Here is a 72,089-nt window from a genome sequence, read left to right as displayed (position 1 = left end):
CAGAATCTTTCCTATAGATGATATACAGGTCACCGAGGAGCTATCTTATGAAGAGCAGCCTATAGCCATATTGGATCGTCAGGTAAGAAAACTGCGGAATAAAGATGTGGCTTCTGTTAAAGTTCTGTGGCGGAATAATAACCGAGAAGAAATGAACTGGGAAGCTGAGGAGCAGATGAAGAAAAAGTATCCTCACCTATTTCCCGTACCTACAGGTAATCCAAATCATTTATTTGACTATGTTGATTTATGAATGACTTGTATGTGATGGCTATAAAAGAAACTCCCTCGAATATTTTTTGTAAGACCCGTAGACTTAATCTAACATTAGTGGACGAATGTTCTAAAGGGGGGGAGGATGTTATGTCCCGTATTTTATACATTGGGACAACCCGGTTTAACTATGATAAGTTCGGGCCAAGACTATTCCGGGACTTGAAGTCGGGACTTTTGATCTTTGATTTTTATTTTGAGACATAAGTTGTGCATGAAATTTTTGGCATGAAAAACTTGGGAAAAATTGGGACCAAAATTCATAAATTTGGAGATTAAAAATCTTGCAAACAAGGCCTTGTGGCCGTGTGGTCCTTAAATGGTCCCACACATTTTGTGGCCAATTTTAATTGGTCCAACTCATGTGTGGGCCATGGACACATGGAGAATTTATGTGGAAGCTTAAAAGATGACTTCTAAGTCATCTTTTATCATTTCAACACTTAGAAAAAATCAAGAAGTTGAAGAACAACTTCAACACCCCTCTCGGCCAAGAACCTAGGAAAACCAAATCCAATTTCATCCCTTCCAAAATTATTTCCTTGGTATAAATCCACTAATTAGAGGTCCCTAAGTAACGTGGAAGTGTTGTTGGAGCGATCAAACCCTCCGTTTAGTAGATCGCAAACCCTAGCCTATTTGTGGAGTTGAAGAAGAAAGGTAAGTTTTGATCTTGTTTTATGTGTTGTGAATGTCTTATGCATATTGTAGTATGTTAATATGGATGAAATTTGTGAAATATTGTAAGTTGGAGGTGGGCCGTGTATGGTATGTGTGGTCGTGTAAATGGGTGTTGTGATTGAGTTGATGAATTAATTCTATGTAGCATGTTTGATTGTTGTAGGGTGAAGAAATAAATAAGAACCATCTAAATGTGTATGTGGGTATGTGGCCGTATGTAGCCTCCCAGGTGTGGCAAAGGATGAATTAATATCGCTTAGTGTTTTAGTTGTTGTCGTTATGAATTCTAGTTTGGAAATGAGCGTTTAATGACTCAAGATTGATGTTGCAATTGTATGGGCTGGTTTGAGGGTTATTGTGCGTTTGATGTAATTTGTATAATTATGAGAATGCTATCGTTATAGTGTGGACTGTTGGTACAAATCATGATTTGAAAATGAGGAGTGTGTTATAGTGAGGTTCTCGGGTTTGGGGACTGTTTTCGGGTAAATTGAAGCAATTGTTGGATTGTTGGAAATATTACGTAAATTGTTTAAAATGTCCTTGAATATCGTTGGTAAGGATTCGGGTTGGTAATTGAATGTATGAGCGATAATGTAGCTTGAATGTAAGTCGTCGAATTGAATATTATGAATGTTGTCGAATGATGTGAAAGAGAGTTATTAATGTTATATCGCCTTTCGGGTTGGTCATTGGTGTTGCTAGGTTGGTTATTGTTGTTGTGATTGTTTATTTGGCTGAGCTAAATTCTCGGGGTTGGCCTATTTACAGGGGAAATACTGCCCAAATTTCTGTAGAATTGAGTGTTAGATTGGAATAAATCGCCTAAGTGCTTATGTCTAATGTTTAATATTCGTTGGCGTATTTGTAGACCTTGGGGAGCCCGAGCCGTAGGTTGGGATTAGCTTTAGTTGGACTAGCTTGGAGTACGTACGAGGTATGCAAAGCTCAAACCTTCCTTCTTTTGGCATGCCTTAGTTATAAATAGGCTAGATTACGAGTCTTGAGGAAATTCTAAATTCGAAATCCGAGCACGTTGTGATCCTTATATACTTCTTGGCATTCTTATGTATGATGTGATGAAATACGAACCATTATGTCTTTGAAATAATCGCTTTCCAAACTTTGTACAAAAAGGTTTTGCTTTAAAGAATCCCGTAACTATGAACGCCATATCTTTCACATAAAGGCTCGGATTGTTTCGATATTTTAGTAAGAGTTTGCATGGCGTATGATGAGTATGTTTTCCAAAGGCGGGCCCGACTCGGGTCGATACCCGTTCGTGGGTCCCGCGACTTCCCCTTATGTAACTCGGAGAACTGTTGAAAGAATTTGGTATGACTATTATTTCGATTTTTAAGTATGGTTATTTTACTTGTATTTGAGTCCATGATAATGATTTTATGCATATGATTACTCATGACTCCGCTCGTGCGTTCTGTTATATCTTTCGCCGGTTCCCGGGCCGGTTCTGTTGTCGTGCGCACTTTGATATACTCCGGTGTTATGCTGTGTTTACGGTTCACCGAGCCACTCGCTAGAGGGTCGGGTTCCACTTATGTTTGGTGTTATGCTGTGTATGGCGTTATGCTGTGTTATGATATGTGACGAGGATATGGAGATTCGAAACATTCTGGTGTTATGCTGTATTATGGCGCCATCGACGGGCGGGCGACCATATTCTTCTGCACCCTATGCATGACTTATATTTTTAAATTAAACATTTTGACATGTTGGACTTGTACTTATTTTCTGTACTTCTATTTTCGTTTATGCCTCAAATTTGTTTTCTATATCTTCTGCTTTGCATACTCAGTACATATTTCGTACTGACCCCCTTTCTTCGGGGACTGCGTTTCATGCCCGTAGGTACGGACGCACAGTTTGGTGATCCACCAGTTTAGGACAACCCCTTCTGCTGTTTGGAGTGCTCTTCTCATTCCAGAGCCTACATTTTGGTATATATTCGTTCGTTGCATATGTATATATTTGTTCAGGGGTGCAGCGGGGCCCTGTCCCGTCATATGTTTCGATTGGTCCGTTTAGAGGTCAGTAGACGCATATGTGGGTTGTGCCTACTTCTGTACAGGTGTGTTTGTATGATCCTATTCGTCATGGCAGCCTTGTCGGCATGCATTTGTATATGTTTTGGGCCGTTGCGCCACTTGATAGCCTTGTCGGCTTCTGATATATATATATATGTATATGGTTGTGCTGAAATGTGTCTAAGACAGTTTGATATAATTAGAGGCAGCGTGTGATATTTGTGCCCGTATACGCTATCTGTATGCGATTCCATCTGTATGAGTGTGTTCGGGTGCCCAACTCGGGCACCAGTCACGGCCCACGGGGTTGGGTCATGACAATTAGCCTGCTGCTATGCCTCCTCATACTTGTTCCCATGACTAATGTCACCTTAGCCCAAGATGTGCCTAGGAATTATGTCCATTGATGCCTTCATTATAGTTGTGAATGAATGTTTATCATTGAACCAAAATGTTGACCTTGCATTGCTTGCATTACACTATCCTCAGCTCTGAAACCTGATTTCCTTAAATCACATCTCATCTCTTCTTGCTTTAAGCCACCCCTGCATCTTCTTTCTTTTTCCTGGCTGTGCTAATTCAATCCTTATCTGTTTCTGCTTTGTGGCACTTTTGGCTGCTATGCTTAGTTATTGGTTGCGGCATTTTAAATTAAAGTTTTGGTTAGTTTTGAGGTCAAATATCGTCACTCTTTAAAAGTATGCTGCTGTTGAGTTGTACCACCTGCTACTGTGTTTGAAACCTGTTTTCTGCCATAATTAGTTGATGGTTCAAAGTGTTATATTCTTTGCTGCCATTTTTGTTATTCGCGGCTGCATTGTTGGTTGTTCACCGCCATGGTTTTGAGCTTAATAATTGTTGTTTTCTAAGGATTGGACCGTATGCCCTCTGAAGCTTCATAATACCCTTTTTCTCCTTTTCCCTTGTTGAACATATGAAGCCAAATACCATGTTTTCTTATGTCGCCTATTCTGAGTCATGTTTGGTCTTGTCAAAACTGCCTGAAAGTTTATTCTGAATTGGAAAACACTCCATTATATTGACCAAAGTGATTTGAACAATGAAGATGTCCTGTAAAATGAACAACATTGTCACTACACAGTTGAAATTGGAAGGTCTATTAGGCTGAATACATGGAACTTTACTCGTTCAATGATTGTATGTGATAAATGTATTTGGAGCGCAGACAGTATGTGGTTGTTATGCATTGAAGATGTTTGAGCCCTTTTCTAAATCCTATAGTCAAATTAGGCGTGCAAATTGCCTCCTGACATCCGTATTTGTTATTTTGAGTTGGTGTTTCAGCCTGACTGTGTGTGTTAATTACCCGAATGAATATACTTAAATATACACAGTATATACATTTAACTTGCTGATCTGTTTTGAGTCTATATTTTATATGTTTAGACTTGTTTATCGATTACATACTAATCCTTTTCTTTTCATTTTTTATGCATGACATCTCGCATACGAGTCCAAGCTACTCGTCATCTTCTCCCGCATTTTGGCGTCGGGCCAAAGCCCAATAGACAGGAACGGCATTCAGCAGCAACATATGGAAAATGATTCTGGGCCGAAGCCCAATGGCAAACAAAGTGTAGCAATTTCCTTTAAATGGCTGAGCCCATTTAGTCATCTTTGCTCCTTTATTTTTTGTGCCTTTAACTTGTATTATTTGACTAACACTTTTTCTTATTTTGTTTTTCCTTAGCTAGAATAAACCTTAGTGACATTAAGGGGTTTAGTTTAGTAATGGGTAGTTAATTCCGCAAATTACATTCTCTTCTATTTATGTTCGAAATTATTTATAGTATCTATAATACTTATTTGGAGTAATTGATTTTCAAATAGCATGCCTACACATTCTTGGGTTAAAGGAATCATTTTTCATTCTTACCATCTTAGGATTTTCAAAACATCATAAATTATACACTAATGTTAGCTTATTTTGAGAAATAAAAAGGCAAGCTAGTTTTGTGGATAACTTCTTCACTTTAGCTCTTTTTCAATGCTTGAAACATACATTTGTTAAAGCAATCCTTACATAGTCCATATCGAACTAATAGTCTTTTGTAAGTCTTACTTTTAAATAGCACTCAAAATCTTCTTTTATACAAATAATTGTTTTTCTACAAGTCCTCTTTTAAATAGCATTCTTACAGGTCTATCTATAACTTTAGCCACATTTACAAAGCTACGTTTTTTTTCTATAATACTATATTTACACTTAGCCTAACTAATCATAGGTCCAGTCGGTAAATCATTGTTAATGGGTCTTAAAGGGTGCCTAATACCTCCCCTTTAGACTAATTGAACCCTTACTCAGATCTTTTAGTTTCGTAGACTTTAAAATAAAATCAACTTTAGATAATTACTTTAGAAAATAAAATCAACTTTAGATAAAATCAACTATGGTGGCCGACATGGGAGACCGGGTCTATAGGTTTGTGAGTGGTTTGGGGACACATCTATTTAGAGAATGTTTGACGGCCTCTTTGCAAGACGGGATGGATATTTCCCGAATACAGGCCCATGCTCAGAATCTTGAGGAACGACAACAACCGCAAAAAAGTGCTCGTGATAATGATCGAAGACAAGGTAAGAGGATTAGATCTATGGGAGCGAGCAGTGAATATAGAGGGGGACCGAGACAGATGCATTCTAGGCACTCAGGTCAGTCAGCGACCAGTGCGCCACCCAGATTCTCAGATAGGAGGTTTGATCGTTCTTTTCAATCAGGACAGGACCAGAGTTCGAGGGCCTCAGATTCTCAGTTTAGGGGAGATTTTAGTCAGCGGAGACCTCCGGTACCACGGTGTAGCCAGTGCGGTAGATTGCATTCCGGACAGCGTCGTCAGGGTTCGGATGCTTGTTATGCCTGCGGGCAAGATGGCCATATGATGAGGGATTGCCCTTCAGCGAGAGGTAAAGCTGGGACTCAGCCTACAGGATCAGCAGCTAGGTCTTCTTCAGTACGCCCGACAGCACAGATTTCGCAGACTACAGCAGGTAGAGGCAGAGGCAGAGGGGGAGCATCTACTTCAGGTGTTGTTCAGCCCCGCGTATATGCTTTAGCTGGGCGACAGGACCTTGAATCCTCCCCATATGTTGTCACAGGTACATTGACTATATTTTCCCATGACGTATATGCTTTGATCGATCCGGGTTCTACTTTCTCTTATGTTACGCCGTATGTTTCTGATTGTATTGGGGTGAGACCTGAGCCAATTAAACCTTTCGAGGTATTCACTCCGGTTGGTGATCCCGTAATAGCGAGGCAAGTATATAAGAATTGTGTAGTTGTTATATGTGATCGCCAGACAAAAGCCGATTTGATTGAGCTGGAAATGATAGATTTCGATGTAATTATGGGTATGGATTGGTTGGCCTCGTGTTACGCCAATGTTGATTGCCGGATGAAAATGGTTCAATTTCAATTTCCGGGAGAGCCCGTACTTGAATGGAAGGGTAATATGGCATCTCCAAAGGGTAGATTTATTTCCTACCTTAAGGCAAGAAAGATGATAGCTAAAGGTTATATTTATCATCTAGTTCGGGTTCATGACACCGAGGCAAAGCCGCCAACTCTCCAATCTGTTCCAGTAGTGAATGAATTCTCAGATGTATTTCCAGATGAACTTCCAGGTCTTCCTCCTGAAAGGGAAATTGATTTCACTATTGACGTATTGCCGGACACTGAGCCCATTTCTATTCCTCCTTATCGAATGGCTCCGGCAGACTTGAAAGAGCTAAAGACACAGTTGAAGGATTTTCTTGAAAAACGGTTCATAAGGCCCAGTTCATCGCTGTGGGGAGCACCGGTCTTATTTGTGAGAAAGAAGAACGGATCTCTACGGATGTGCATCGATTATAGACGGCTGAATAAGGTAACAATAAAGAATAGATATCCCCTCCCCAGAATTGATGATTTGTTTGATCAAGTGGTTCTCCAAGATAGATTTGAGATCTGGTTATCATCAAGTGAGAATTATAGAAGAAGATATTCCCAAAACAGCCTTCAGAACGAGGTATGACCACTATGAGTTCTGCGTGATGTCGTTTGGGTTGACGAATGCCCCGGCAATGTTCATGAATTTAATGAATAATGTATTCAGGCCATTGTTGGATCTCTTCGTGATAGTATTTATTGATGATACTCTGGTGTATTCTCGCACAGAATCAGAACATGCAGATCATCTAAGGATTGTTCTTGGCATTCTTCGAGCTCGAGAATTATATGCGAAATTTTCAAAGTGCGAGTTTTGGCTAAACTCTGTGACATTTTTGGGCCATGTTATTTCAAATGATGGCATTCGAGTCGACACTCAGAAAATTGAAGCCGTGAAGACTTGGCCAAGGCCTACGACGCCCACAGAAGTTTGTAGTTTTCTGGGTTTGGCAGGCTATTATAGAAGATTTGTAGAGGGTTTCTCATCCATTTCAGCCCCATTAACGAAGCTAACTTAGAAGTCGGCAAAATTCCAGTGGAGCGACGCTTGTGAGCGTAGTTTTCAAGAGTTGAAAGATAGATTAACTTCAGCTCCAGTGTTAACACTTCCAGAAGGACCAGATGGCTATGTTGTATATTGTGATGCTTTCGGTATGGGACTAGGTTGTGTATTAATGCAACATGGCAGAGTTATTGCATACGCTTCGAGACAGTTGCGGAACACATGAACAGAATTATCCAACTCATGATCTCGAAATGGCTGCGGTTATTCATGCCTTAAAAATATGGAGGCATTATTTGTATGGTGTGCGTGTTGATATCTACACAGATCACAAAAGTCTCCAACATATTTTCAAACGAAAAGAGTTAAACCTGCGGCAAAGGCGGTGGTTAGAATTGTTGAAAGACTATGATGTGAACATTTTGTACCACCCCGGCAAAGCAAACGTAGTAGCTGATGCACTTAGTCGCCCGATCAATGGGCAGTCTATGTGAAGTTTCTCCGAAAAAGAAAGAGATGGCTCGTGAGCTCCGCCAACTAGCTAATCTGGGAGTACGTGTGATGGATTCGGGTGATGCAGGGATCAGCATTAATGACCCCACAGTGTCATCTTTGAATATAGAAGTGAAGGAACGGCAATATGAAGATTCTCAGTTAATCTATTACCGAGACCTATCTCGTGAAAAGGAGAAGTCCCCATTTGAAGTTTCCATAGATGGGATCCTTAGATATCGAGGCAGGCTATGTCTACCGGACGTGGCAAATTTGCGCCAACGGATTTTAGAGGAAGCACACTATTCTCGGTATTTTATTCATCCTGGTGCGACCAAAATGTATCATGACCTCAAATTTATATATTGGTGGGATGGCATGAAGAGGATTTTGTAGCACAATGTCCAAATTTCCAACAAGTGAAGGCCGAACATCAAAAGCCAGGGGGCTTGTTGCAAACAATGGAAATTCCTACGTGGAAATGGGAAATAATTAATATGGATTTTACCGTGGGATTACCCCGTTCACGAGGGAAGTATGATTCTATATGGGTGATCGTGGACAGACTCACGAAAGCCGCTCATTTCCTCCCAGTTAGAGCCACGTATTCAGCGGAAGATTATGCCAGGTTGTATCTCAAGGAAATTGTGTGACTTCATGGTATTCCATTGTCTATTATTACTGATAGAGGAGCACAGTTCACGACCAAGTTTTGGAAGTCCTTTCAAGAAGGTCTAGGTACTCAAGTTAAGCTCAGCACGACGTTTCATCCACAGACCGACGGACAAGCCGAGCGTACTATTCAGACCTTGGAAGATATGCTACGAGCATGTGTACTGGATTTTGGTGGTAGTTGGGATGAGCATTTGCCCCTTATTGAATTTGCTTACAACAATAGCTACCATTCCGGTATTCAAATGGCTCCATATGAAGCTTTATATGGAAGGAAGTGTAGATCTCCAATAGGATGGTTTGAAACAGGAGAGGCACAATTAATAGGCCCCGACTTGATTCAACAAGCGGTCAAAAAAGTTAAAATCATCCGAGACCGATTGTTAACGGCCCAAAGTCGTCAAAAGTCTTATGCAGACAATCGCCGACGAGACTTGGAATTTCAGGCCAATGATTGGGTATTCTTGAAAGTATCGCCAATGAAAGGGGTAATGAGATTTGGCAGAAAGGGGAAGTTGAGTCCAAGATATATTGGACCTTATAGAATTATCCGTAAGGTGGGCCGTGTAGCCTACAAATTGGACATGCCTTCGGAACTTGAATCAGTGCACCCAGTTTTTCATGCATCGATGCTCCGCAAGTGTATCGGAGATCCCACAAATATTGTCCCGATAGAGGATTTGCAAGTGACAGAGAAGCTAACATACGAAGAAGTACCTATTGCCATTCTAGATAGGCAAGTGCGAAGGCTTCGAAATAAAGAGGTAGCATCAGTCAAAGCTTTATGGCGGAACCACAATCGGGAAGAAACGACTTGGGAGGCGGAAGAGAAGATGAAATCCAAGTATCCACATCTATTCCCATCTCCAGAAGAGGTTCATGGTGAAACGTCGACAAGATGAGGTATGTATGCTTTACTTTTACACTTTTGGTCGCGTGTGGCCATAGATATGTTGATATTGTGATGTAGCCCTGTGAGGCAATGATATTATGGGTTGTTGTGACAGGTTGGTAGCACCAGATTACAGGGGAAACTCTGGCAAAAAAATTTCTAGAATCCCGAGTGTTCAACATTCGGGGACGAATGTTCCAAAGGGGGGAAGAATGTTACACCTTGGAAATTTCCCCCGCTAGCGTACAGTGATTAGGCTAATTAAGGGTATGACGTATATGGTGTTTTGACGAGGGAAAATGTCCTTTAGACTGGTATTGAGGTGTTAAACAATTGTTAAGAAGGTTTCATAAGGGTCGGAGATAAAGCGAAGTGATGGAAATGAGATTCAGTGAACTGGTGGATTATACGGTCGATTATACAGACCGTATAATGCTTTTACGACCGTATAATGAACCGTAAAAGAGTCACAGAATGAGGCAGAATGAGGTTGCTGAAGGGATGATTTTACGGTCAATTATACGGACCGTATAAAATTATACGGCCCGTATAATGCACCGTCAAATTGACACGGAAAAGGGTAATCACTGGAGCAGTTTTACGGTCGATTATACGGACCGTATAAATTTATACTGACCGTATAATGGACCGTATAATGATGTCGGGACAGATTTCAACTTTATAAAATAATGATCCAAGTCCATTTTATTTATTTCCCCTTCTCTCTCCACGACTCAATCTCTCTCTAGAACATTCCAAAACTCTTCCAATACAAGAATGCAAGTGAAAATCAAGATCAATAACACCCAAATCCATGAAATCAAGAGTGTGAAACTCACCAAAGTTCATCTATACCAAGAAATTGCAAAGGAAGTGAAGTAGGGTTTTTAGTATAAAAGAGTATTGCTACTCAAGACTTGTTCCACCATCATCTAAGGTATGTTTTATGACTTTATAATGTTATTTAAGGTATTAGGAAACTAAGAAGCTTGAATTGTAGAAAGACATGGGAACTGGGTCTTGAATGGGTGAATAATGTCACCATTGAATGATAGTGGAATGGAATCATGAATGTGACGTGTTGTGATTATGAATACGTTATAAATGATGTTTGTATCATGAAACAAGTATTAAATACGCGAAAACACAATAATGAGTTATAAGGACAAATGTGGGGAAATTAGAGAAAAATGGCGGAATGTGGTGAATATATAAATGATGGTTGCTGATTGTAATATTATGGATGTTGTTGAGAACGTTGGGAGTTGATATGGACTATGGGAAAAGTAGTATAAGTAAAGGAAGTGCTGCCCAACTTTCTCTAGAAATAGCGCGTATTCCTTAAGTCGACTAACTAACGTTAATACGGATTCTTTCGTGAAGGTAGTGTCGTGACATTAAGGAGAGCAAGCGAACGATAGCTCAGCTAAACGACAAAGGTATGTGAGGCTAGTCCTTTCTTTCTAATGGCATGAATCCTATAGCCTAAGTTCCTTTCCTCTCCAGGAGTTCCTATATTCCGGAAAGCTAAAAGCCTCTATCCATAAACGTCTATGTAAGATAAGCGATATGATATGATGATGCCATATTGATAATGATGTTATTTATTGCTTACACTCACCTTATGTATTAATTCCTTCAAGGTGAGGCAGAATGTCAATCATTGCTCCATAATGAAATCGGGGGATCACGACCTTACGTCACCCCGATAGAGTATAGTTGATCTTGAGCTTTATGCATGTACTATAATAATATGAGCATGTTATGATAATATCACACCGCGCCTAGTTGGCCGGGCAGTCACCGCTAAGGCGGGCAGCTATACATATACACCATGACCATTTGGCATGGGCAGACACCACTAGTGGGCGGCATGAGATGGTACCCCGGACGCAGGAGGCCTGGACGCGGGCTATTGTTATTGATTATCACACCGTTCCGATATGGACGGGCAATTTACATATTATGCATTTATGATATGATGATGAGTATGAGTAAGATAGCATGCATTACTTCTCTTATGATTGCCACTCAGATCCAGATGTTTCATATTGATGTCCTCATTATATTATTGTTGTCTTTCTTCATTGTTCATGCCTCTTATACTCATTACAATATTCGTACTGACGTCCGTTTTCTTTGGACGCTGTGTTCATGCCCACAGGTAGACAGGGAAGTGAGCTTGATCCAGATTCTTAGTAGCTGTCAGCTGATTGAGAGCACTCCATCGTTCGGAGGTGCTTGTGATTCTCCTTTTGGTTTATATGCATATTTTGGGCACGGCGGAGTCTTGTTCCGTCTATATGTTTAGTACGTTAATAGAGGCTCGTAGATACGCAGTGTGGGTTAGATGGTCTCACAAGATGCTATTATGTGTATATATTATTTTGATGGCCGAGAGGCAAATGTGTATAAAGCATTTATGTTTCCATATAAAATATGACTTTCCCACAATTAGTGTATAAAGTTGGTAAAAGAGCATTAAGTGAGTAAGATGAGTAGTAGCTCGAGTGGTGCTCGGTGGCTAGCCCCGGGTACCCGTCGCGGCCCCTAGTTGGGTCGTGACATTGATAAGTTGCCCCAACATTCTTTAAACCAAAAGGCATAAAATTATAACAATAGGTACCATACTTAGTAATAAACGAAGTTTTCTCTTGGTCATATGGGTTCATCATTGTCTAATTATACCCAGAATAAGCATCAAGGAAACTTAACATCTCATGCCCCGCCGTAGCATCAATCATTGAATCAATATGCAGCAAAGGAATGAATCATTTGGACATGCTTTGTTTAACTCTTTAAAGTCTATACACATTCTTAATTTATTCCCCTTTTTGGGTACCACTACCACATTTTCTAGCCAGTCAGGATAAATTAATTCCCTTATAGACCCTATATTTAAGAGTTTACGTACCTCTTCCTTAACAAACCTATTCTAGTAATCAGCTATGAGTCTCATCTTTTGCTTTACCTGAGTGAACCTTGGGTTAAGACTGAGTTTATGAGTCGTCACTTCCGGCGAAATCCCAGTCATAAATAAATGGGACCAAGCAAAACAATCGATATTATCTGAAGAAATTTAATAATATAATGCATGAGCTCCGAGGACAACCCGGTGCCTAGGTATACCTTCTTTTCCTGCTGCTGATCAAAGAGTGAAACTTATTCCTAAGTTGCCTGCAATCTGCAGTCTAATGCCCATGAGTTCCATGAAAATCACAAATTAAATTCAGATTTCTCTTACTGGGGTCAGTTCGGATGGGCTCAGGCCACCTTGTTTCATCAATCTTCTCAAGGGCTGCAACCAGGCCAGATGCATCGATATTGGAGCAATAACCCGCTAGGCTTGGATTTTCCACCCTGTTGACTGAAGTATCCTTAGAACCAAAATGAACATTGCCAGCACTATTCTTCATTCCCTCGATCTGGACTTCACGACCTCCTTCAGAACCACGTCGGGGCCTATCTCAGCGGCCATAAGGCTGGTGCCTTTCTTTTCCCAATCCGGTGCTGTAATTTGAATTTCTCTTTAATCTATCCCAACTACGATTTCAGCCAGCGGACAACACGTCAATCCGAACTGGTCATCCTCCACTCGATTTTGGATTCATATCGATTATGAACGTCGCCCATGTTGTGGCAGGAAATTCCAATAGGTTTTCTTTCAACTTTAATGATGCACTCGAACTAATTGGGTTCAACCCTTTAGCAAATGCTTCTGCTACCCATTCGTCAGGAACAGCTGGAAGCAACATACGTTCCTTTTAAAATTGGATTACGAATTCTCTGGGCAACTCATCATCTCCCTAAGCAATTTTAAATATATCAGCCTTCCTAGCTGACTCCTTTTTCGCTCCAGCATGTGCTTTGATAAAGGCATCCTTGAGCATCTCAAAACAGAGAATGGAATGCTCCGGAAGCAACGAATACCAGGTCATTGCTCCTTTGGACAAAGTCTCTCCAAATTTCTTGAGTAGCACAGACTCAATTTCGTCCGGCTGCATATCATTTTCCTTGACAACACACGTCTATGAAGTCACATGCTCCAGAGGATCAGTTGTCCCATTATACTTAAGCAGGTCTAGCATTTTAAATCTCTTCGGGATCAACTTAGGTGCAGCGCTTAGTGGATATGGCAACTGCACGTATCTTTTTTAATCTGGTCCCTTTGGAACCGGGGGTGCCTCAGGGATTTGATCTATACGAGAATTGAACGCCTTGAACTCCTTTTCGCTCTTATCCAACCAACTTTTTAATTCTTTCTCAATTTTCTCTAATAGGTTGGAAACAGCTTCCAACTACTACATAACTTCGAGTGTTGTCCCATTGCAACGAGCTCCACTATTGCCTTCCCCTTGCTACATCTCCGTGTTGGGTGGATTACCTCCAACATTGCTGCCTCTTCCTGTTTACAAGTCAGCAATGGCTTTCTGTTGCTTTTCTAATATCTCCAATATTTTCGCTATCCCCGGATCCGCTTTTGCAACCACTTTTTCTTCATGATCAGCATTTGGAATGAAGTCTTCTCCAGTGTGCTTGAATCCTCGTGGTGAGATTGGAACTTGCTCATCTCGGTTCCGATCTTCGCCACTCGTTTGACCCCTTTCATGTGTGCTCGAGTTGTTTGAGACTCCATCAACTTGGTTCCCATTGTTGGCCATCTTTCAAGAATTATTTGGAGACAAAAAATTTAAGAATTGTAAGTTTAATGGTTAGAGCAACAAAACAATATCACTTTTATCCTTAACGCTACAGTGGGCGCCAAACTGTTTACTCTAAAAAGCGAACAGTTAAATTTGTTTAGTGGTTTAAAGGATACGTGATTTGATTTTGTTATAAGCAGTGAAAATAAGCTAATTAAAATGATAATAGATGAATTAATTGACTAAAAGAAATTAAATATAAAGCAATTGAGCCTGGGCTTAAATGATCCTGAAAGCAAATCCTTTGATAGGTTTACACCGGTGGAACTATAAAGCCCTTAGACTTTCTAAGAACAAGTATACAAATCCGGAGCAAAAGAGCAATTTAAAAGAATAAATGTGAACAGTAAAGCTTGTAAGAATAGTGTGCAATCGGTGTTATTCGATGATCCCACATTGTGGTCTGTTAAGCTCCTTTTATAGTATAAATACATGGATCCTTTAACCAGTCATTAAATCCTAATAATGAGCAATTAATATTGCCCTTAATACTAAATCGTAACGTACATTTGCTTCAGATCCGGTCTGGTCTTATAACGTTATTCCGCTATTAATTATCCGGTGTTTTCCCTTGTAACTTGACTCTAGGTATAACCTGAGCTTCTTGCTTGTATTGAATGCTGTAACTAGAAGCGTTTCATCTTCCTCCGCCACGTGTCCTATTGCCATCTTGCCACGTGTCAAGCCATATTTTACCATGTATATAATGACTTCTTATTTTTTTTAAACGTTAAATATTTTGAAACAAATTTAATTACTCAAAACTAGTAATATTTGGGACCGGAAAAGAGTATTATTCTGTATTTAAGTTCTACGTACGTGGTATATCTGCACAATTATAGGTATATCTCTTAATAAACATTAATTAGTATCTTAATAAAAACGAGCTAATAACTTGCTCATCACACGTTAAAATTTACTACTGTCACCGGCTCACCACATATAACTTCTTTCCATGTAAACTTGATGAGAACCCTTTCTTTTCTTCTCTCTTCTCTTCTCTTGTTTGTATGCAGATAATCAAATCAAAGAGAATCGATCAGTCATGGAAGATTCCCACCAGTCTCTCTCCATAGAGAGCTTCTCATACAGTTGGTCAGTAAATACAAAACCATCTAATTTTGATAGCATGGAGGAATATGAAGAAGAAGCCGCCTTCATTGAGATGGATCCCTCACTTTCTCCTTCAAAAAGATTCTCTAACGTTAATCCACAAGATTTCATCAACTTCAATTTTCCAATATCAGATCAGTCTCCATCTGATCATGAACTCATCTCCAGTACTACTGTCTCCATAATGAAAAATATAGAGCCTTCATCTCTAAATTCTTCAGTTACCAAGAAAGAAGTGCATACTTCCTCTAGGAGAGGACTTGGGATTTTTCAAAAGTTGTTAGATTTTCTGAAGCCTTTGTGCCAGAAAATAAGATGTGCTAATTTTGGGTGCAAAAGTAATAGTAGTATAAGTACAAGATCTGTAGAGGGAATTATGTATAATAAGAACTGGGAAAGTTCTCAAGGGACATCTGTAACTCCAAGGACAAGCATAGCTAATTATTCTGAGGATGATTGGCGCAGGTCTTGTGATTCTGAGAGCTCCATTTATGAGGCTGTTCTACATTGCAAAAGAACTATTAATGGTATGTCTCTTTATGCAATATGCAATTCTTAGCAATTCTCGTTATCATGATCTAGTTTGTTGAGTTGAATTAGGTAGATTCACTTACTTTAGATGGTAAATTATATTTGAGTCCATTTATCTAGTCTTGGGCATATCAGGAGGTGTTATATTTTTGTACTTTCTGTTATAACTTTCATGTTATGATGGTCAGCTAGATATGCGCATGAGTTATATTCAAAATTCATTTCTTAATAATATATGATTAAGTTGGTATCGAGAAGTAGTAGTAGTAGTTAATGGATATATATAAATTACAATTATAGTTGAAACTTTTCTTGATCATTTCCTTATTAGAAAACTGCCTTTTTATTTTGTCTATTTCAGGTGACGAGTAATTAATGAAGCTTCAGTACTACGAGAAAAAGAAAGAAATGCAAAGTCTACTTAAATGATACATAGGTGATAGAAGAAAGAAAAAGAAGGAAAAAGATGATGAGAAGTGTGAAGTGAAGATATTCACAAATATATTGTGGCCATATAGATTGATTGTCCCTTTGTGTTCTTGTCTACTCCAAGAAGGGCCAAGGGAAATTCTTGGAATTTTGGAGGAGACAAAGAATCTACATGACTCACATTGTTTGTCCTTGTGTTTTCCCTTTTTTCTAAAGAAAGAATCACTTTCAAGTTGGAAATGTCTTGGTTTGTGCTTTGTAAAGTCATATGTAATGATATCTTTATACTCCCACTTTTCAATTTGTGTGACATTATTTATTAGATACAAAATGTAAATTTTTAATTTGAAACATATTATAATATTTGCATGCCTAGAAATTTTTTAAACTCAGGGTGTCAAAACATGATAAAACAACAACTGTGCATCAACTTCAAACAAGTTTGGATCGGTTATAGAAATCCTCACTTCTTCATTTAAGCTCATTTCATATCATTGTCATACTAAATAAAATAAAGTAAAACATATGCTTATATATACAAACGTGTGTGTGTAAAAATTAATTCTCTAACAAGTCTAAAAAATTATTCTCAACTAGTAAATAATATTAGCTATAAGAAAAAAAATTTGTCTATTATGTCCTATCTTTAGCTAACTCTGCATTTAATTATATGGGGTATCAAAACATGCATGCCGTAATATTTGTGTGCTTATAAAACAATCATTAAGAAAAAGTTTATAGTTAACTTATTTTTAAATATAGAAATGTGTAATTTTTTTAAATAGACTTATAAAAAAAATTATGTCACATAAAATGGACAAAGATTACATTTATATGTTAGGATCGGAATAATCAAGTGTCATGCAGAAGCTAATAAGAAAACCTTGAACAACAATAAATCAGACAGATAAAAGGAAAATATACCAATTTGAATATAAAACTATTTTTCTTTAACTATGATTTCCCTAATATCTTTAAATAAAATTTATTATAGAAGGTTGTGAATATATTGTTCTTATTTCTGAATATGACTTCTATAAATGTAAATGTAAATTTTAATTTTAAGAAAATAAAAAATTAATGTTCAAATTCATGCCAAGAATTAAATAGTTTCCCCTAATACAGATCTGGGCCATTCTTTTTCTGACAAAAGAGTTCACTGTCTTTTTTTTTTCTGCTAAAAGGATATGTATTACTAAATACTAGAGAATTACAGATGATGTAGCAGTTACATGCTCACTGTCAGTGAGGACACAACGATTACCAAACATAGCTAGACTATTAAATATAGAAATTCACCATCGATCACTTCAGCTTTTCGGTATATGACCTTTTTTCTACCCTTCAATTCCCTACATAAATAAACAATATACAAAAGAAATTCACATGAAAATGTGCCAAGAAATCGAGAATATATTGATACACTTGAATAGATACTCTTAAAATTAAATATTATTTTCTTTTTTTCTCTGGCTTCTAAAATAACTTGGAAAAATTACATGCATCTACGAAGTCACAATGGTGAATGATGAAGCATCATAAATTTCAAAGATGATTGTTGATGATTTTGTGGGGTCCTATCAAAAATGATTCTACAAAGCATGAAATTCTCGCATAAGGACTATGGTCGCGAATTGACTTGCTGTTTCTTTGAACATCCCTCTTAATTATTTTCTTTAACATCCATGATTGTGAAATTTGAGTTTGAAAATCTTACTTATAAAATTAGTACAAAAATTTAATACTTTTTTTCAAAAACTTAAAAGTTAGAGTTTATAAACTCATAAACTCCAAGACTTTAGAAATAAACGTCACCTACAAGAGTACCGGGCATGAGTATGTCAAGAGAGAATTCATACAATTCATCTGTTTTCAATGCTTCGTTCAAAAGAAAACGCTTTGAATGATTATGACTCCTTTGAAACATAAAACAGTTAAACATGATTAATTAAGAAAACTAATTATATGAAAAATATGTAGTCAACGGCGCAAGCTAAGTTTCGTGGTGCAAGTTTACTATTCCCTCTGTCCCTATTAACATGACACAGTTTGAACTTTGAGAGTCAAACTTTTGAATTTTGACCGTAAATTTGAGTATGAAATTTCTAAAAAAATTTGAAATAAAATTTACATGTTTGGAAACTACGTAAAATGTACTATAAGTCTCAATAATTGACAATTCATAATATTTTAAAGGCGTATAAAAAAATGCATTAATAAAAAAAAGGGCAATTTGCACGATTGCCCGTCAAAAGTGCTGGTTGTTAATTTTTGCCCCTCAAATTGCTGGTCTTTAATTTTTCCCTTCGCTTAAAAAGGTGGCCGAAAATACCCCGAGGTTCTGGGTTCGAACCTCCGCTCAGTTAAAAAAAAAATCGCAAGGCATAAGTTTATATGAAACTATGCATATTCGCTGACACGACAAAGGTCTATGAAACTACAAAGAACCTATGCCTATAGGCATAGTTGCAAAATTAAGGCAGAACTTCATTTCCACGAACCTTGCGAAATTATTATTATTTCTGCTGGGGATCGAACCCAGAATCTCAGGTGTGAGGGTACTTTTGCCCATAAATTTTCATTAAATGAGAAGTAGGGGCAAAAATTAAAGACCAGTGGGAAATTCGCAGGAATGCCCCTTATTCGGGGTGGTCTTTAGCCCCTCAAATTGTTGGTCTTTAATTTTTGCCCTTCGCCTAGAATACCCTGAGTCTCTGCATTCGAACCCTAGATCAAGCTTAAAAATAAAATAAAAAATCGCAAGGCAAAGCTTTTGGAAAAGTCTGCCTTATGTGGCATAGGTTGCCTTAAGGCATAACTAAAGTTCTGCTGGATCCGACAGAGGTTGTCTTAAGGCATAACTAAAGTGCTGGGGATTTAACCCAGAACCTCAGGATATTTTCAGTCACTTTTTTAAGCGAAGGACAAAAATTAAAGACCAGCAATTTGAGGGACAAAAATGAAAGACCACACCAAAAGAAGGGAAATCCGTGCAAAAAAATGAAGACCAATCCGTATGAATGGTAATCCATGCAATTTTTTGATTAAAAAAAATCATTTAACTCTCGAAATCTGAAAGGTGCAGGGATATTTGCACAATTGCCTTCAAAGGCACTGGTCTTTCATTTTTGTCCCTCAAATTATTAGTCTTTAATTTTTGTCTTTCGCCTAATACCGATTCTGGATTCGAAACCCGATCAATCGAAAAAACAAAATTATAAGGCAGAGATTTATATCAAAGTTAGGCCTATTCGGACAAAAGTTAGGTCTTAAGGCAAAACTTTTGTCCAAACTCTGCCTCATAAGGTAGCCATATTGTCTATGGCTAAACAATGTTGATGTACTTCCCCAGTTGTGCTATCCAATTTATTTTTCCATTTAGATTTAAAAAAATCTTTCTAGTTCTATGTTGATATCTCTTAAACCTTTTTTAACAGTATCGGAAGTATTCAAGAGACTTCCAGTTGACGATATTCAAGGGGGACGTCAATGTTGGAGAAGGAAGTACAGCAGACAGCTTGTGAATTGTAATTCATCTTTGAGAAGAATGTGCAACAAGGAGTTTGGGCAGGAGCTTTCTACTATTTGTCAGGAGTTTTCTTGTAAACTTTACCTTATAAGGTAGAGTTTGAATTTAAACTTCTTCCTTGCTATTTTTTTTTACAACTTTTGACTACGGGGTTCGAACCCATAAGTCATGAATTTTTAGGTGAAAGATAAAAATTAAAGACCACAATTTGAAGGACAAAAATTAAAGATCAATGCCTTTGAAGGACAATCCGCACAAAGAAAAAGTAAATTGAGACACATTAGTAAAATGAGAAGGCCGGCCCATTACAGAGAAGTCCAGGCTCTACTGGGCTTTGTTCAGAGCGAACAATTTAAACAGCAGCCCAGTCCCGTGCCAACTAAAACCCAGCTTGCTAGTTCTCCCATATCGGTTGCGGGATGAAGCTTTTCCGTGTTTATATTGTAGAACCTAAGACCCATGTTTGTCCCTTCAGGGACATCCGATAAAATTGGAACAATACAGAGAAAATTAGCATGGCCCTTGCTCAAGAATGACACGTACAAACGGAGAAATGATTCAAATTTTTTTTCCCACCCCACCACCATTTCTGCATCTCCGTAGGATTTTTTTTTTCCCTCCATTTTAGAGCTTTATTTTCTTAGATTTTGCCTTTTCACTCATTCGGTTCTGTTGAAATCTCTAACCTGAGGTCTATTTTCATTTTCTTGTGCTCTGTTTACGTGTACGTTAAAAGCTTCTTGCTTTAGAAACAGTGAGTATACAGTTGTGAAATTTTAGTTTCTAAAGTGTATTGTGAAGATTGTATTTTTGATTATTTTTTTGGTTAGAAATTTTGGACTTGGAAGATTTAGCTTAAATGGCAAAGGCTTTTTCTTTTTAAAATTTAATGTCAAGTTACATGTCAAATGCTTTCTGACATTGGGTAAATGAGTGTTGTGAACATATAATTTAACACTTAATCAGAAGTGTTAAAATTTGGAACAACATTTGTGTTGTTTGGTGTCAGAAATTAAAGTGAAATTTGATATTTTTCTTGCTAACCTAATTCCAATCTAATTACTTGGAATGGTTAGATAAAGTGATTATAGAATGTGAATTAGCTTGCTTAAGCTCAGGAGTTCTCATTTTGCCGTGGCATGGTTATGCTGTTATGCATGTGTGGTGTGGTTATTTCATAAACTGCACGTTATTCCTAATCGTAAAAATATAATTGTGTACGGTCAAAAAAATTATCTACTAGATTAAAAAATTTATAAGAGGCGGTCTAGGAAAAAGTTAGGGCCTAAAAAATGTCTGTTAGGTTGAAAATTTCGCAAGAAACAACCTAAGTAAAAGTTAGAACCAAAAAATTATGCTAAGTTGAAAACCTCAGAATATGAGCCCTATGCAAAAGTTAGGACACAAAACAGATCCCATTTGTTCTGAACTACAAACTGCGGAATGATTCGATCCTCTTCACCTAGGTACGTAGGCAACTTAATATAACGTGGGTTTCAAATTATGTATTAACCACAAGCGTTGTTCGAATAAAGTATGATGGAATATAAATCGCTTGATCGGACGCATGAAGATCAGGTCTACATGCAATCTTCGTTGAACTTTGGACCTTCAACAAATATTGATGGTTTAACGGGGGTAAATAACCGCCCTGGCCAATGGGTTTCTTATGATTATAATCTTTTTGCAGGCTGCCGATTCTTCAGGTTGAAGTCTACAAAGTCTTCAAGTTGAAATTTCAAATCCACCATATCTGCAAGTTGGAGGCTTAAATGTTCGCCAAATATTCAGGTAGAAGCCATTAAACCTACCAAGTCTTCAATGTAACGCCTTCTAAATTGCTGGTCTTAAGATGGACAATTTTTCTTTATAAAGAATGTGGACAATTTTAGTCCCTTTGCACCTGAAGCTGGTTTCTTCACGAATTTGTCCTTAAAAGAATATCTAAATTTCAGTCTTAAGGTGGACAATTTTAGTTACATTGCACCTTAAGCTTGTCTCTTTATGGATGTGTCACTAAAAGAAGCCCAACTGGTCAGTCTTAAGATGACGGAGACAATGTTGCAGTTTTAAGATGATAGAGGTAATTTTCGTATCTCACATTCTAAACTAATTGCTTCATTGATGTGATCATTATGTTACACTCCATAATAATCTGTGCTACTTGTATTAAAACAAGAAAGAATGAGTTAAGAAGGTTCAAGGAAAGTTAATCGAGTTAGTAAGAATATCGTTATATATACATGGTTTCCTTAAGTATCCCAAGGCGACACGGTTACCTAAAGGGTGTGGAATCGCGCTATGAGTATGTATATGAAGTAATGCGAGTGACCTTTTAAAGTATTTGAGATTATTAGTAATGATATAGAGGGTGGACAAAAGATATGAATACACTTTTGCGATTGGAGTTTCGTCAAAGTTTTGTGAGTTCTCTAGTTATGTTTAAGGTTATTGTGAGTCTCTGGACCCTTCGAGATGTGTATATGGATTTTTATTGATGTATATAAGTGTGTATATGTATGCATAAGAGGTTACATAAGGTTGGAAGAGGATTAGAAATTAAACAAAATGAATCGGAACAACTTCAGTAAAATTTCGGACCCGATTTTAGTCTATATTGTAGGAGGCATATCTCCTTGAATATGAGGAGTTTTAAGGTGTTTCAAAAGCCTAAAATGAAGTTCATCGAGTCTAGTTTGTAATGCAACAAACCGCTCGTCAAAATGATATCGGGATAAGGAGATATGGACGATGCAAGTTGGGCTGGCAGGGCAGCAAGTTTGGACCCGACCCAAACACTCACATTTCGGCCCATGAGGCCCATTAAACTCAATAGATAAGTCACCACTTTGCCCTATATCATTTCACACGACCTAAAACAGATCCAAAACCCTTATTTTCTCTCCCAAACCCCCTTTCTAATTGAGCCATCATATAAGCTAAATCCTAGACCCTTGACATGATATTAGTTAAAGAGAAGTTGTAGCTTAAGTTTTTTTTTGTGTTGTTAAGCAAGCAGCTGGAAAGAGGAACAAGATTCTTGAAGATTCTGATTGCTAAAGGTAATTTCAACCTCCCACTCATGTTATCAATTTGGATTAAAGGTTTAATATGGTGTATACGTGAAGGAAACGTTGATATACAAGCTAGAGAGAGAGAGAGAGCATAAGCCATGGCATTCGGCCATGGCTAGCAAAATTGGAGCTCAAATTTGTTGATCCAAAAATCAGATTTTCTAGGTATTTCAGCCCTTAGGAAGGTGATAATAACGTGGAGAATTCATTTGGAGCAACAAGAACAAGTATTAGTTCATTTCACAAATTCTAGCTAAGTGGAAAAAGCCAACTTGTTAAGGTAAGAGTTGATCATTTTTCTATGTGTTTGATGATGAAGTTGGACGTGTAGGGAATATGCAAATGTAAATTGTATGTGTGAAATTATGTATCTTGATGTTGAAGCATAGTTGTAACTTGGTAACATGAATTGCACGAATGTTGGAATGTTGTTGAATGCCGTAGGTGCTGTTTTTAATTGAAATTTGATGGGCTGATTTGAATTAATATTTTGGTTGTTGTAATCATAGATTATGTGATGAGAATGAAGGAATTTAATGGTTAGAGTTGGAGTTAAAATTGTTGTGGGTTGTTGTAAGGATTATAGAGATAATAATGTGATTTACTTGCATATGGATAGATGATGTGGTGTCGTGTGGCTGCTGTTGTATTTCCCTGAAATTTGCTGAAAAGATGGCATGAAATAAGTCGTAAGAAGTGTATATGGGCTGCTTGGTGTGTTGTAAGTGTTCGTTAGAATTTCGGGCATCGTTATGTTATAGTTTAGGGGCTGTTTTCGGCCCAATTTGGAGAAATTGTTGGATCGTTGGAAATATTATGTGAATTGTTTAGAATGTTGTTGAATGTTGTTAGTATGGGTTTGGGTTAGTATTTGAATGTATAGGCGTTGATGTTGGCTTGAAGGTAAGCCGTTGAACTGAATATTTGGAAAGTTGTCGAATGATGAAAAAGAGAGTATTAATGTAATATTGTCTTTCGGATTGGTTATTGGAGTTGCTAGGTTGGTTATTGTGGTTGTTGCTGTTGATTTTGAGCGAGTTAAATTCTCGGGATGGCCTATTTACAGGGGAAGTGCTGCCGAATTTTCTGTAGAATTTAATGTTAGTTTGGAATGAATGGCTTAAGTGCCTATGTTTAATATTGGATATTCGTTGGCATATTTGTAGACCTTGGGGAGCCCGAGGCGTAGATTGGAATTTACTTTAGATTGGCTATCTTGGAGTGCGTACGAGGTATGTAAAGCGCAACCCTTCTTTCTTTTGGCATGCCTTAGTTTTCAATAGGCTATATCACGAGCCTCGAGGAAATTCCAAATTCGAAATCCGAGCACGTTATGATCCTTATATATATTTCTTGGCATTCTTATGTATGTTGTGATGAAGTATGAACAATTATGTCTTCGAAAGCATTGATTTCCAAACTTTGTACAAAAAGTTGTTTTAAAGAATTCTGTAACTACGAAATGTCATATCTTTTGCATAAAGGCTTGGATTGCTCCAATATTTTCATAAGAGTTTGCATGATGTATAATGAGTATGTTTTCCATGAGCGGGCCCGATTCGAGTCGATACCCGTTCGTGGGTCCCGCGACTTTCCTTTATGTAATTCAGACTTTCCTTTATGTAATTCAGACGACTTTTGAAAGAATTTGGTATGATTATCATTTCGAATTTCAAATATGATCATTTTACTTATGTTTGAATTTATGATAATGATTTTATGCATATGACTACTCTTTTAACTACTAAACAAAAATTGTTTTAAATAATTCATTAAGTCTTATAAATTGTTTTGGCACTCGGAACGACTTCAGAAAGGTATGCTTCTGTAATTCATTATGACATCCGAAACTCACTTATTATGATCCCGTCTGACTTCATTGAATTGGTTTGTCATTGATATGCCTCATCGAGTCTCTGAAAATATTTATGATATTTTAACTGCATTTAGTTTCTCACTACTCTATTCGTGGATGCCCCAATGTTTCCCACACTGAGCCCGGGCCAGGATATGTTGTCAAGCGTAATCCTCTGCATTGTTCGCCGTGCCTCGATGTGAGGGGGTAGGTATACGTGTACATGGGTTTGTGGAGTATGTTGTGCCATGTACACATGTTCTGATATGATTTGCCATGGCCATCTGATATGATATACTATGTTACGGGGTTATGCCCCTATTCTGATTCTTCTGTGTTGTGGCACCAGCGTCGGGAGGGTGGCCACGTTCTGTTTGCCGAGTCCCTTGGCAGGGGCCTGTCACGACCCAGCCCCGTGGGCCGCGACTGGTGCCCTACTTGGGCACCCAAACGGACAAACATATCAAATCGTAACACACTTATCCAAATCGAATCACCCTAACACACTTATTCAGTCAGAATCACATACAGATAGCGTACACGGGCACAAATATCACACGCTGCCACAAATCATATCAAACTGACTGAGACGCATTTCAGCGCAACCATATACGTATGCATATATCAAAAAGCCGGCGAGGCTGTCAAATGTATCAAAAGCCGACAAGGCTATCAAATGACACAACGGCCCAAAACACATATACGAATGCACGCCGACAAGGCTGCCATAACGAATAGGATCATGCAAACACATCTGAACAGAAGTAGGCACACACACCCACAAATACGTCTACAGACCTCTAAACAGACCAAACAGATCATATGGCGGAACAGGGCCCCGCCGTACCCCTGAACAAATATATACATATGCATCAAATAAGTATATATACCAAAATATATGCTCTGAAATGAGAAGAGCACTCCAAACAGCAGAAGAGTGTCCTAAACTGGTGGATCACCAAACTGTGCGTCTGTACCTGCGGGCATGAAACGCAGCCCCCCGAAGAAAGGGGGTCAGTACGAAATATGTACTGAGTATGCAAAGCAGAAAATACAGAAACAAATCTGAGGCATAAACGAAATAGTAGTACAGAACATAAGTATAAATCCAACATATCAAAATTTGTTTACTTTCAAAAATATGTAAGTCATGCGTAGGGTACAGAAGAATATGGTCGCCCGCCCGTCGATGGCGCCATAACACAGCATAACACCAGAAAGTTTCAAATCTCCGTATCCCCGTCACATATCATCTCACAACATAACGCCATACACAGCATAACACCAAATATATGTGGAACCCGGCCCTCTTTTGCGAGTAGCTCGGTGAACCATAAACACAGCATAACTCCGGAGTATATCAAAATGCGCACGATAACAGAACCGGCCCGGGAACCGGCGAAAGATATAACAGAACGCACGAGCAGAGTTATGAGTAACCATATGCATAAAATCATTATCATAGACTCAAATATAAGTAAATGACCATACTTGAAATTCGAAATGATAATCATACCAAATTCTTTCAAAAGTCGTCCGAATTACATAAAGGAAAGTCGCGGGAGCCACGGACGGGTATTGACCCGAGTCGGGCCCGCCTATGAAAAACATACTTATCATACGCCATGCAAACTCCTACGAAGATATCGGAGCAATCCGAGCCTTTCTGTGAAAGATACGGCATTTCGTAGTTACGGAATTCTTTAAAACAATTTTTTTGTACTAAGTTTGGAAATCAATGCTTTCGAAGACATAATGGTTCATACTTCATCACAACATACATAAGAATGTCAAGAAATATATATAAGGATCATAACGTACTCAGATTTCGAATTTGGAATTTCCTCGAGGCTCGTGATATAGCCTATTGAAAACTAAGGCATGCCAAAAGAAAGAAGGGTTGCGCTTTACATACCTCGTACGCACTCCAAGATAGCCAATCTAAAGTAAATCCCAATCTACGCCTCGGGCTCCCCAAGGTCTACAGATATGCCAACGAATATCCAATATTAAACATAGGCACTTAAGCCATTCATTCCAAACTAACATTAAATTCTACAGAAAATTCGGCAGCATTTCCCCTATAAATAGGTCATCCCGAGAATTTAACTCGCTCAAAATCAACAACAACCACAATAACCAACCTAGTAACATCGATAATCAATTCGAAAGGCAAAATAACATTAATAGCTCTCTTTTACACCATTCGACAACTTTCCAAATATTCAATTCAACGGCTTACCTTCAAGCCAACATCAACGCCTATACATTCAAATACTAACCCAAACCCATACTAACAACATTCAAGAACATTCTAAACAATTCACATAATATTTCCAACAATCCACAATTTTTTCCATCTATGGCCGAAAACAGCCCCAACCGTGAGCAGCCCATATACACTTCTTACACCTTATTTCATGCAATATTTTCAGCAAATTTAATGAAATACTACAGCAGCTACACCACAACTACATCATCTGTCCATATACAAGTAAACCACATTATTATCATTATAATCCCTACAACAACCCACAACAAATTTAACTCCAACTCTAACCATTAAATTCCTTCATTCTCATCACATAATCCATGATAACAACAACAATAATCATATGAACATAATCATACCCTCAATCCTTTCAATTCAGCAAGTATAACAACATGTCCATAAAACAACACAACTTTAAATTTAACCATTTAATTCCTCCATAATGCTACTAAAATCAATTCATCATTCTTACTCAAAACACTCCCCTTACACGGCTCAATTTATAATTCAACATCAACATACATAACCTTTTACTTTTAACACATAATTCACAACAATAATAACAACAACCACAATCAAACCAATTTCTAACTTAAATAACTTCAATTCTGTCCATTTCATCACCAACACTTAATCATACAATTTTCTTACTTCCAATTCCACTTCATACAATTTTAATCTTTCCATTACCACACCATTAATCCAACTATACCATAAAGTGAGAAGATCTTACCTTAATTTAATCGGAGCAAATTCTACACTTGCTTGCACCAATTGCACCGCCTCTTCTTTCTTCAATTTAAATCCTAACTTGCCGCTTCCTTTGGGACATTTAAATCACCTTGGAGATTTAATCAAATTTTTTTTTTTTTAAAACAAGCCTTGCCGTGAACAGTGACGGCCGTGAACAGTGCGCCGCCGTGAATAGTAGCATCGTGAACAGTGCGCCGCCGTGAATAGTGGCGGTGTGAACAGTGGCGCGTGAACAGTGCAGCCGTGACTCTCTCTCTCTCTCTTTAAGTTTGAGAGCTTCTCCCACTAACTCTATTTTGATGGAGTTGGGAAATAAATTGTGGGTGATGGATTAGTCAACAAAAGAGGCTATATGTGCTGCCAAGATTATTAGCAACGTGTGGTGCTCTCTCTTAATTCTTTGTGAAGTGGAGAAATGAATTGTGATTGAAAATGTGGTCAACAATGTTGGCTTTGTGCTGCCCAAGAGGTCCTACACGTCCCCCACTAAAGCATGGGTCAATCAGATTTGGCCATGTGGCAGTGGGGCCCACTCAGCCCACTAATAGCTTAATTAATCCCTAATCTCCACCAATATTTTTACACTAACTGCAATTAATTAACAAATCGTGCACTTATAAAAATCAGACATTAAAAGTCCTTGTCTCATATCCTAAAATAATCTTGTCCTTGAATTTTATGTCTATTAGCTTACGAATAACCCAATGTACAAAAGTACGGGGTATAACATCCTTCCCCCCTTTAGAACATTCGTCCTCGAATGTTAAACAAGTCCTATATATGGTTATGGTGATCTCATAACAAATCAATTGTAACTCGAACTTATCTATCATGATGTGCCTCTCTTTGCTTAGCCTAATGTCATTCTCCACTTGACATCTATTAATAACATTCCTTTCTCTCCCATAATAATCCAATCATAATCATCCACCCCCGTAATTAATTTCTAGGGAAATTTCGGCAGAGTTTACTCTGTATTTCTTCCTATCTCAAAACCTGCACACAGGAAATACCAACAATGCCTCACAGGGCCAACATATATATGCATATATCGTATTGTATCATAGCCACACAGGGCTCCCAATATTAACAACAGTATGAAAATGATGGACTTACCTCGTATGTCTAATCCAAACTGCACCTGTTACACTTTCCTGTTTACCTTCCCTTTCAATCTTTAACTTTACATTTCAATCGTACTTCAAATACCTTCCCCGACATACATTTTTTTTTCATACCATCTCTTACCTGTGTACGGTATAGCTTCCAACATCATCGGTCACTTTCTTACGTCGATACTGTCCTCCAGCTGAAATTTAAGGTTAGTAAAAAGAGATTCATTTCTTACGGCTGGCTCTATCGCACGATCTAAGATTCAAAGAAAGGAAACATCCTAAATGTCCTGTAGCCTCCTGTTTATAGATGTGGTGCACAACACACCGATAAACAAGACTCTACTAGACACGGTCTGTAGACATCCCAAGGACAAACTGCTCTGATACCACTTCTGTCACGACCCAGCCCCGTGGGCCGCGACTGGTGCCCTACTTGGGCACCCAAACGGACAAACATATCAAATCGTAACACACTTATCCAAATCGAATCACCCTAACACACTTATTCAGTCAGAATCACATACAGATAGCGTACACGGGCACAAATATCACACGCTGCCACAAATCATATCAAACTGACTGAGACGCATTTCAGCGCAACCATATACGTATGCATATATCAAAAAGCCGGCGAGGCTGTCAAATGTATCAAAAGCCGACAAGGCTATCAAATGACACAACGGCCCAAAACACATATACGAATGCACGCCGACAAGGCTGCCATAACGAATAGGATCATGCAAACACATCTGAATAGAAGTAGGCACACACACCCACAAATACGTCTACAGACCTCTAAACAGACCAAACAGATCATATGGCGGAACAGGGCCCCGCCGTACCCCTGAACAAATATATACATATGCATCAAATAAGTATATATACCAAAATATATGCTCTGAAATGAGAAGAGCACTCCAAACAGCAGAAGAGTGTCCTAAACTGGTGGATCACCAAACTGTGCGTCTGTACCTGCGGGCATGAAACGCAGCCCCCCGAAGAAAGGGGGTCAGTACGAAATATGTACTGAGTATGCAAAGCAGAAAATACAGAAACAAATCTGAGGCATAAACGAAATAGTAGTACAGAACATAAGTATAAATCCAACATATCAAAATTTGTTTACTTTCAAAAATATGTAAGTCATGCGTAGGGTACAGAAGAATATGGTCGCCCGCCCGTCGATGGCGCCATAACACAGCATAACACCAGAAAGTTTCAAATCTCCGTATCCCCGTCACATATCATCTCACAACATAACGCCATACACAGCATAACACCAAATATATGTGGAACCCGGCCCTCTTTTGCGAGTAGCTCGGTGAACCATAAACACAGCATAACTCCGGAGTATATCAAAATGCGCACGATAACAGAACCGGCCCGGGAACCGGCGAAAGATATAACAGAACGCACGAGCAGAGTTATGAGTAACCATATGCATAAAATCATTATCATAGACTCAAATATAAGTAAATGACCATACTTGAAATTCGAAATGATAATCATACCAAATTCTTTCAAAAGTCGTCCGAATTACATAAAGGAAAGTCGCGGGAGCCACGGACGGGTATTGACCCGAGTCGGGCCCGCCTATGAAAAACATACTTATCATACGCCATGCAAACTCCTACGAAGATATCGGAGCAATCCGAGCCTTTCTGTGAAAGATACGGCATTTCGTAGTTACGGAATTCTTTAAAACAATTTTTTTGTACTAAGTTTGGAAATCAATGCTTTCGAAGACATAATGGTTCATACTTCATCACAACATACATAAGAATGTCAAGAAATATATATAAGGATCATAACGTACTCAGATTTCGAATTTGGAATTTCCTCGAGGCTCGTGATATAGCCTATTGAAAACTAAGGCATGCCAAAAGAAAGAAGGGTTGCGCTTTACATACCTCGTACGCACTCCAAGATAGCCAATCTAAAGTAAATCCCAATCTACGCCTCGGGCTCCCCAAGGTCTACAGATATGCCAACGAATATCCAATATTAAACATAGGCACTTAAGCCATTCATTCCAAACTAACATTAAATTCTACAGAAAATTCGGCAGCATTTCCCCTATAAATAGGTCATCCCGAGAATTTAACTCGCTCAAAATCAACAACAACCACAATAACCAACCTAGTAACATCGATAATCAATTCGAAAGGCAAAATAACATTAATAGCTCTCTTTTACACCATTCGACAACTTTCCAAATATTCAATTCAACGGCTTACCTTCAAGCCAACATCAACGCCTATACATTCAAATACTAACCCAAACCCATACTAACAACATTCAAGAACATTCTAAACAATTCACATAATATTTCCAACAATCCACAATTTTTTCCATCTATGGCCGAAAACAGCCCCAACCGTGAGCAGCCCATATACACTTCTTACACCTTATTTCATGCAATATTTTCAGCAAATTTAATGAAATACTACAGCAGCTACACCACAACTACATCATCTGTCCATATACAAGTAAACCACATTATTATCATTATAATCCCTACAACAACCCACAACAAATTTAACTCCAACTCTAACCATTAAATTCCTTCATTCTCATCACATAATCCATGATAACAACAACAATAATCATATGAACATAATCATACCCTCAATCCTTTCAATTCAGCAAGTATAACAACATGTCCATAAAACAACACAACTTTAAATTTAACCATTTAATTCCTCCATAATGCTACTAAAATCAATTCATCATTCTTACTCAAAACACTCCCCTTACACGGCTCAATTTATAATTCAACATCAACATACATAACCTTTTACTTTTAACACATAATTCACAACAATAATAACAACAACCACAATCAAACCAATTTCTAACTTAAATAACTTCAATTCTGTCCATTTCATCACCAACACTTAATCATACAATTTTCTTACTTCCAATTCCACTTCATACAATTTTAATCTTTCCATTACCACACCATTAATCCAACTATACCATAAAGTGAGAAGATCTTACCTTAATTTAATCGGAGCAAATTCTACACTTGCTTGCACCAATTGCACCGCCTCTTCTTTCTTCAATTTAAATCCTAACTTGCCGCTTCCTTTGGGACATTTAAATCACCTTGGAGATTTAATCAAATTTTTTTTTTTTTTAAAACAAGCCTTGCCGTGAACAGTGACGGCCGTGAACAGTGCGCCGCCGTGAATAGTAGCATCGTGAACAGTGCGCCGCCGTGAATAGTGGCGGTGTGAACAGTGGCGCGTGAACAGTGCAGCCGTGACTCTCTCTCTCTCTCTTTAAGTTTGAGAGCTTCTCCCACTAACTCTATTTTGATGGAGTTGGGAAATAAATTGTGGGTGATGGATTAGTCAACAAAAGAGGCTATATGTGCTGCCAAGATTATTAGCAACGTGTGGTGCTCTCTCTTAATTCTTTGTGAAGTGGAGAAATGAATTGTGATTGAAAATGTGGTCAACAATGTTGGCTTTGTGCTGCCCAAGAGGTCCTACACGTCCCCCACTAAAGCATGGGTCAATCAGATTTGGCCATGTGGCAGTGGGGCCCACTCAGCCCACTAATAGCTTAATTAATCCCTAATCTCCACCAATATTTTTACACTAACTGCAATTAATTAACAAATCGTGCACTTATAAAAATCAAACATTAAAAGTCCTTGTCTCATATCCTAAAATAATCTTGTCCTTGAATTTTATGTCCATTAGCTTACGAATAACCCAATGTACAAAAGTACGGGGTATAACAGGGCCGGATTTGATATGACATATGTTTCTGTACACACTCCGCATGTTTTGAAGATATGTATTTGATACTTTGGATTTTCTACTCACTTTTTCTGTACGTTCTGTACCAGTTATGATTTTGTTTCTGTAATTCAGGTTTTACATATTCAGTACATATTTCGTACTGACCCCCTTTCTTCGGGGGCTGCGTTTTCATGCCGCGCAGGTACCGACGACAGGTTTGCTGATCCGTCCGTCTAGGATATCTTTTCTGCCATTTGGAGCGCTCTTTTATTCAGAGCCCATCTTTTGGTACAGTCTGTCACTACTGTATATATATATTCTCGTTCATGGGTACGGCGGGGCCCTGTCCCGTTATATGATTCTGTCGGTCTGTTTAGAGGTCTGTAGACATGTTTGTGGGTTGGGGTCTTTCTGTACGGATGCGTGTATATGTTGTGTTTGGGCGATCCCATTCGCCGCGGCGGCCGGTCCGCATATGTTTAAATGTTGCTTTGTTGGCCCTGGGTGGTCATTGTTGGTATTATCTGTGCGCAGGGTTAATTTGGATAGTCTGTAAAACAAAGGAAACTCTGCCGAAATTTTTCTGGAAATTATCTAAATATTGAAATATAGCCTTGTCGGCTTCTGCTATATACTTGAATGCGTTTGATAATATTCGTTCTCAACTCTGTTTAAAAATGATGATTTAGTTTGTATGTCCGTTTGGGTGCCCAAGTAGGGCACCAGTCGCGGCCCACGGGGCTGGGTCGTGACACATTAAAAGACTGTTTGATTTGCCAGCCTTTAAAGAGAGATAATTTTAATCACTTTTGACCCCAAGACTAACTTCTTCATGCATGGTTCATCCCTTTGAACAAGAACAATGTCCTTTTGGTCTAAGAAAAAAAAAAGGAGAATAAAAATGATTAAAAAGGGGGAGAAATTATAAACTGATTCTCAATCTCTTGAAAGGACTCAATAAATTGTGTTTGAAAATCTTATAAACTGAGTAACTTCTTTTTTTTAATATTTAGTTCAAATAAATACTTTTGCCAAAAAATCAAAAGTTGAGTTTGTAATCTCATAAACTCCAACACTTTAAAAATAGACGCCACCTTAGAGAGTATTGGGTATGTTACTATGTTTGACTCATGAGTGAACTCTCTTTTTCCTATCTCAGGGGTGAATCCATCAGTTTTGAATGATTCGTTCAAAAGAGATTGCTTTGAATGATAATGACTCCCTTGAAATATATATAAATAAATAATAAAGACAAAAGAAATATATGAGTAAGAAAACTAATTATATGAAAAAATGCAGTCAGAGGCGCAAGCTAGGTTTCATAATGCAAGTTTATGATGAATCAACATAAAAGAAAAGCAGAGAGCCTGCGTACTAGCACTTCTTATTGGTCGGATGATTCACTTAAAAAAATGCAAAATACAACATCCAAGTCAAAATCTTAAAGAAATAGATAGATTAATGTAATAACTTTATAAACAGTTTGAAAATCCTTAAACAACTCGCGTGATGCAATTATATAACTCAATATCTTTCCACGTGTCACGTGTGTAACACGATGTTGGTTTTCGTACGTGAACTTTTAAAGACAGACTTGAGAAAGGTGAAAATGAAATTACCAAAAGATTGACTATGATACTACGTGAAAGCATATAATCACTCAATCCAAAATCTTCAGATATTTGAAGTTCCTTTTGCAATAGTCCTTTATTGCATAAGCCTGGAGTTTGGTTTGGCACCAAATAAAATGATAGTTATTTCCAAAAAATTGCACGTCTAATGTAATTCTTTCCTGCAAACCATCACAAGGTAGCTATGCACTAACTCAAACAGATGGAAGAATCTTCATAACATTAGAAACGATCATGTCGAGCAGTTAATAAAAATGAAAACATGTTTAAATTTGGAAAGACACTAGAAAAATTTACATCTCCATAGAGTTTGTACATCATTACAAGAACCTTCACTTTCATTTTTCTATATCAAGTTCACAGGAACTGCCAAAAATCTTGGTGATCCTCACTTGATTAAAAATCAAAAGAAATTTACAAAAAGTCTTAAGAACAAAAAGGTAGCGGAAACTGCTTAAATCACTGTTGATGGACTTCATTAGGGGCAGAGGTGCTCAACTCTATGGTACTAGAGTTTGGATGTGCAAGAGAAGCTTCAATATCTTTTCCATCCGAAGAATCTACATATTTAAGATATTGCTCGATATCTTTTGGATCTGAGCTGCCAAATTTACTAAGATGCCATATTCCAGTTGTTTTATGCCTTCTTTCACTAATTGCAATTGAAATGTCATTCGGAAAGAGGTCTCTCAGAACAAAGGCATAGATGATGGTTGTCACAAGGAGCGCGGTTACTGCGAGTGTAGAAATTGAGCAAAGTATGACGACTAGACACTTTGTCACAATGTTGGTAACTACGGCTGAATATCTGATGGTGGCAATAGCAGCTCCGGTCATGGGAAAAGTATACGCCCACCAAGCCAATGAAAACCTGAAGTTAACAAATGAGGCTAGCTTTTAACATTAAGCAAAGATGAAGAGGAATAAGAGAGCTTTACAGGACAAAGGAAAATTACACATACCTGATGCCTCGGAAGAAATTAATACGAACAGCCTGTAAAGGAACAAGAATAAAGGATTAGCCTAACACTCGAACATAAATATTTTGAGGACTAAAGTAGCAATATGATTCTCATTAACCGGTGTGTTTGGTATGAACGAAATGTTTTCATCGAAATAGTGGTTTTCTTACAATTAGAATGGAATATCACTTATGGAACTTGTTTTCCCTACTCCCACCAAGTCATTTTCCTGATTTTTACTGAACTTTTTTCATAGAGAAAAAATTTTGACCAACAAACTTGAGAAAATTGCGATGTCAAACACGCCCTATGTTCAGATACTTGATATCACATCTTGTATATTCAATTCTCTATCGTTGTTGACATCACAAATCTCCAAGGATGAAGTATGAACTCGACAGTATCCTGAAACTTTACTAGACTACAAAATATATGCCACGTGCTGGCTTCAGCATTAACTCGGTACGATAGACCTGAGTAAGAAGTTCAGAATACAGCTGAACCATGTGGAAGAAACTGCCAATAAACCTTTCAGAAATAATTAGAGATGATTTTCTATTCCTGGCTGACCAGAAAGGTTATGATGTATTTGAATGCTAAATGTGCCTAGCATAATGACTTACCAGTGAGAAATAAAGGAACAGGGCGATGAAATAAGAAATCCGAGATCCATAATCAAAGGACCCTTGGATTGCTGCCCATGCCATAGAAGCAACACTAGGTGCAGCAACAAATAGAAAGAAGACCGGATGAAGATCCTTTGGCAGCGTTTGATTTGTTGGAAGTCTTTGGTAAAGTGTCACAAATAGGACAGCATAATGAGCCAATCCAACAGCATAGAAGAAAATCGGGCCTTCTTTTAGTCCCATGGATGCACCAAGCAAAGCGCCAACAAAATTTCCAACAACAGAGAGATGATTTACGGGATTAGCAACCTTTGAGAGCCTTCGTTGTCCTCCAGACATCCATTGTCCGTATATCTTAAGCTCTAAGCAAAATATTGGGGTCATAAGGATGTACCATAAAGCTTCGGGCAGGTTTTTAGTAACTGATGGTGGAACTCCTAGTGCTAAGAATAGAAGTGCTATCCAGGGAGCAAAGAAGAAGTTAACACGTAACGGGTGATAGTACTCCCGACGAACTGCTTCAAAGTAAAAAATGATTTTGAGAGCATAAGTGACAGCAACAATGGCCATAAGGGCCACGGATATGCACCAAAGGACGAGATTCACGTTCAAGCTTACGTGGAGGAATGTTGTTGAGGGAGAAGCGGCCAGAGCTTTCCACATAATAGCTTGGCTACTAACACCAAGACAGATTCCAAAGGAAGAAATAGGATACCGAAGAAGGAAAGGCCATTTCTTGTCCTCTGGAAGAATACTTTGCTCAGAAGCCTGTAAGAGGAAAAAGCATGTGTTACCAACACTTAATTCACCGTATTAGTGTTCTCAGACTAAAAAGGAAAGAAAGAAAAGACACTTCATCGTATAAGTACAGAAATGGTTATCTCAAAAGTATCAGTTTAACAAACATTATCTTTTCAGATACATGAATTCAATTTTCAATTTAGGCATGCAACTTCTTGGTTTTAAAGCCAAAAAGACATACAGACACATGGATCTGCTCTTACTTAGATGACTAAACATGCCATCACAGAATAAATACTTAAAGTCAAGGACAAATTCCATCCTTCAAATACCTATGCAGGTTTCAACCAAGTAATTGAATGTCATATACAAATGAATGCACAAAATCAATATGTATGTAACTGCCCCTAAAATGCTATTCATTTTTCACTTTCTTTTCCAATGTTTACTTGAAAGATCCAAACTGGAAATGCATTAATGCTTTCATGATCTCAACATGCTAGTAATCCTTAAAAGTTTATCTTCATTTGAAGCAAATTTCTGCAGACGAATAAAATGGTGGGTGAAACCAAGGAGAAAAGCTTACCCGTAGAGTATCCAACTCTGGTCCCTCCAAGGCAGCAAAGTATCGGTCTACAGGAATATTTTCTACCTCTGCAGTCGGTCGAGAGTTTGACTCTTGCTGTGCTTCCTGGTTCTTTCCTCGCATTGTTAATTGTCTCTCAAGTTTACCAGACCATGTTTTGAAAGAGTCGAACCTTGGATCCCTTTGCTTAATAATCTTGGGATTTTTTGATGGAAAGTCTGAATAGCTGAGAAGTTTCCCAATAGCAGGAGCCTGAGGAGATGCAGTACTTCTTGGCATTGGCTGAGAATAAAACTTGACCTTTTTATTATGATTAGTACCAGCATCGGTTGATGTAGTAGCAGAATCAGAAGTGTCAATATTGCTGAATATAATCTCATTATTATCACTGAAGACAACTCTTTTTTGGCTTGGTAAGTGAGCTGCCAAAGGAGAGGGTGGCATGCTAATAGAAACCGAATGCTTCCTTTCATGTGGTCGTTCAGTAGCAGCTTCAGTTTCCTACCAAGATCAATAGAGAGTATTAGGTCAGTGAAATGTCGCACTGAATTACTGAGTAATATCAAAGATTTACACTCTAGTGGCATTAAGATAGTTCCTTCTCTGTCTAAATGAAGTGAAGACGCTACATAGGAAGATGTTGAAAATTCCAAGATCAGAGATGTAAAATGTTTCAAGATAAGAATAAAATAGACAAAATGTGAGCGACATATTAAAAATAGGATAATTTGCATGTAATGGCCAGCAGTAAACTTATGGTTAATGGTGCAGTTAATCTGACATTCAATTCCCTAGCCAAATATTCATTCTAATTTTTGGTTTTTGACTTATAAGATTTCACCAGCTAGTATATCTTCACTAAATCAAGTTTTGATATCCGCATATCCTGTGCGAAACTAGCGCTTTGGAACTGATTAAAAATAAAGAGAGAGTCATGACTGGTAGTTCTGTTGTAAAAAGTTTGAGACGGCAAATTCTTATCTCAAGTCCAAAAATTAGGCCTTTAAGTAATTTCTGATGACTTTGATCTTTAGCTACATATTTTAGGCCCAGTCTATCTGGAATGGATTTGTTCTTCTGCTCTTTAAAGATTTCTAAATATGATAAAGGCAACATCGACCACCGAGAGCTTCTCAAGATAATTACACAAAGACCGCTGAGAAAGATATTTATGTAAAAAGTAAGGTATAGATTTAGAATGAACAAATCAAGTCAGCACTTATATGGAAAATAACTTGTATCTGTAAATGAAGCTTCCAATCAACTTGAACAGAATCATACAGCTCAAGCTATTGTTAGTAAATTATGCTTGAAAGCAATAAGATTTTGTCTAATAATAATTTACTCCTTGGTTCATAACAGACGCAACAAGTTGAGGCTACTAAAACCTACAACCTTAGCTGAACGGTCCTTCTTAATCCATGAGCCACAACAGCTAGATTAACTGTAAGGGTAGTAAAGGCACAAACAATCGCAAGATAAGAAGATTCATCAAGTCCATCGAAATGTGGATACAATCAAATACAACTAAAGAAGGCAGCATCTAACCACTTTTAATATTACTAAGACAAAAGACTTACCCTGACAGCTGAATCCTGAAAGTGAGATCCAGCTTGATCCAGTTGATTACTGACATTCTCTATTATGCTATCAAAGTCATCCATTTCATCTGAAATGAATTTGATAAGCGGTGGAAGTAGTATTTCGGTAGAATTTTCCCTATCGGAATTAGTGAGTCCACTTGTTTCCATGGCTATACTACAGGATCTGAAAGAGACAATAATCTTATCAGTAGGTATGTGCTACAAACACAGGAAATGATAAACATAATTTTCGTATGCTATGAGCATAAATAAAAGATCCTGTATATGTTCCATGGGTTCCAATGGTTGACTTACACCGATGGCTTGTTTGAATGAATGTCAATTTTTCTCATACATGAGTTCCAGAACAAATTTAAATACAACTATAAGAGTTCCTTTAGTAAAGTTACAGAAAAATCCAATACATTTACGCTTTCCCTTTAATGATCCCCGCTAGCAACCGCTCTATAACTGTCATCTTTTACTTTTCACAGACCACAAGAAATCTGTTCTACGAGAACAAGTATACATTCTGATACACTGGGAAATTTTGTGAATTCAAGAGCTACGACAAGCTTACCTCCTTTTTTGTTCTGCTTCTCTAATGCTGATTATTATGCAATTGAAATATACTCCCCCTTAATCAGCTACAGTACTTAGATTGAATGAAGCTCTTTCTTGTAGCACCAAAAGATCTGATTTTTTTCCCTCTGAGAGGAGATATAAATGACAAAGAAATATCAGCCGAGGTCGACTAGTAACAACCAAGATTTAGAGAAAAACCCACGTCTGCAAGACAAAGAAGAAGAATAAATAGGATAATTCATGCATAGTTCTAGGAAGCACACATCAGTCACATCATATTTGTTATGGATACAGCTGCCATGTATGAAAATAATATCCTTTTAGTAAAACATAAACAATATGAAACCAAGAAAGTCACGAGCTTAGAATTTCAATGTACTGTGGTAGGTGAAAAATGAATATAGAAGGTACAAGCTTGAATATTTGTCCTCCATTTTATTGACAGATTTGACTGCTAACTCTTTGCCAGCTAATAAGCTGAACAAACATGTATACTTGTTGAACACATTTGGATTGTATTTTTTCACCCCTGACTACAACTTTCGAATTCGAGCCTTGACAACAGAGAATACAATGATATATTGATAGGAGAATACTCTTAGCAGGCCTACCCCAAGTGAAACCGAATTAGTCAGAACCAGAAGCAAGAACACTACTAATGTGAAAATAATTTCAACAAAGACACAGATGAAATCATCAGAATTCAATTTCAACCTGCATATGACTCATACAATCTCAATACAAAAGGTACTAAATAGAAAACTGTAATTAATTCTGAGCAAATGAGAGAGAGAAAACCAAATAAGTATAATACTTTTGGCAGCTTCTGTACTTTTGGCAAGTAAACCAATTAAGTCAATATCCGTAGTTTTGGGTACCCACTCATAGTACCTCATTTCATTAAATAAACTGCTTGGACAATAGTGAAACAGCGGAGGTTCTCGACAAAATAATTTACTCTTAAGAGTTCTCCAAAAAAGGTAACATAACGAAATATAATATAACCTACCTATTAATGTCAAAGGATTGACAAAATATAATAGAAATCAAGGGTACAGATGCCAACAAAATAAGAGCCCAGACTTATTGATACTCCAAGATACTTTTCAGCTTCATATAAAATATAGTACACAATACAGCAAGTGGTATGATATAAAACTCCAGCCTGCAGGCTTGTAATGATATATATTCTTCTAGCTGCATTAAAAACTATAGGTGAAGAAAGAAAATGATATATAAGGAATTCGATGTACCATATTGTATAGAAATTGTCATTGAGAAGTAACTCAAAAATAGACAGCCAAGAATTAGGGAAAGCATCAAAGCATCTTGAGCCGTCGATTAAATGACTGCCTAGCAACTAATTATACACGAAACCATTAAAAAATACATCTCTAAGTCAAACACGACATGTGTAATTGTTTATATCTATTGAAAAAGCCCCTGCATACAGCAATGTATTAGGCATGTCTAAATTATACCGTAGCTATGATAGATTTACACATAATACAGCAATCAGATGGTTAACTAGGTCAATCACGGCTTTTAATTTCTTGAGATGACCAAGGACTATATAATTAAGAGTTTAATTAACTTTTATATACTAGAAATATATTTTACACAATTAGGTTACATAAAAGAATACTAGAAATACGTAGCTAACAGCCCATAATAAGATGAATCCATATAACGGCTTTTAATTTCTTGAGATGACCACTCTAATTTGTTGCACAAGGGAACTTGCATTAAGAATATATTTTGTATACACGAATATGCTTTACACTATCAACCTACTTAAAAGAATAGTATAGGTAATTGCCTATAATAAGATGAATTTATAACTCAGAAATAAGGCAACCTATATGTTAAATAATATTTGATAGTACCGTACTACATTATATATGAGTTGAATCCTATAAATAATACACCAAGTTTTTGGGAGTCTTTTAACTTGCTAAAGCAATTTTGATTTCTTTCTTTTTAGCATGTACAATTACTTGAGAATGCATCAAAAAAGCAATATTCAAGCAGCTTGAATTAATTTAATATCAAGAATTTGCATTTTTGCATGAATTGCGTCCAAAATAAGTTTGTACAATGAATGCAGTGTTTCCAACTGAATCTCCACTAATTTAGTCGTAGGAACCGCATTTCTTTCGGCGTAATTTAGTTTCGTGAAACATGGAAAAAATCTTTATATAGTGAGAAGAGTAATTACTTAGTTAATCCTAATTGGATCTTAGCTGTAGATTTAATCCTAGAAGCCGCATTTTTCAGCGTAATTTATGTACGTAAAACATGGGGAAACATGTTGTCTATAATTTGAACACGCAAATACAGTTGTATGCTTTGAGAGAGAGAATAAAAGAACGAGAGCACCGTTGAGGAAAATAAGGACATTGAGTTGGTAGTGGGAATCAGAATGTAGTACTGTGGAATTTAGAAAAAGATAAGTCAAAAGAAGATTAGATCTACTAGGCTATGAGGCTGATGTAATTTTTAAGCTACGGGTTGAATCGAACTCAATAGTTTTTATATGGAATATCTATTAGTTTTGTGTTCAATTACAAATTTTGTTAGTTTTTGCACATAAGAAATATATGAAAATAAAATACAGGAGATTTTTGGAAGATCATTTTCTTCCATTCAAATTGTACCGTATTGTAAATTCAATGCTAAAAACTTTAAAGGTCAAATCAATAAGTTAGTGCCTAGAATCCAGCATTTTGTTTTTGAAAGAGAGGGAAAGTAGCTATATATTTCAGGAAACACGTACCTAACTGAAGCTGAATGTGAATTCCTTTATACGATGACCAAGTCCAACGATGCAATCCGAAATGGGCTGTTTATAGGCTGGAAGTTATAGCAAATTAGTAATAGAACAGAAGATTGTTCAAATTAAATGATAATATTTGAATACAATTATGTGTTGTCATTGTGTGAGTGCGTTTCTCACTCTGAATATAGTGTCACCGAAGGTCGCAGGGGTCATTTGAGAATGCGAGATAAAGTCGTGGCAGACAAAATTTAGACATGAATTTGAATTGAGATAGTGAAATATAAATGTATATCTAATTATATTTTTATTCGATTTTCACGACCTTGAAGCACGGGATTATATCGAATGGTGAACTCACATTTGTATCCATCAACTGTGATGAGTCAAATCTCTTCTAAGCAATTGCAAGCCAACGATCTGTTTTCCTTATCTTTTGCTTTAAAAGAAGTTGTCCGCAAGGATCAATTTAATCCGTGTGTTCCAAGGGTCCCCATCATAACTATCAACTAGTCTGAGCGGATAGTGTACTTCCACTCATTTAAAAGACTCACTTTCCGTTGTATTTTGTAAATTCATCAGCCATGCATTGAAGATGCTTTTTGGTAGGTTTTTAACTAGCTAAATTTGATTGAGGAGCATATATACTCTTATCTGGCTCTTGCTCCATCTTACAAGTTTGCTTTGTGGTTATAATTTCTGTTCAATGGGAAATTTTCATAAAGGCCGAGTATGTCCGAAGACTGCAAACTTGTATGTCTGAAGACTGCAAACTTCTTAACATTCATGCATGTATTGTGTACTTCCTATAGCATTTGGGTAGACCCTCATTCATATAGTAATCTACCATATCTTTCCCCTTTTTTGTCTGTTGAAAATATCACAAATTTGTTTTCAATATGGGTTTACGCCTAGAAATTCAACCCTTAATGTCTTTCAACTTGCATCCTGGACAATCTTATTCTTTCAAGTGGACATGTCTATAAAGTCTTTTCAACAACTTTTCTGAAGTCAGAGGTACCAATACTTACTTTTATCACCACGTAGAAATGAATAGTGGTAATGGGAAAAAGTTCTTTACCCTCCAATGGTATGCTCAAGAAGAACAGGTTGTCCATCTCGAATTTGATCAAATACCGAATTACAAACTCATTTATTCTTTTTTGTAGAGGTATTTTGAGAAAAGAATTCCTGGATAACAAGCATAAATTGTTTGATGCTTTAACATACGTCACTGGAGTGAAGGAAATATAAGAAAGCTGTGTAGAAATCAGAACTGCAGCTGATACTAATCAAGCACATATATACCGAAGCACAATGGATTGACTGCAAATGCCAGGAGACTGGCAATTCTAGGTTACCATCGTGTCCATTACACCGACTATTTTGTGAGACTTTCATATCGATTCTGAAAACTGTCATGTCCCTGACAATGTCAACTGCAACCACCCTTAGGAAACCAAGACAATATGTGTTTCAACTTGGCGTAAGTGAAAACTGTAACTTGAGTATTCCCCATTATCTTCATTCAGTAAAAGGGCTGAAAATTCAATTTCAATTTCAATTTGGCAAAGCAGTACATCTTGACTGCTAAAAGATCATACAGCAGTCTTCCGCAATTTAACTAAAAAGGAAGCCAAAACTAAATGTGGAAGTCAAAACTACCTCACAAAATGCCATACTCTTTCAGTTGTAAACCATGTAATAAAGGAAAGCCAGTAAACTAAAGGGCTCTAAAACAAGGAATCACACATCTGGAAAACTGGAAAACTCCAATATGAACATAGTGACACCACGTATTAGTCTCTATTCAAGCTTTTTGCCTTTAAGTGGACCTCTCGGAATTTTGCTAAGAACATTGGCGTCAAAAACAGCATAATGCTTCTTGATCTCCGCCTCTGCCTTCTCAGCAAAAGCATCGAACTTGTCCTCATACTTCTCATAGAGCACAGGTACAGTATGCAGTAACACAAAAACTGCATGCAGAGAATGGAAGATGCAAATTAGAATCAAATAAACAAATAGTGTGGTCCCAGTTAGCATTGAAAAATGAAAGTCTCAGTTAGCAGAATTGGAATTTGTTACTCACCTATGTAAAACAAGGTGAGGAAGTTCCAGATATTCCCCAATATAGAAACTACCCACAAGCCAACAATGACCTGCACGTACAATGTCAACTATTTTACATCAATACAGTGACATGAAACTCAAAGAGGTGAACCAGTGGGAAGAAACTTGAGCCCTAAAGCAACTATCAAACTATGGACTTCAATTATAAAGCTAGATGCACATACAACAAGAAATTTCTTCAAGTCTTTCCCAGATGCAATATCCCGTAGGATCTCAAGGGCCCTATTGATTTCAATCCTCAATGCGGATGCAACACCATGGACAATATCCTTATGCAGAACGACTTCTGGAATTTGAGGTGGAGCCCTGGTGCATAACTTTCAATGTGAATCTTCATGTAACTATTAGATGGACAAATAAATTGTGAATACAAAAATATACATACGTGTTGATGAACGCAGATGCATTGGACCACAGGAAAAGCACTGCTAAGGCAACAATTAGAATATGGCAAACAAGTGTGAGCAAGTGGTATTCAAGCAACTCAAAAAGCGCCCAGATAACAGTGGCAAAACCAAGCACGCCGACTGTAACTTTCTTGTCCCTCCATAGGAAAATGTCAGCGGCTGTCATTGATAGGGAATTATTAGTATATATACATACATAAACAAGCAGATACAGAAAGAAAAGTTTCCGTAACAGCACACAGATTTGGTGGACATTGAAGTTGTTAAAATACTTAGAAAGCCTAGCAGGAGATATTGGAGCACAGAAGATGAAGGAGTCCGGCCTTTCCAATCTAAAGCAAAATAAACAAGTCATTAATGTAAAACCTAATAATTTCACCAAGTCTCACTATATCTGACAGGACAAATCAAACTCCGCCAGTATGCCCTTAAATTCCAATTGAGAGAAAAGCTAGTGCAGAATAGAAAACAGCCCTGTCCTTTTCAAATCCTTCACGTATTCAACTCTTCAGCAGGACATTACTTAGCACTCAAATACTTCTGATGGGTAGATCTGACAGGATTCTCAGGACTCAGATATAATGAAGCGATCATACCGTCCCATATATTCTTTTGTTCTAAAGAAAATTCAAAGCTTAAGTGGCTACAATTTAATCCTTTGCCTAGTGTCCAATGTGAGCAACAATGAAAACTGCGAAACTGGTCAAGTTATGAAATATCCAAGAATATCTTTGTCGATGGAAACCTCTTTAAAAACAAACAGTTCCATTTTGAACCACAGGACGTTTTGTGTCACTTTACAACACTAAAATGGTAAAACGAGAAGAGAGAAGAATTAACAATTAAATAACCTAGGAAGAGGATCCGAATTTTGAAGCAACATAATACTATAATGAAACTCAAATCGATAAATAACAGTTCAACCATCGAGAGACCAAAAATAATGGGGAAATTTTCAAAAATATACAGCTCAACATAAAATTTACACCACGTAATCCAATATACAATATTATACGACATTATACCTGGGATGAAAGCATTATAGATAATGTATCAACCTTGTATAATAGTGTATAAAAGGTGTTTATACACAAATATGGGTAACAAACTGAAAATATGGGCTACGTGGCGTAAATATTTTTTCCTAGTAGCCATAGAGCATAATTTTCCCTAAAATGAATGTGTTAGGAATAAATATAAAATTGAATCAAAATCACAGACATTCCGAATAACCTACATATATCTTCAGATAAAAATACATTCGTATACATATTAGTACTCTCTCCTAATTTATGGCAAACTTTTCACTTCTCGAGATTCAAACTGCATGAACTTTGCCCAATATTTCAAGATACATTTTTTCACCAAATTAATTTGCAACTTATTAGTACTTTTTTCTTGTAGTTGTCGAATATATAAATTTTAATCTTAAAATAATCCAATTTAGCTTCAAAATGTTGTCAAATTGACTCTCGAAAAGCGAAAAGTAACCGTTGGAGGAATAAACACAAAATTGAATCATAATGACAGACATTCTGAATAAACCTACACATATCTTCAGATAAAGATACATTCATACACATATTAGTATCTGCAATTTAAAATAAATAATAAGAGAGATATGAGTAATGTACGTTTTCCACCGCCTAGAACCTTATGAAGAGGCCTTTCTCTACCGAAAAGACGGTAGATCTTAGCCTTAACAGCGTCAACAACCGGTGATTGTTTAACCTTCTTCTCATCTTCAGAAGAAGAATCGTGAGCGCCGTGTAATTTGTTTTCCATAACGGAATCAACAAATGAGTCGTTATCGCCGGCGTGATCTGTTGCCATGGCCGGTAATGGGGGACGTGTGTTTTTTGCTGTTACGAAAGGGCCGCTTTTTGAGTGCGTGATTTTTCGTTTCGCTTTGAATACGTATGAGTGGGAATGATGGAAATGTTATAAAAAGGCTTTTTAAGAAGGGGGGATTTTGAACGTGAGGCTCGGTTCCCGAACCAAGTGGCTCGTAAATAACGCAAATCAATGAACAAAACTTATCTTCTTCTTTTTTTGGGGGGGGGGGGGGGGGGGGGGGGTTCAACTTCGAAAAAATTGATTGTACATTTTGATAATAGAAAATTACTCTATTTTTTTACTTTTAAATTTAATAGCATGCTTATGACTGTTTATACGAATAATAATTTTACACAGGGAAAAGGATCAAATTTATCGCTTACTATAAAAGAATTGATTTTACCTTATATCATATTATTCATACAAAGTTATTTCGGTTGTTATCAAAATAAATGGTTCAAATATACCCTATTTTGTCTAGACTAGGGTTGTTCAAAACGGCCCTAGTCTAGACATTCATAGTTCAGAATTCTCAAGTTCGATCATAATACCCAGTGTCATCATAATTTGACACTGGGACAATAGTTTTCAAAGATTCGCACCAATCAGGACTCGTTATTCATAGGTGTCGTAGTTATCCCAGAACTACACACGGCCTGATTCTCGTGCAGCCCGGGATATGTAGGCAACTCGGAGACCGGAGTTCGGCCGCAATTCTCTCAAATTTTCTTTACCCTTAATCTCCCAAAATTCTTTTAGTCGAGACAAAATAGGCTACTAAGTCAACGTCTTTGCCCGAAAATTCTTTCATCATTACCGGCCAAAGAGGGACAAATTGTTGACACCCAATTTTGTCCCGCCTTTCTTCCAAAATATTTATTTACACCTCTAATACTTTTGAAAACTTAAAGAATAGTTATTTATTACAATTATAAGCTTTCTATTAATATCGTCATTCTTCATTATCCAAATGTAGTCAATTATTATTATTATTATTATTATTATTATTATTATTATTATTATTATTATATTGCGATCACTTAATATTATCATCATGATCACTTTTAACATTTTTATTTGTCGTTTTACGCAAAACGCATTGCATTTATTTTATACAATTAAACGATAGCATTTACTTATTTTATTTTAACTTTTAAATATTATCACACAAATATTACGATATCATATAATTTTCATTTGAATGCAAATAAATATATTTTTATATTAAGTAATATTTTGGCACGCGTTAATATATAATTAACTAAAGAGTGTCTTTCATGCAAATTTAGAAGTCAAAGAAATTAAAGGAAGAAAGGAAAAGTCCACGCCCAAGGCCCATATTTTCAGCCCAAGTTGGCTCTAATATTCAGCCCAAACTAAGCCAATTCATATTAGCCGAAAAGGCCCTCTAAAGCCATTATTGAAGAGTCAATCTAGACCATTTAATAAAAATGATCTGATGGACCTTATTAAGTCTCATTTTTAATCCTATTTCAGCTAGGGTTTCATTTGGTAAGGGGCAGCTGCGCCTCTTTGCCTCTTCCTCCCATTTCCTCTCTTAGAAAAAATGCCAAACTCCTTCAGCCGAAAGTGAACTTTGTTTTCACCATTTTTGTGCAGAGGGGACTTTTCTAGGTGCGTCTCTATATCGTTTTCCCGTTTTCATGCTTCAAGGTATGACAAATCTCTCCATTCCAGTCAAGGTATCACCATATCGGGTAAGACGTCCAAATCCAACGTTCAAATTCAAACGGTCATGTTGACCAAGTCTCAAGCTTGGTGTTCAAAATCCCGCCTAAAGCAAACACTAATTTTCTACTCCTATAAATACTACTTTGGACTCCAGCAAAAGAAAGAAAAAAAAGAGTTTTTGGACACCATCAAAAATCTCTATAATACTTCTATTTTTTAAAACAAAATCGGCTAAGACTTTTATTTTTTTCAGTCTCGTTTGCTTGTGTTTTTTTTTAAACTATCCTAGTATTTTTGCTCTCTGTTCGACGAGCCTTGCTCGAAGGGGGGAACTTTTTTTGGAGCAGCCACTTCTCTTGTTGAAACCATTACCTCCTTCTTCTTTTTTTTCTTTCTTTCTCAAAGTATTTAGTATCTTGGATCTGAGCGTCGTTCGTTTTTTAGGGTAAGTCGGAGATCCAAAAGCCCCGTTCACTACACCGCAAAAAGGTCGGTAAACCGTCCTTTCTTGTTCCATTGTAGTTTTCGATACATTTATGATTCTCCATGTACTGTGCATCGTCGTTAGTTTCTTTCCAGCGTCGTTTATTTTTGTACTATGAAAAGAGATATCTGACGTGTTTATTCTAAATCTTTGGTGTTGTGAGTATGAGTCTACATTTTGTGTTTGCTGCTTCATTAGGAGTATTTTGTTAGTTGCTGTCTATATGGAAATGATTTTATTAGGATTCATATTTTTTTTTAAAAGCATTTGACTCTTATAGAGAATGCCTTTATTTGAAGTTGATGTACGAACAAGTGCCAATCAATATACTTAAATGTCTTTGATGGAATGTACGGTCCTCTGTTTCACCGTAATGTTAAAGTATTGAACTTCATATATTAGTTCCCATCTTAATGTATTAATATAGTTTCATTATTTCATCATTGTTTTGTTAGAAGGTTTTAAGATGATTCTTTTAGTCACAGTCCTTTTTTGCAAGAGTTAGACAAAAGTGGAAAGTCAAGTCTATCAAAAGCCTAAACCTCTTTCATGGTTTTTTTTCTTTACTGTTAAATATGATATTCTATTTGGAGTATGTATAACCACACTTGTTTTGTTAAATGTTTAGGAATCATGTTTAATAAGGTTTTCCTGGTTATATATTCTTTAGCTGCTATGGTTGTAAATCGTTTTCGTATTTGGCTTTGAGTGTTTTTTTTTTAATAGCCCTTATGAGGCTGTCGCTAATCTTTATTTCTTTTTCTTTACATGTCTACTTTGGAGCAAATGGAGTCTTAATTCGGGACATTCTCTCGACATATCCGTGCTTGGAGTTGTCATTCATCATCTTCCCTAGAATGCCCGGAACAACGAGAAAACTTGCAAAACATTTGGGGTCGCCTATGGCGTCCTTTCTTCTTTATCGTTCATTATATCTCTTTAGGGATTATTGGATTATCTGTGTGTGATTTGATTTTTCTCTCAAGTTTGAGATTGTCTATTATGACCCTTTTTTATTTTTTAAGTTAGATTAGTAACTAAGTTTATTTAATTATTCGGGATCGTTAATCTAATTGGTTAAAAGACATATCGAATTTTCAGCATTTTTGGTCATTTCAATCATAAGTCATCTCCTTCTTCTATAATGTTTAAGACAAGTTCAGATTTTAAAAAGGGTTGTTAAACATTCCTTCGGGGCATATTTTCCCATCTTAAAGTTTTTAATCTCATAAGTCTTTTGAGAATTAATCGGATTGAGTTTACGCGAGCTTAAAGTTTTGAGATTATATTGAGTTTGGTAGCTGCTATTTCTTTTTCTTTCTTCTTCCATAAATGAGTTAAACAAGTTTTAAGGCAAAATAGTTTCCTAAAAGTCTGAATCTTAACCAAATCTCTAAATTTTAGTGGAGTTAGCAAACAATTGAAATTGTTATCCCATTCTAAACCCACTTCTACCTAACTTTGGGTTAATTTTTTTTTTTTTTTCTGTAAATGGTTTTACCTTTCTCTAATTCATTTAAGAGGTTGAAGTTTAGCTTGCTTGGAAAAAATGACGTTCTTGAATTTTTATCCATGCATATTTCGAATATCCATTGAGAATCAAGATTTTTCTTAAATTCAACCATGAAGGTTTTCAAATGACACTTAACTTTAACATACTATTTTTTTTCCTGTTTCCATGTTTTAATCTTTAGCGTAATTTTAATTTGACGAGTAGTATTCATATAATAATATTTTACACTTGTTAATTATAAGTTATTTTCCTTAAATACTTAGAGTATCTAAACGCTATTTTCATACGTATTTGGATCATGCATTAATTAACCTAAGTTTGACCGAATAACCGTAGTTAACGGATTCTAGAGGATGCCTAACCCCTTCCCTTTAGAATAATCAGAACCCTTACCTAGAATTAAAATTTAAGCAGACCATTAACGGGATTTAGTTAGCTTTACCTTAGTTAATAATTAGGTGTCCTAATTAACCTTAAAATCAATTAGGTGGCGACTCCTTAAAATAAAGCAAAATAGGAATCTCCAATATGTTGTACTCTACTTTAACCGGTTTAAATAGGGTATAATAGCTTGGCGACTCTGCCGGGGACTCATAGGTTCTAACCATAGCAGACTTAGGTTAATAAATTTTTTTGGATGTTTTGTTTGTTTATTTTGCCCTTATTGTTGCTTTATATGCTTTTATATGTTATTATTGTTTTATTCCTATTTGCCTTTTCTATGTAATATGTATTCTTGCTTTTTATTAAATTGACATTCCGTTCATATTTCTTCCACTTCTGGAAAATTCACACATATTCACACACTTAAAGCGGTTTCGCGGTTCGCGGCCGTGCACTACTAAATTACCCTTTTAGTTGGATCGATCTTGTGGATTTAGTCGATCGGCGGTGCAGTCGACAGCCACGGACTTTCCACTCCCGAGTTGTCCACTTGGGGGAGCCTTGTGTCATAGGAAACCGACTCCTAGTCAGCCTAATATAGAGCTAAACCAAAACCCTCTTTAAGGACACGCACCACACAAACTTAGGAGGATTAATACCCAAGGTGTATTAAGTCCATTAGTCAACCTTACCCAACTGTCCAAGTGGGTTCACGACCCCAAGCGACGCTTATCATATTATGTGTGCATTATTTGAAAATTGATTGTGCCAACAATATGGACCATTGTTCTAAAATAATTAAACTTTAGGAGGGCGGGCTTGACTAACCTTTTGTGATGCAGATAGCCATGAAGATCGCAAGAAAATACCTTGGCGCACATTATTAATAGAGAAAGAAGCTTGGACGCAATGAAGAATTGAGCTTAGCTTATTTTGATTAGGAATATTTTTTTTCTTTTTCTTATTTGGCATGTAATAAAGCTTAAAGCTATTTTTGTACTTCATTTTGGGAATAGACTCGTTTAATTAATTAAAGAACAAATGGGATGACATATAATGACACGTTCATCTTTCAAATACCCGCTAGGCCTTCCTCGGGCATAAAGAGGTCCCCTGCATATTAAGACGCGTTATTGTTATTGATATTTAATATACTTGTGTTATAAACTTGTCAAGTTGTTTGCCTGCTTGCTAAGTGATTTACTTGAATTTATTTGTAGTATGCTTACTTAAATTTTATTTGCAATATGCTATTGCTTGGTGCTAAACGAATTACTTAAATTTATTAGCAATATGCTCTTACTTGAATTTATTTGTGATATGCTTCGTTTCTCTTGACAACAGAAGATAAAATTGAATCCATATTTGCTTGTCTCTTTATTTTAACATATAATTGCAACATTATCTTTTAATTATTATTTTTATGCATCACCTTCATGATTTTTAAAATAATAATAATCCAATTATTCCGCGACTAGCGCACTTTAACGACTCTAGAGCACCTTTAAGATCGTTCACATTCCTAGCATGATTCCCGTTTTTCTACAAAGTAGAATGTTTCACTCGACAACGTTCTAATCGTCGGAGGAAATTTCCTAATTTTCGCATCCATGAACTAGCCTTGAAAATTCTTTTTGCCAACACTTAAAGTTAATTCTTATCATTCCAACTTTTTATTTTAATAGGCATTCTCTTATAATTATCTTTCCCATCATTATTCGCTCAAATCTGTTAGTGTCAAATAATTTGTCTCGCATCAAACTGCAAATTCTAGAGCTTTTCCGTGTCCTTCCTTTACAGGTATGATCTTCTGTCTCAAACGACGGAACATTTGACCCGTTAGCTCCATGCCTCGTAGAATCCATTTTGCACTCGGTCTACGTCATGGAACTTTTACTTTCAAAACTCTGTCATTTTCACCATTTATCGCTTCTTAAATTGGTAGATGTCCAAATTTATTTGCACAATCTATCAAATGACACTTGTTGAAATTTATTCAACGTTTTCCATCAAGTTGTTCAGGAATGACTTTTCAAGTACCTTACTTCTGTGGAGCCTTCACTCGTCTAATCGAGTCATTCTTATTTTTGGGTCGCCGAGATTTATCTTCACGCACCCATTAATTTCAAATTTTGGCATGCAAGTCGAGGGACAATTTCATAGGCCTCTCATTTTCAACCCGCCAATGCTAAAACAATTTTAGAGCCGTTCGCAGCTTTTGGGCATATTAAGTTCAACTCTCGTGCGCTCGATCAATCGTAATTTTTCTATCTTAGTCCCGAGTTTTGTCTATGGTATATCCGAACAAGCACCAAAAGGTGAACTACGTTTGACCTGATTTCCTGTCGGATACAGGATACGTAGGCAGCCTATATAAGGCTCGGTCTTATTATTATAAAATTTTAATTTTTCCCCAAAAGAAGGAGCATGAAACTGGGGCAAATTTTTTGGCATGCAACCAAAACATCTTCTTCAGAAACATCCTAAAGACTGGGGCAAAATTTTTGAAATATGTCGGAGTTGGCAAAGGATAAGAATCAAGTTAGAGTCAGGCTTCGGTGTTCGGCATAAGTCAGTTTTTCTTCCAACTTCAAATTTTCAAATTTTCTTCGAAACTTCAAATTCTGCTCCAATATAGTTTGCTTTTTCTGTCATTAATGCTCAAGCGTTAGAGCCTACTAGCCAATAAGTCGTTCTCCTCCGCTCGTGCTACAACTTAGGTCATCTATTCTTGCTTAATCAAATCACGAACTAATTTATCACATATTTTATTATTTTGTGCATTTAATTCCTATGCATATTCTCACGCACTAACATTTTATCTTGTGTTTGTTTAGTTTTATTGCATTCTTTAGAGGTTGCCTAGCGTTGAACATTGTTTTGGCTGTGCATCTGCATTAAGGATGGGACTAAAATGGCAAAGACAATTAAATCATTCAACACTGGCATGGGGTTGGTGCGAGAACAAAATGATGATAACAAAAAGAATGTGGTTCAAAGAAGCATCTTGGTCAATCTGGAAAATACTTTCAGCCTTCTTCCAAACACAACTTCAGCTTCTAGCTCAACCCAAAACATTTCCTTCACTATTTCTCCTCACCCAGCGCCTACACATATAATTTCTCCACGAATACCACCAAAATACTCTATTAAACCAAAAGCTTTGCAAGTCACATTGACGCCCAATATCCAACCGCCTGCACTCGTAACACCCTTCACTAAAAGCCAACAAAATCAGCTAGCGGTATGCCCATACAAGAGATCGAGAAATAAACAAATGCTATTAATTGGGATGACTCGAATAAAGAGCTCCACAATTTAAGGAGAATTGTTGAAGAAGAGATGCGTGCACGAAATATCCAAAGTTTAAGATATGAAAGCTTGTGCATGCTTCCAAATGTTGAGTTGCCGCCAGGATTCAAAGTGCCAAACTTCAACACTTTCAATGGCAGAGGAAATCCTGTCACGCACTTGAAGGATTATTGTAGCAGATTAATGGGAATTGGACAAAATGAAGCCATACGAATGAAATTATTCATTCAGAGCCTATCAGGGCTAGCATTAGATTGGTACACAAAACAAGACTTTCGCAAATGGTACAACTGGGAGGACATGGCCCACGACTTTGTAGAACAATTCAAGTTTAACATCGGGGTTAGTCCAAATCTTTATGATATGCGTGAGATAGAAAGAATGCCACATGAGTCTTTTCAGGAATATGCCATCCGATGGAGATTGGAAGCTTAAAAAATATGCCCTCCATTGCTCGAGAATGAGTTGATTTCAACTTTCATCCAAATGCAAAAGGGCATATATTATGAAAAGTTGTTATGTGCGCAGTTACGTGATTTTTCTGATCTAATTCAAGTTGGAAAGCAAGTAGAAGCGGGCGTTCGAGCAGGAAGAATTGTTGACACTTCATCAGTACAAGCAACTTTTCAAGCTGAGACATTCAACAACTTGCAAGGCAAAAAGAGAGAAACCGACTCAGCTGTCAGGTCTACGTATCAGCCGCAATCACGACAGAACCATCAAGTTTTGCGTCATCATATATCTCTTCACCAACGAGGCTTTCAATATCAACCCGATCAAGCACAATCTAGGACATTTTAGGCTCGTCCGCCTTTAATAGGACATTTTAGACTCGTCCGTCTTTAATTGGACATTGTAGGCTCGTCGGCCTTTAATTGGACATTGTAGGCTCGTTCGCCTTTAATAATAGGATCAAACTAGGCAATGTACGAGCTCTCCTCACTGCATCATGGATATTCACTACTGCAAATCAAGCATCGCATCAAACTTTTCACTCCGCGCCAGTTTTTTTTAATAATTATAGATCAAGCACCGCATATAGGCTTGTCCGTCTTTAATTGGACATTTTAGGTTTGTTCGCCTTTAATTGAACATTTTAGGCTTGTCCGCCTTTAATTGGACATTTTAGGCTTGTTCGCCTTTAATTGATCATCTTAGGTCTGTCCGCCTTTAATAGGATTTGATTATTTGGGTTTGTCCACCTTAAAATAGGACTTAATTATTTGGGTTTGTCCACCTTAAAATAGGACTTGATTATTTGGGTTTGTCCACCTTAAAATAGGACTTGATTATTTGAGTTTGTTCACCTTAAAATAGGGCTTGATTATTTAGGTTGTCCACCTTATAATAGGATTTAATTATTTATTTAGGTTTGTCCACCTTATAATAGAACTTAATTATTGTATCTGGTTTGTCCACCTTAAAACTGGACGCAATATTATTAGGTTTGTCCGCTTTACAATAGGACTTAATCATTTTATTTGGGTTCGTCCGCCTTATAATAGGACTTGATTAATTTATTTGGGGCATGTCCGCCTTAAAATTGGACATATTAAGTTTTACAAAAGTGCACTGATGTTACACTTTCACTTGCACTATTTTTACCTCGAATAATTTTTGTACTAATCTCGCACTAGTACTACTTTTATCTCAAATATTTTGTACTAATCTCGCACTAGTAATACTTTTATCTCAAATATTTTGTATTGATCTCGCACTTGCACAACTTTTATCTTAAATATTTTGTACTAATTTCACATTTGTACAACTTTTATCTCAAAATATTGTGTACGAATCTCGCACATGCACTATTGCTTTCAAATGCACTGCACAAATGTTTTCAAACGCATTGCATTCAAATACCCTGCAAACGCACTGCATAAATGCTTCTAAACGCACCGCACATGTATTGCATTATTACTTTCAAATGCCCTGCAAACGTACTGCATCAATGCTCGCAAACGCACTGCACATGCATTGCATTATTACTTTCAAATGCCCTGTAAACGCACTGCATCAATGCTCGCAAACGCACATGCAATGCATTATTACTTTCAAATGCCCTGCAAACACACTGCATCAATGCCCGCAAACGCACCGCACATGCATTGCATTATTACTTTCAAATGCCCTGCAAATGCACTGCATTAATGCTCGCAAACGCACCGCACAGCACTGCATTATTACTTTCAAGTGCCCTGCAAACGCACTGTATCACTGCTCGCAAACGCACCGCACATGCATTGCATTATTACTTTCAGATGCCCTGCAAGCGCACTGCATCAATGCTCGCAAACGCACTGCACATCTATTGCATTATTACTTTCAAATGCCTTGCAAACGCACCCCATTATGCCGGCTTCGAAAGCCTCATTTCTCATAAATCATTCGGCTTAAATATCTCATATTAATATCCGGTTTAAGGCCTCATTTTCATTAATCATCGCTAAAGGCATCATTCTCATGAATCATCGGCCTAGAACCTCATTTGCATTAGCCTCAGCAAAGGCTATCATTTATTTAAATCATTGCAGCTTTTTATGGGTTTATTTTACATCTCTTTACTTCCGATATTTATTTTACTGACTATTTTATCTAGTTTAAGTTTCGCAGGAGTTTTAGCACAACGTGGAACTTTATCTAAGGCAGTGAACTGGGCAATTTGTTGGGAAGGGTATTCAGACTTCCCGACAAGGATCAAGGGTCTACCTCAAACGCTCGACTCTAACCCCAAATATTCTGCTTACATCCAATATCCGATCATCGAGTCCCCTCACATTCATAGTTCAGAATTCTCGAGTTCGATCATAATACCCAGTGTCATCATAATTCGACACATATTTTTCAAAGATTCGCACCAATCGGGACTCGTTATTCATAGGTGTCGTAGTTATCCCAGAACTACACACGGCCTGATTCTCGTGCAGCCCGGGATATGTAGACAACTCGGAGACCGGAGTTCGGCCGCAATTCTCTCAAATTTTCGTTACCCTTAATCTCCCAAAATTCTTTTAGTCGGGACAAAATAGGCTACTAAGTCAACGTCTTTGCCCGAAAATTCTTTCATCATTACCGGCCAAAGAGGGACAAGTTGTTGACACCCAATTTTGTCCCGCCTTTCTTCCAAAATATTTATTTACACTTCTAATACTTTTGAAAACTTAAAGAATAGTTATTTATTACAATTATAAGCTTTCTATTAATATCGTCATTCTTCATTATCCAAATGTAGTCAATTATTATTATTATTATTATTATTATTATTATTATTATTATTATTATTATTATTGCGATCACTTAATATTATCGTCATGATCACTTTTAACATTTCTATTTGTCGTTTTACGCAAAACGCATTGCATTTATTTTATACAATTAAACGATAGCATTTACTTATTTTATTTTATTTTAACTTTTAAATATTATCGCACAAATATTACGATATCATATAATTTTCATTTGAATGCAAATAAATATATTTTTATATTTAGTAATATTTTGGCACGTGTTAATATATAATTAAATAAAGAGTGTCTTTCATTCAAATTTAGAAGTCAAAGAAATTAAAGGAAGAAAAGAAAAGTCCACGCCCAAGGCCCATATTTTCAGCCCAAGTTGGCTCTAATATTCAGCCCAAACTAAGCCTATTCAGATCAGCCCAAAAGGGCCTCTAAAGCCACTATTGAAGAGTAAATCTAGACCATTTAATAAAAATGATCTGATGGACCTTATCAAGTCTGATTTTAAATCCTATTTCAGCTAGGGTTTCATTTGGTAAGGGGCAGCTGCGCCTCTTTGCCTCTTCCTCCCATTTCCTCTCTTAGAAAAAATGCCAAACTCCTTCAGCCGAAAGTGAACTTTGTTTTCACCATTTTTGTGCAGAGGGGACTTTTCTAGGTGCGTCTCTATATCGTTTTCCCGTTTTCATGCTTCAAGGTATGACAAATCTCTCCATTCCAGTCAAGGTATCACCATATCGGGTAAGACGTCCAAATCCAACGTTCAAATTCAAACACTCGTGTTGACCAAGTCTCAAGCATGGTGTTCAAAATCCCGCCTAAAGCAAACACTAATTTTCTACTCCTATAAATACTACTTTGGACTCCAGCAAAAGAAAGAAAAAAAAAGTTTTTGGACACCATCAAAAATCTCTATAAGACTTCTATTTTTTAAAACAAAATCGGCTAAGACTTTTATTTTTTTCAGTCTCGTTTGCTTGTGTTTTTTTTTTAAACTATCCTAGTATTTTTGCTCTCTGTTCGACGAGCCTTGCTCGAAGGGGGGAACTTTTTTTGGAGCAGCCACTTCTCTTGTTGAAACCATTACCTCCTTCTTTTTTTTTTCTTTCTTTCTCAAAGTATTTAGTATCTTGGATCTGAGCGTCGTTCGTTTTTTAGGGTAAGTCGGAGATCCAAAAGCCCCGTTCACTGCACCGCAAAAAGGTCGGTAAACCGTCCTTTCTTGTTCCATTGTAATTTTCGATACATTTAAGATTCTCTGTATACTGTGCATCGTCGTTAGTTTTTTTCCAGCGTTGTTTATTTTTGTACTATGAAAAGAGATATCCGACGTGTTTATTCTAAATCTTTGGTGGTGTGAGTATGAGTCTACATTTTGTGTTTGCTGCTTCATTAGGAGTATTTTGTTAGTTGCTGTCTATATGGAAATGATTTTATTAGGATTCATATTTTTTTTTTAAAAGCATTTGACTCTTATAGAGAATGCCTTTATTTGAAGTTGATGTACGAACAAGTGCCAATCAATATACTTAAATGTCTTTGATGGAATGTACGGTCCTCTGTTTCACCGTAATGTTAAAGTATTGAACTTCATATATTAGTTCCCATCTTAATGTATTAATATAGTTTCATTATTTCATCATTGTTTTGTTAGAAGGTTTTAGGATGATTCTTTTAGTCACAGTCCTTTTTTGCAAGAGTTAGACAAAAGTGGAAAGTCAAGTCTATCAAAAGCCTAAACCTCTTTCATGGTTTTTTTTCTTTACTGTTAAATATGATATTCTATTTGGAGTATGTATAACCACACTTGTTTTGTTAAATGTTTAGGAATCATGTTTAATAAGGTTTTCCTGGTTATATATTCTTTAGCTGCTATGGTTGTAAATCGTTTTCGTATTTGGCTTTGAGTGTTTTTTTTTAATAGCCCTTATGAGGCTGCCGCTAATCTTTATTTATTTTTCTTTACATGTCTACTTTTGAGCAAATGGAGTCTTAATTCGGGACATACTCTCGACATATCCGTGCTTGGAGTTGTCGTTCATCATCTTCCCTAGAATGCCCGGAACAACGAGAAAACTTGCAAAACATTTGGGGTCGCCTATGGCGTCCTTTCTTCTTTATCGTTCATTATATCTCTTTAGGGATTATTAGCTTATCTGTGTGTGATTTGATTTTATCTCAAGTTTGAGATTGTCTATTATGACCCTTTTTTTTATTTTTTTATTTTTTTATTTTTTACGTTAGATTAGTAACTAAGTTTATTTAATTATTCGGGATCGTTAATCTAATTGGTTAAAAGACATATCGAATTTTCAGCATTTTTTGGTCATTTCAATCATAAGTCATCTCCTTCTTCTATAATGTTTAAGACAAGTTCAAATTTTAAAAAGGGTTGTTGAACATTCCTTCGGGGCATATTTTCCCATCTTAAAGTTTTTAATCTCATAAGTCTTTTGCGAATTAATCGGATTGAGTTTACGCGAGCTTAAAGTTTTGAGATTATATTGAGTTTGGTAGCTGCTATTTCTTTTTCTTTCTTCTTCCATAAATGAGTTAAACAAGTTTTAAGGCAAAATAGTTTCCTAAAAGTCTGAATCTAAACCAAATCTCTAAATTTTAGTGGAGTTAGCAAACTATTGAAATTGTTATCCCATTCTAAACCCACTTCTACCTAACTTTGGGTTAATTATTTATTTTCTGTAAATGGTTTTACCTTTCTCTAATTCATTTAAGAGGTTGAAGTTTAGCTTGCTTGGAAAAAATGACGTTCTCGAATTTTTGTCCATGCTATTTCGAATATCCATTGAGAATCAAGATTTTTCTTAAATTCAACCATGAAGTTTTTCAAATGACACTTAACTTTAACATACTATTTTTTTCCTTTTTCCATGTTTTAATCTTTAGCGTAATTTTAATTTGACGAGTAGTATTCTTATAATAATATTTTACACTTGTTAATTATAAGTTAGTTTCCTTAAATACTTAGAGTATCTAAACGCTATTTTCATACGTATTTGGATCATGCATTAATTAACCTAAGTTTGACCGGATAACCGTAGTTAACGGATTCTAGAGGATGCCTAACCCCTCCCTTTAGAATAATCAGAACCCTTACCTAGAATTAAAATTTAAGCAGACCATTAACGGGGTTTAGTTAGCTTTACCTTAGTTAATAATTAGGTGTCCTAATTAACCTTAAAATCAATTAGGTGCGACTCTTTAAAATAAAGCAAAATAGGAATCTCCAATATGTTGTACTCTACTTTAACCCGTTTAAATGAGTATAACAAGGTTTAGTCAGAGGATCTGCCAAATTCATTTCTGACTTTACATAATCTATGGAAATAATTCCATCTCTCAGCATATGCTTTATCACATTATGTCTCAAACGTAAGTGTCTATTTTTTCCATTAAAAGATTTATTTTTCGCTACAGCTATCGCTGCTTGAAAATCGCAATGTATAGACACAGAAGGTATTGGTTTTATTCGTATTGAAATACTTGCTAAGAAGTTTCTCAACCACTCAGCCTCATTAACAACCAACTCCAAAGCAACAAATTCAGATTCCATAGTTGATTTTGCAATTATGGTTTGTTTGGCTGATTTCCATGTTATGGCGCCCCCACAAAGGGTAAACACATAACCACTAGTATATTTTGTCTCATCTGAATTAGAGATCCAGTTAGCATCACTGTATCCTTCTAATATAGCGGGAAATCCACTATATTTAATACCGTAGTTCATAGTACCTCTCAAATATTTCAAAAGTCTTCTTAATGCATTCCAATGGTCATTGTTAGGATTATGAGTATATCTACTCTATCTACACACTGCATAAGCTATATCAGATCTAGTAAAATTCATCAAATGCATTGAACTACCAATAATTTAAGCATAATAATTTTGAGAAATAGGTTCTCCATGATCCTTTTCAAGTGATTATTAGAATCAAAAGGAGTGCTCACAGGTACCACATCAAAATTTTCAAACTTTCTAAGAACTTTTTCTACATAATGTCCTTGAGTTAACATCAACCCATCATTGTCTCTAATTATTTTTATGCCCAAAATAACACTTGCTTCTCCCATATCTTTCATGCCAAAATTTGAAGATAAAATTTTTTTGGTAACATTTACTATATCAAGATTAGAACCAAAAATAAGCATGTCATCCACATAAAGACATATAATAACACAATGACCATCAACAAGTTTTGTAAAAACACATTTGTCTACTTCAACAGAGATAAAATCATTACTTAACAAAACTTCATCAAATGTTTCGTGCCATTGTTTCGGAGCTTGTTTTAAACCATATAGAGACTTTATTAATTTACAAACTTTATTTTCTTGACCAGCCACTACACAACCTTTGGGTTGTTCCATATAAATTTCCTCCTCTAAATCAACATTTAAAAACGCAGTTTTAACATCCATTTGGTGAATAAATAATTTGTGAATAGATGTCAATGCAAATAAAACACGAATAAAGGAAATTCTAGTCACTGAAGCATAAGTATCAAAATAATCATATTTGTTTTTGAGTAAAGCCTTTAGCAACAAGTCCAACTTTTATCAATAGAACCATCAGGATTATATTTCCTTCTGAAAATCCATTTACAATCAATGGGTTTAGATCCCGGAGGTAAATCAACTAATTCCCAAGTATTATTTTGTAAAATGGAGTTTATTTCAGATTTGATGGCTTCTTTCCAATGAAATGCATGAGAAGAAGAATTGCTTCAGAAAAAAGTTAAAGGATCATTATCAACAATATAAGTGTAAAAATCATTACCAAAAGATTTTTCTATCCTTGTCCTTTTACTTCTCCTCAAATCCTCATTTTCAAAATCATTTTGGAAAACAGGAACACTAAAAGTACTTTCTTTTTGAAAAGTAGGAACATGAGAAATATTATCACGTTTTAAAGGAAAAATATTCTCAAAGAACTCAACATTTTTTGTTTCTACTATAGTGTTGCGTTCAATCACATCACTGTTGATTACAAGAAATCTATATACAGTACTATTAATAGCATAACGAACAAACATACAATCAAAAATCTTAGACCCTATTTTTTTTTTTTTTTTTTTTAGGATCAGGTAACATAACCTTGGCAAGACACTTACTTTCAAATATTTTAAGTTAGGAGGATAAACTTTCTACAATTCATAAGGAGTTTTTCCAGATTTCTTGTAAGGAATTCTATTTTGTAAATGATAAGCATACAAAATAGTTTCACCCCAAAGATTGTCAGGTGCACATGAACTAACCAACATGCAATTCATCATTTCTTTTAAAGCCCTATTTTTCCGTTTAGCTACCCCATCTGATTCCGGTTATGGAGGCGTAACTTCATGAATAATTCCTTCCTTTTCACAAAATTCATTAAACAAAATATATTCTCCACCTCTGTCAGATCTTAGTCTTTTGATCTTCTTATTCAATTGATTTTCTACTTCAGATTTATACAATAAAAACATTTCAAAAGCTTCATCTTTATTTTCATCAAATATACTTTTGTATATCTAGAGAAGTCATCTATAAATGTGACGTAATATCCTTTGCCACCTCTAGTCATAGTTTGTTTCAAGTCTCCCAAATCAGTGTGCACTAAATCCAATAAATCAGATTCTCTAAAGACAGAAGCACACGATTTCTTAAATTGTTTAGTTTCAGCACAAATTTCACACTTATCAATACGTGAAAAATTAACATTCGAAATAAGGCCTTCAGAATGCATTTTATTAATATAAGATGAACTAACATGTCCAAGTCTAGCATGCCATAAATCAAAAGAATCAATCAAATAAGCAGAAGTAAGCAGAAGTACTACTTTTTTCATTCTCAACATGAGAAACATTGAGTACAAATAAGCGATGGTTACAATATCCTTTGCCCACAAAACCATTATTTTTCATTAAAGCAACCTTATTATATTCAAATAAAACCTTCACTCCAGGTTTTTCTAATAATCCCATAAAAATCAAATTGGCTCGGATATTAGGAACATGCAATACTTCAGTTAAAGCCAAAGTTTTTCTAGATGTGAGTTTAAGAAGAACTTTTCCTTTTCCAAGAACTTTAGTGGTTCTTGAATCACCAAGAAAGTTTTCTCCTCTATTGACTTGGGTGTAAGACACAAAATTATTTTTATTGGCATAAATATGCCTAGTAGCACCAGAGTCTATTACCCAGTCACTCACACTGATCTCAATGTTCTCTCGGGAAATGACCGCAAAAAATAATATCACCTGCTTCATCCAAATTAATTTTTGACTCGGCAGGATTGTCAATTTTCCCAAGACTTTCCTTGAAAGTTTTATTAATAACTTTGGGCTTGTAACCATGTTTATTTTCATTAAAAAAGAGTAGGGATATACTTACATACTTTAGTAGCATAATTTCAAAAGTTGAGTAGTTTAGCGAAGACAATTATAGTTGAAATTATAACAAGAGTATAACCTCCAACGCCAAAAGTTTTACTAGCCAGCCATGATTTGTAATCACAACAACAAGTAAATGTCCACCCGATCACATCACTAATCTTGTACACTTCACTCTTGGATACACCATAAAGTATCAAAATCATCAAGAACATAAACAAGACTTTCTTCAACAAAACAAGGTTAGATTTTCCGTGCTTCATGACAACAAGAATTATCCTTAAGATTGTTGTAAAATTATTGTAAAAAATACGAAAATACTAAGAAATTCTTAAAAGCTTGAGGCGTGTCGAAGACACTATCCTTAAGGATAATTCACTCGGTGTAGGTGTATCCCCAAGATTCAACAAGCTCTTCTAGTACAAAATTATGAGCCAAAATCTAATAAAGATTTCACAAAATAATAACCCAACAAAAGAAATAAGAATAAGAAGAATTATTTTCTCTTGGTATTTTCTTATATACAAAATGAACATATACAAAGGTATATTTATGTCACGACCCAAGTTACCGATCGTGTGGGCACCTACCTTATTATCACTAGTAGGCGAACCCTTACCCATTAATCCATTAATCATTAGGCAATTTCAACTTATTTAATCATTTATTAACAGTCAATAGATAAGTGAATGAATGAATAAATAACACAAGTCATAACTAATAGATAATATAAATGCGGAAGTCTTAACTATTACACTCCCAAAATCTGAAAGTCATCGTACAAGGACTCTAACTAACAATGTCTAAAGAATGAAGTATATCTCAAATGTAATAACAACGAATGTCTAGAATAAAAATAGACATCTGGAAAAAGAGAGCTTCAGATGGCATGGCATGGGTAGAAGCTCACCCTCGTATCTGATCGAGCAAACTAGCTTCAAGCTAGAGATGTAGCCTGGATGAAATCTCTAGAACACAATGTGCACTCAAAAATGGTGCAGCAAGGTAATATCAGTACAAACACTATGTACCGGTAAGCATCATAGGTCGACTAAGTTTAGTTCACGCATATAAGTATAAAATCAACAAGATAAACAGATAAGAACTTAACCCTCAAATTCAAGTCACAGAATATCTCATAACAGAATCACAGCCTAAGATGAAGCTTCTTGTTACACCTCGGAAAAGTCCCCGTACATGTACAAGGAATAGAACGACAAGGGTATGAGTGTGGGGTGTTTTACTAAGTAAGGGGTGATGATTCGTGAAATTTTTGGAAATGAAAAGGTTATGGAATTTTATTCAGCATAGTGGTCGTGAAGTGGTATACGGCCCGTAAAGTGATTTACGGACCGTAAACCACCATCGTCCTCCAGCCTTTCAAGTTTTAACTTTCTGTTAAGTGGTGAAATGCTTAAATACGACTTGGAATACGGCTCGTAAACTGGTTTACGGACCGTAAACCTCGATCGTAAACAGCAATATTCTTCAGCCAACTTCTCTGTTTTGGACATGCTTAAATACGATTTGGAATACGGCCCGTAAACTGGTTTACGGACCGTAAACCTCGATCGTAAACTGCAATATTCTTCAGCCAACTTCTCTGTTTTGGACATGCTTAAATACGACCAGGGAGGACGGCTCGTAAACCAGTTTACGGCTCGTAAACCAATTTACGGCTCGTAAACTGTGGTTTACGACCACTGTTCACCCCGACTGGAATTCATTAAAGACCAGATTTTGAATTAATAAAGGGGACCAAGGCTTGATTTTATTTCATTATGCATCTACACCATTCAAGAACACTCTAGAAGCTCTCCAAATATTCATCCACAAAATTCAAGAGATCAAAGGGGAACCAAGATCATCAACATCTAATTCATGAAAGCAAGTGCATAAGACTCTATTGGAAGTCATCTTCTTTAAGAAATCTCAAAAGGGTTGAAATGGGGTTTTGGTATAAAAAGAGTATTGTTGCTCAAGGCTTGTTCCACCATCATCCAAGGTATGTTTCATGACTATACCATATGGTTCAAGGTATTGGAAGGCTTAGATACTTGAAATGTATAAGAACATAGAAAATGGGCCTTGTATGGGTAAATAGTGGCACAATTGAATAGTGGTTGAATGGAGTCATGAATGTTGATAAGCTACGGTTGTGAATATGTTATAAATAACGACTAGACCATGAAATAAGTATTATATACGAGAAAACGTGATAACGAGCTATAACCATGAATGTGGAGAAATTGAAGGAAAATGGTAGATTTTTCTCAAAGTGTATCAGTGATGATTGTTGAAAGTAATATTGTGAGTGTCGTTACGAATGTATGAGAGTGGAAATGAAACATGGGGAAAGTATTAGAAATGAAGGGAGTGCTACCCAATTTTCCTTAGAAATGGTAGTCCGTTCTTGTAATTACTTAGCTAACGACGACATGAATTCTCTTGAAGGTATACGAGTGCATTAGGGGAGAACGAGCAAGCAATAAGAATTGTAAACGTCGAAGGTATGTGAGGCTATTCCCTTTCTTTCAAAGGCATGATCCCTAGCTTACGATTTCATAAATGCTCCCATCTTTTCCTTGCTATCAAAGGTTAAATAATCTGAGATTCCAAAGCACGATTTCCTTCTTGATATTTCATAAATGTTTTCCAAAGTACTCCTATTTTTCGAAACCAAAGGTTGCGATTATGTGAGCGTTATGATAACGACCGTGGATATTGTTTTCAATAACAATGATGATGTCAAAAGTGAAAGTATCATTATGCTGACCATGATGAGAGCAAATCTTATGTTTAAAAGGTTCAAGTTCACGATTTCAAGGACTATATGAGAACGTTGAGCTATTTACTGATTTCTCAATTTATTCATGGATGGTGACTTTATTTCTAAATCTTCCAAAGTATATGAATGGATGCCTTATGAAGTTCATGATTTTATTCTATGCTTTCTTTTAATTCTATTCTTCATTGATAGTCTCGCCTTATAATAATTGCTCCTTCAAGGCGAGACAAAGCGACGATGATTACTCCATAACACAATCGGAGGCTTTCGACCTTACGTCACTCCAACGTACTTACAGCTTTTCCTTGGGATCTCCAACATGCCATGTATATTATGTATGTATATATATATGATATGAAAATGTTTTCAGGGGAAAGGGGGAAAGGTGAGGCGCTATAGACGCATAGCTACCTGTACAGCTGGCATATCATGATTCCATCCCGGGGGGTATATGGGTTATGGATCGGGCCGTACGTTCCTCGGCACTAACTTATTATATTTATGGATCGGGTCGTACGTTCCTCGGCACTAACATATGATGACATATGGATCGGGCTGCGCGTTCCGCAGCAATGTACTATATGATGCTTTATGAGTATGCATGCATGGATCCGCCTTAAGAGGCAAGCAGTTATCGATTATCTCCTTGTACTTACTTTATTTTCTTATTCTTACTTATTTCTTGATGTATGCCTCACATACTCAGTACAATGTTCGTACTGACATCCTTTTCTTTGGATGTTGTGTTCATGCCCACAGGTAGACGGGAAAGCGGTCCAGACTGATAGGAGTCACTAGCCGAGCTGAAGAGCACTCCATCTTCCGGAGGTGCTAGTTGGTTGTTCCTTTTGTGTATATATTTGTATGTCACTCAATAGAGGCTCATAGATGCTCGATGTGGGTTGTGTGGTTCCACAACATGGGTAGTACACATGTGTATAAGTATATTGAAATATGTTTTTGTATCAACGCGTTATATTTTTGTAATGAAAAACAAATCCTCTTTTTAAAGTTAACCGGTAATAGATGAATGATTGTTAAATGGGTTAGGTAAATGATAGTACGAGCGGTGCTCGGTGGTTAGTCCCGGGTACCCGTCGCGGCCCCTAGCCTGGTCGTGACAGAAGTGGTATCAAAGCAGTTCGTCCTAGGAAGTGTGTACGAGCCGTGTCTAGTAGAGTCTTGTTTATCGGTGTGTTGTGCACCACATCTATAAACAGGAGGCTACCGGGCATTTAGGAAACATGACCATCATTCTTCTTAATAGATCGTGCGATACAGCTGTGTTATAAGACTATCTCTCCCCTAACGGTGCGTTGTCATTTCAGCAGAACCGATGAAGGGAAAAGCTACGACGGCCCAGAAGGGCAAGACGGTGGTTGAAGAAGGGCGTGATCGAGAGCCGTCTACGGATATGGAGGAGGGCGAACCCCAGAATAACGCCCCACTTCGATTTTCCCATACCTCGCCCACTTTTAAGGTTCAGAGGGAAGCCTGGATCTTAGCTCCAGTACCCCCGCGGGCCAAGAGATGAGACAGGCCATTCTTTTACTGACTCAATTGGTAGCCGCTCAGACTCAGCGGCAGAATGCGAGTCACGATGACAGGGGTTGGAGAAAGGGAGCTAATTCCTTTGGGTCTGACCGTGAGATTAGAGATACACCTCCACAGTCTCCCAGACCCAGATTTGATGGACCTGCTTATTCAAGGTCATCCCAGAGTCTCAGAGTTTCTCGTTCTCGGGTTCAGGGTGATTCCGGTCAGAAGAGGTCACCAGTACTGTTATGTTCCGTGTTTTTGTATAATTGGAAATCGAGAAATAATTAAGTTTTGTGTGTTATAAGGAAATATTTTGATTTTAGTGAATATGACTATGTTGATTATGGAATCATTAATGTTAAGACATCGGGGAAGGCCGAGGGTAAATTTGGAATTTCGAAAATTAGTTTCGGGAATTACAAAACGGGACTTTTATGAATTGGGCCAAGAAAGTTGAAACAAGAATTGAGGCCCAAGTCTTTGGGGTGGCCGGCCACTTTGGCTTGGCCCAAGACCCACTTTGAATGGTCATGTGATCATCACATGACCTATTTTGGGATATATATCATCTTAGCCTTAGTAATTATCTAGAACAAAACAAAAAAATTCAAGAACACCTCAAAGTGAGGCTCTCGGCCGAGAATGAGAAAGAGAGAAAGAAAAATTTTCCTAGCTTGTGTTGTGATCCAAAAATCTTGATTTTTGCATAGTTGTGAAGTACTCAAGACCCTCTTCAACGGGGTATAATTAGTTTGGCACAAGAACTCCGTTTACGACAAGTCGGGTTTTCAAGAAAAGGTAAGAATTTTGCCCCTTTAATGTTATAGAATTGATATGAATATGTTAAGGATTGAGAATAGACGAGAATCCCGTAACTTTGATGTATATAAAAAGTCGTGGGTGTGTGTGTGTTTGGTGTTGGAGCCGTGGCACTTATGTAGTGTAAAGTGATATGAATTGATCTTGTTTAGTTTGTATAATGTGTCGTTGTGGCTTTTATGTCGTAAATGATTGATTGATGAATTGGATTGGCGTTGGAAAATGATTTCGGAACGTTATCGGAAAGTGTATACCTTTGGTATAGTTGTGTATATCATTGTATGTCTAAGGTGCTAAAGACTTTAAATATGATTTATGGTTGATGTTAATGAATTCGGAATGAAACGACGCAAGTTAGAATGTTCGTCGTGACTTTTGGTGTTTTGAAAGAATTATGGAAAGTAATGGATTTTGGGCAATTTCGTGTATGGCTTGGAATGTATTTGGAATGTGATGGCATAATCTTGAATGAGTAAATGAATACAATAATATGGATATAGATTTGGAATTTTGAAGTTTGAATGAAAGATTTCCAACTTGCGTAGTAAGGTAGACTTTTGAAGTTTGAATATAGTTTATATTGTTTGATGATGTTTGGGTTGTTGTTGTTGATGTATTTTGAGCCGAGCTAAGTCTCGGGGGTGTTAGATTTATAGGGGAAATGCTGCCAAAATTTCGGTAGACAAAAATGAAGCTAATGGCATTTTTAAGCCTAAGAATCTCAATTGGTAACTTTGACCATTTGCAGATTTCAGAAGAAACGGGACTTGACTTTTGGGAGAGCATACGTCGTCTGTAAGGTATGTAAAGCTTCCCACTTCTTCATTTGGCATGTCTTAGTGTGATAGGCGAATATTGGAACTTCCGGAGCATTTCTGCTCCTCGAAACCCGATCCACAGAAAAGTTACTATTCATTCAATTCAATTGAAGCCTAAGGGCTCTATTTTGGCTAGGATGCCACCAATCGTCCGAAACCTATCGAAATGTGGTTGGGTAATTTAGAAATGATTATGTATGACCTTTTGGCCCCTAAATGTTCGTAAATTATGTTCGCCACCTCAATTTGACTCGAGGTGGGCCCGCTAACCCCGAGACGCCCTATTTGTCTTATTGGGCTATCTTTGTGAATAAAGTTTGATATGATACTTTTGATTTTGGAACTCCCTCCTATGAGATATATTTGGAATATTATGATATGCTAAGTTACGTTTTGAGCCATACGTACCATTTTGGAAACTTTTGTGAAACGGATCTTTGTATCGACTAAGTATTCGCTTATTTTGTGCTATGGAACGATTTGTAAAACTATTATGTTTTGAAAGACTATTTTGAAGTATGATTTGCATTTGTTTGCTCACGACTCCGCTCGTGCCTTATTATGACTTCGTTCACCGGTTCCCGGGCCGGTTATGATTCGTGCGCCTTACGATAATTCGGCCGTATGCTGTGTTACGGTTCCCGAGGCTTCACCATAGGGCCGGGTTCCGTTTGGAGTTATGCTGTGATATGGCTCGTGATGCGATACGCTCACCTATGTTTGTGTTTGTGTTCGGGGATACGGAGATTTGAAACCTTCTGGTGTTATGCTGTGTGTGGCGCCAGCGTCGGAGTGGCGACCACGTTCTTAAGCGTTTGCATGATTTCGTTTGCATTATGTATACGTATATGATTTTGATACGGATTTTGACATCCCGATTTGTACTCCACTTTGTTATCTGATTTGCTTTCAGTTTTGATCCATATTTCTGTACTCCGTGCTTTACATACTCAGTACATATTTCGTACTGACCCCCTTTCTTCGGGGGCTGCGTTTCATGCCCGCAGGTGCAGATATTGGTGATCCTCCACAGTAGGCTTCCCTCCTTGCTATTCCGGGAGTACTCCTCTTTGATCCGGAGTCCACTTTTGGTACAGACTCCTTCTGCTTTGTATATGTTCGGTATATTTGACTATTTGGGTACGGCGGGGCCCTGTCTCGCCATATGTCTTTGTTTTGAATTCGTAGAGGCCTGTAGTCATATATGTGGGGTGAGGGTCCTGTATATGTTGGTTTGATTTCGTTTTCTGGTCTTAAAGCGGTCTGCTTGTTATGATGGCCCCAAATGGCCCTTATGCTTATGTTTGCACTTTTGACCGGCGATGTCTATTCCGCCGCCCAGTTTGTATTTGATTTGTGCGACCGCTTAAGACATATTTCGATAAGTTATGTTTGATATGACTTTTATGAAACTCTGAAATAAGTTTGGATTTGATAATAAACATGTGATTTGGTCTGGGTACCCAGATAGGGTGCCAGTCGCGGCCCACGGGGCTGGGTCGTGACAAGTACCACGATGTATTCAGTGTCGCAGGTTACATTGGGGACCGTGTCGCCGGGGCTCGGATGTTTGTTATGCCTGTGCTAGGCCAGGCCATTTAAAGCGAAATTGTCCATCGCTACGTGGTAAAAGTGAGGTTCGGACTACGGGAATGGTAACTGGCTCTTCATCATCGACACACCCTCCGAGGTCAGGGCCACAGGGGCTAGTAATCAGTGGTAGAAACCGAAGAACGCCTAGTCCAAGCGGATCCCAGCATCATACCCAGGCGTTAGCTGAACGACGGGATCCTGAGTCTTCCCCTGATATTACTCCAGGTATATTGTTAGCACCCTTTTATGATTAATGCGAACACATGTGCAGGTAAACCATATGGTAAATGCTATATGATTGACTAAAAAGGATAACAGGTTAAGTATGCCTACTTCGTGAGGCTATCCCATGTTATGAGCACGTAACGGGGACTGTAATGTAAAGTATAACGAGGAAACGCCTAAGGGCATATTAAGCTTTATATGAATGCAAGCGTGAAACCAGAAAGCGAACCAGGGAACAGTAAATGAGAAAGCTTGAAGGACCTTGATAGGGAAAACTCAGCGCAGGAATTCTTCAACGATCGAGACTATCGACAGAAAAAGGGGGAAGTCAAAGGGAATCAAAGTGAAGAGACATAGCAGAGTAGCAGTAGTCGTGCTTGGCATAATTAAAGGTATGGATGATATCTCTAGTGGGTGTAAAAGATTAAGACTGCGGTAAGGATAAATAAGGAAAGTAGGATAATTAGTAGGAGGAAGGTCGACGCGATAGGAGCGAGATGGGGGAGGATCAGGACGGATAGAATTAGTTCAGGCAGCAAGGGACAGATTGACACAGGTGGTGTATCCTAAAGAACAAAGCGGTACTCAGTTAAGAATATGGTTCCTCATGCGAAGAGTCAAGGATCGATTATTAAGTGGGAGGAGATAAGATAGCAAAGAGGAAGTGTACAAAGTACGAGTGCCTAAAGAATAGTGGCGTGGTAGTTAAAGGAGAACATATCTCCTACAAATATCCCCTACCAAGTTAGAACGAGTGAAGTGAATGAGGTAAAGAGTTGAAGAGGAAAGGATGATCATGAGT

At 37.0% G+C, this 72,089-nt stretch overlaps 3 protein-coding genes, 5 long non-coding RNA genes and 1 other non-coding gene across 15 annotated transcripts; 5 read left to right on the top strand and 4 right to left on the bottom strand.

The window, feature by feature from the left end:
• The first annotated feature begins 15,134 nt into the window (after positions 1 to 15,134).
• LOC132607454 (probable membrane-associated kinase regulator 6) lies at positions 15,135 to 16,628 on the top strand. Its single transcript, XM_060321464.1, has 2 exons — positions 15,135 to 15,849; positions 16,215 to 16,628. The coding sequence occupies exons 1-2, from the start codon at positions 15,255 to 15,257 to the stop codon at positions 16,223 to 16,225; spliced, it is 606 nt and encodes a 201-aa protein (XP_060177447.1). The 5' UTR covers positions 15,135 to 15,254; the 3' UTR covers positions 16,226 to 16,628.
• Positions 16,629 to 20,276: 3,648 nt separating this feature from the next.
• LOC132618515 (U6 spliceosomal RNA) lies at positions 20,277 to 20,379 on the top strand. The gene has a single exon (XR_009574154.1). It is a non-coding gene; the product is annotated as a U6 spliceosomal RNA (small nuclear RNA).
• A 2,014-nt stretch (positions 20,380 to 22,393) lies between these two features.
• Positions 22,394 to 33,262, top strand: LOC132639497 (uncharacterized). The gene is made up of 3 exons (XR_009582112.1): positions 22,394 to 23,165; positions 24,052 to 24,117; positions 32,835 to 33,262. It is a non-coding gene; the product is annotated as an uncharacterized LOC132639497 (long non-coding RNA).
• LOC132607403 (uncharacterized) lies at positions 25,217 to 28,505 on the bottom strand. Its single transcript, XR_009570266.1, has 3 exons — positions 27,746 to 28,505; positions 26,656 to 26,721; positions 25,217 to 25,717 (listed from the first exon to the last, which is right to left on the bottom strand). It is a non-coding gene; the product is annotated as an uncharacterized LOC132607403 (long non-coding RNA).
• On the bottom strand, positions 29,209 to 32,580 carry LOC132607349 (uncharacterized). Its single transcript, XR_009570257.1, has 3 exons — positions 31,881 to 32,580; positions 30,791 to 30,856; positions 29,209 to 29,852 (listed from the first exon to the last, which is right to left on the bottom strand). It is a non-coding gene; the product is annotated as an uncharacterized LOC132607349 (long non-coding RNA).
• Positions 33,263 to 34,466: 1,204 nt separating the features above from the next.
• On the bottom strand, positions 34,467 to 40,557 carry LOC132639464 (S-type anion channel SLAH2-like). 6 transcript variants are annotated; one of them, XM_060355909.1, is made up of 7 exons: positions 40,356 to 40,557; positions 39,342 to 39,550; positions 38,759 to 38,945; positions 37,179 to 37,679; positions 35,849 to 36,619; positions 35,226 to 35,257; positions 34,467 to 35,134 (listed from the first exon to the last, which is right to left on the bottom strand). In XM_060355909.1, exons 3-7 carry the CDS (start codon positions 38,927 to 38,929, stop codon positions 34,723 to 34,725), a joined length of 1,887 nt encoding a protein of 628 aa, XP_060211892.1. In that variant the 5' UTR covers positions 38,930 to 38,945; positions 39,342 to 39,550; positions 40,356 to 40,557; the 3' UTR covers positions 34,467 to 34,722. The 6 variants fall into 6 exon arrangements, with proteins under 6 accessions (XP_060211892.1, XP_060211908.1, XP_060211900.1 ...); XM_060355925.1 differs by having other exon boundaries at positions 39,342 to 39,471; XM_060355917.1 differs by lacking the exon at positions 40,356 to 40,557 and adding an exon at positions 40,161 to 40,311.
• A 3,102-nt stretch (positions 40,558 to 43,659) lies between these two features.
• LOC132639489 (reticulon-like protein B2) lies at positions 43,660 to 46,606 on the bottom strand. Of its 2 annotated transcripts, none has more exons than XM_060355937.1 (5): positions 46,294 to 46,606; positions 44,638 to 44,818; positions 44,417 to 44,558; positions 44,212 to 44,299; positions 43,660 to 44,098 (listed from the first exon to the last, which is right to left on the bottom strand). In XM_060355937.1, exons 1-5 carry the CDS (start codon positions 46,490 to 46,492, stop codon positions 43,929 to 43,931), a joined length of 780 nt encoding a protein of 259 aa, XP_060211920.1. In that variant the 5' UTR covers positions 46,493 to 46,606; the 3' UTR covers positions 43,660 to 43,928. The 2 variants fall into 2 exon arrangements, with proteins under 2 accessions (XP_060211920.1, XP_060211924.1); XM_060355941.1 differs by having other exon boundaries at positions 44,212 to 44,281.
• Positions 46,607 to 48,013: 1,407 nt separating this feature from the next.
• On the top strand, positions 48,014 to 49,771 carry LOC132607298 (uncharacterized). The gene is made up of 2 exons (XR_009570235.1): positions 48,014 to 48,213; positions 48,632 to 49,771. It is a non-coding gene; the product is annotated as an uncharacterized LOC132607298 (long non-coding RNA).
• Positions 49,772 to 57,655: 7,884 nt separating this feature from the next.
• Positions 57,656 to 59,448, top strand: LOC132607245 (uncharacterized). Its single transcript, XR_009570231.1, has 2 exons — positions 57,656 to 57,860; positions 58,278 to 59,448. It is a non-coding gene; the product is annotated as an uncharacterized LOC132607245 (long non-coding RNA).
• Positions 59,449 to 72,089: the final 12,641 nt, after the last annotated feature.

Source organism: Lycium barbarum, chromosome 1, assembly GCF_019175385.1.
Source record: "Lycium barbarum isolate Lr01 chromosome 1, ASM1917538v2, whole genome shotgun sequence".
NCBI lineage: Eukaryota > Viridiplantae > Streptophyta > Magnoliopsida > Solanales > Solanaceae > Lycium > Lycium barbarum.
The sequence above is the reverse complement of the archived record's forward strand: the minus strand, read 5'-3'. Positions and strand labels throughout refer to the sequence as shown.

Coding starts and splice junctions, on each gene's coding strand:
- LOC132639489 (XM_060355937.1), bottom strand. CDS start 46,492: ATGGCAACAGATCACGCCGGCGATAACGACTCATTTGTTGATTCCGTT. Junction 44,559..44,637: donor GCATCTGCGTTCATCAACAC/GTATGTATATTT, acceptor GTTATGCACCAG/GGCTCCACCTCAAATTCCAG. Junction 44,099..44,211: donor CCTCACCTTGTTTTACATAG/GTGAGTAACAAA, acceptor CTCTGCATGCAG/TTTTTGTGTTACTGCATACT.
- LOC132639464 (XM_060355909.1), bottom strand. CDS start 38,929: ATGGAAACAAGTGGACTCACTAATTCCGATAGGGAAAATTCTACCGAA. Junction 37,680..38,758: donor TTCAGGATTCAGCTGTCAGG/GTAAGTCTTTTG, acceptor TGATCTTGGTAG/GAAACTGAAGCTGCTACTGA. Junction 35,135..35,225: donor AATTTCTTCCGAGGCATCAG/GTATGTGTAATT, acceptor TGTTAACTTCAG/GTTTTCATTGGCTTGGTGGG.
- LOC132607454 (XM_060321464.1), top strand. CDS start 15,255: ATGGAAGATTCCCACCAGTCTCTCTCCATAGAGAGCTTCTCATACAGT.